This window comes from Amblyomma mixtum, chromosome 3 (genome assembly GCF_055824585.1).
Source record: "Amblyomma mixtum isolate Tamu chromosome 3, ASM5582458v1, whole genome shotgun sequence".
NCBI classification, from domain to species: domain Eukaryota; kingdom Metazoa; phylum Arthropoda; class Arachnida; order Ixodida; family Ixodidae; genus Amblyomma; species Amblyomma mixtum.
The window spans coordinates 156987058-157059146 of record NC_143014.1 but is presented as its reverse complement, the minus strand read 5'-3'; the positions used below and the strand labels follow the sequence as shown (position 1 = coordinate 157059146).

At 48.3% G+C, this 72089-nt stretch overlaps 1 protein-coding gene across 2 annotated transcripts; it reads left to right on the top strand.

Moving 5' to 3' along the window:
* Positions 1-18285: 18285 nt before the first annotated feature.
* On the top strand, positions 18286-58672 carry LOC149352474 (paired mesoderm homeobox protein 2-like). 2 transcript variants are annotated; one of them, XM_089577171.1, is made up of 3 exons: positions 18286-18396; positions 54957-55249; positions 58197-58672. In XM_089577171.1, the coding sequence occupies exons 1-3, from the start codon at positions 18375-18377 to the stop codon at positions 58407-58409; spliced, it is 528 nt and encodes a 175-aa protein (XP_089433297.1). In that variant the 5' UTR covers positions 18286-18374; the 3' UTR covers positions 58410-58672. The 2 variants fall into 2 exon arrangements, with proteins under 2 accessions (XP_089433297.1, XP_089433296.1); XM_089577170.1 differs by lacking the exon at positions 18286-18396 and adding an exon at positions 38730-38887.
* The last annotated feature ends 13417 nt before the right edge of the window (positions 58673-72089 follow it).

The following is a 72089-nucleotide window of genomic DNA, read 5'->3' as shown; positions in this document are numbered from 1 at the left end:
TCATCGCTATGTCATTGCGGTTTCACTCTCCGCAGTGATGGAGGTACTCCTTGGATGAGCCTCGGAGCTGGCGGGAGGAGGACTGACCTTGAACGCGGCGCAATACTGTTACTTCTTGACCGCGCGTGCGGCCCGCCGCTCTGACATCACCTGACGGACAAGGGTCGTTTCGTCCCGCGCCGCGCCTGCTCATTACCTGGCCCCCGTGACGTTGTCGGCGGTCCGCTTTGCGCAACGGCGCTGGCGCAGAGGAAAGTGCCGAAACGTCTGCAGCTGTCAGGAAAACGTGCGCGTGCTCGCAGCAAGGCCGTATCGAGGTTTGCCGAAGATGTACAACGCAAGAGCGTAGTGCCTGACTGGCATCTAATAGGTGTAGCTTCGATCTTCCTTTCTGTCAACAGTCATCGCTAGTGACACCAAAATTAGTGAGTTTCCCTGATATAAATATATTTATCTGCGATGGCGGTTAAGTGGCTCTGGCGTTGTCTTGCTAAACCCAAGGTCGCGAGATCGAATCGAGAGTGCGGCGACAGCATTTTAATAGACACGTAATGTTAAAATGTCTGTGTTAGAATAGTGCAAAATATTCCGCTGTGCACGTGCACAAATGGAGCATAGGTAGAGCAAAAATAAGTGTTACAAGGGCGGCGTGCTAAGCAGGACCACTGGAAGATGGTCATCGTCAGAACAGAAAGCAATGCTGGAACAGAGCAAGAATGGGTATTAGAAGGTCAACCTTCTATATGGGTGTTGCCCGTAACGTGTGATATGCGGTATTACATAACATGATAAAATATACGGTACGCTTCCAGATTGAAGCATGCTGTGACGTCTTTTATGAAGAAACACTGAAGAAGATTGAGCAGACAAGGGAAGGGAAAAAGAGGGGTTCGTTATGACGTAAATGACGGAACCCAACAGTCACCGAAACCAGGAAGCATAGGGGATGTTTTTTGCGTAGTGTTCATCAGTGCGAGATTCATAGGGTAATTATTTAAAGATAACTGATTAGAAAAACGAAGAAGAATAAATACATGCCGCCGGTGGGATCCGAACGAATGCCTTAAGGAGCCCTTCTCTCCCTTCCCTTGTCAGCTCAATAGCTAAAGAGGGCCTCGAATCTGGCAGTCTTGATGACATGGTAGCAAAAGAGGGCAGTCGCACAGCTTCCTCCCTCACCGTTCGATCACGTTTCACGTGGTACTCGCGGTAATAAAGGACGTACTACGTCCGTCGGTTATGAACGTGGGTGGCGCTGGTGAACACTCTCGAGGTTGGGTTACACTGTACATAAATGCCATTGAAAACAGAAGATTGGACAGCCGTCGCCGTAGCCCAGTTGATAGAGCACCGGACGCGAAATTCGGATGTCGTGGGTTCGGAACCCACCGGCGGCATGTGGTTGCTTTATCTTCTGTTTTATATTTTTAAATGATTACCTTATTAACCTCTGATTGATTTAGACCAAAAAAAAAAAAACAAAACATGCCCTATGCTCCTTGGTTTCGGTGCCTGCTGTCTTCCGTCGTGCATTCAGGAAGATGGACGAAAACGGCAACGAAAGAAATTTAAGTACTGCTGCAGAAAGAGTTAACTGCGCGAAAGGGTTAGGACACCAGGGAGACACATTCACGACACTTAGAAGTGCAGACTGACTGAAAGTTGTCAGTCTGCGCTTCTAAGTGTCGTGAATGTGTCTCCCTGGTGTCCTAAGCCTTTCGCGCAGTTAATTCTTTAATTCAGAAATGAACCAGCCAGCCCGGCAAATCCTTTTGCAGAAAGAGTGTTGACTCACAGTGCAGCAAAAAAAAAAAAAGTTGAAAACAAACTAGCCAGACTGCACAAAAACATAGTGGAGCAATAAAGAGGGTTACACGTAGGGTCAGAGAGCCAATATGGTGTGAGCTACGCATTCAATAAGGAATGAGCTGACTGCGAACCAGAATAGAATGGGAGACTGGAAATCAGCGAGGAGTGGGCTAATGAGAATTCACGAGACTGTGCCCCAGTGTTTGAAGCACGATCAAAGAGGCTTACAACGCGCATTTAGATAAATTAATCGGCCCAGAATCATAATCCACCCGCTGTATGTGAAAAATGACAACTGAGCATAATTTGGAAGATCCTCGCTGTAGTCGTTCAGAGGTCGATTCTGGCAAGATCAGCACCTCTGAGGCTCTGGGATTAGGGATAACGAAGATGAACTAAATGTATCAGTGATAAACGCCCGCGAAATGTCATAGGAGGATTGGTGGCTAATAGGCAGGAAAGCAGCTCAAAAATGATTTCAGGAGTCAAACTCGCTTGAGTATGAAAGCAGCTCAACTGTATTATTTAAAGAGGAGAGAATTCAAAGTCGCTATTTGTTACAGCTAAAACGTTGTTCATAAGAATTCACTAGACAGTTATCGCTGTGTTTCGAGAGATTCAGCGACAGCTGTTGAGGCATTTCTATTTCGCGACATGTTGAGGTAAAAAATTTGAGAGAGGCATGGACATATGTATAGTCATAGACCACCTCTTTAGTTTTCCACTCATACTAGTTCTTCGATTACCACTTCTCGCCAGTCCGGCGCTCCAGGCGCGCGGCACCATCTGCTGCGGAGCCTCTAGAGCGGCTCTCGAGTTTCACAGCAACAGCCTCGGAGGGGAGGTGCCACATTCCTTCGCGCTCGCCATACTCTCCTTCCACGGTAGCCCTCCTCCTCCTCCTTCAACGGTAACCAACATCCGGGTTGTTCCTGCTGCAACCACCTTCCGGTTGCGCATGCCTCCGCTCTCGTCATACCGTCCTCCTTCCACGGAAACCCCCCTTCCTGCACCTTTCCCGCGGTTACCGCCATGCGGTTACGCCTACTGCTGCTACTACTACTGCGACGCTAAACCGAGGGAACGGGCCTTTAACAGCTGTCGGTGTAAAATAGGAGAAAAATCCTCTACCACAGGTTTCAAAGGTGAGGCTCCTGGCATTCATTCGTTGGGGTACTTGCGGCGAGAGTCATCAGGTTGGAGGAGACGAAGATGCGGATAGAGAAATAGATATAGTTGAGATCACGGCGTCAGGAACAGAGGAGATGAAAGCGAAACCTCCCGCGGCACGGTTCAGTGGCTAAGTTGCTGTGCTGGTGGTAGTCATGAGGCTGCAGGTTCGATTACATATTGCGGCACTCACACTTAACAAAAGATGAACACAGAAGGCGAACCTTAGTGAGAAAAGTCATTTACAGGGCTTAAAAAGCCGGGTACCGACAATTTCCTGAGTGAGGCAGCCTTCCTCGCCTTCTGCACCACCAACTGACAGCTTAATTTAGTGAACCCGCCTTGAATTAGAGCGTCAAATGAAGCGATATGCTCGCACTACGCGCGGCCTCCTGTTCTACAGCGGGCGTACTGTGACCACATCATGGCTGCCAGCAGTCAGTCTCCTGAGACGTTTCAAGACATGTGCAGCCTAGGTCCTCCTAGATCCGCTTAGACCACGCATATGGAGCTAGTCCTTGAGCAAGAGTTCTCGTCATATAACGAATTATCTGAACCGCGCGTTGCCACTTGATGGGGAAAATTAGTGCTGCTATTCCATTAGAAACGTTTGCTGCTATTCCATTAGAAACGTTTGCTGCTATTCCATTAGAATATACTCGAAAGTTTTCACGCGATCTTAGCTGGTTAATTGCGCGTTCTTGACATGCCTAAGCGTAGCACTTCCATCATATCTGTGGGCATGCACTGTGTGGCGACTCGATTAAGATCGAATAATCGCGGACTTCGGTCCATGGTCATCATAGCGCAGTTCTATGACGATGCAGCTTGAATTGTTTTCCCCCTGCTATTCTCGGTTGATCTCCGTTTCCTCCATATTTTACCGTTGATCGTCCCGCGAGAAAGCTATCAGGAAAGAATCGTGCTTCCCTGATCGTGGCAGCGGTGACAGCTGTCCAAGGTCGATCGTAGCGCATCCGAGGGAAGGTTTCCCGTTAAGCGCTTTCTGATCGCCGTCGTGGCTTGTTGCTCTAAAGTCGCTGATTTATCCGCCTCTCTGGATCGAACCTCCTTTCGCGGATGAATAGAGGCTAAATGCAAGCTAGATACCGTTCTGAGACTTTGACACACGTGAAAAAACCCTGGGCGATCGAAAATAACCTAATGCCCCCCACCATACGGCGTCTCTCACAGACCAGGGTGTTGCTCTGGGAAGTAAAAACCAACTAATTTACTTTTATTTAGCGTAGACGAGCACGTACTGAACGAACGTTGGGCCCGGTGGTAAAATGAACAGTGCATTTTTCTAACTATTTACTACATCAGATGCCTGTACGGCAGTCTTTAAGGCTTTCGTATATCAGGTGCGAGAAACTGCGACACTTAATGGTATGTGGTATGTGTGGTTTGACGCCCCAAATTTGCACATAGGGCTACCAGGGACGAAATATTGGAGGAATACAGGTTGATGGGACACTGTGCATAAATTGACGATGACCTGTAAGAATAGATTACCGCGTTCCGATGACAAGGACGCTACTTTAAGTAAAAATGGAGCTTTTTAAGCCAAAAAAGGTCAAAACGAAATACAGGCGTCCCAATCACCGGCCGTTCTCGCAAGAAAACTGCATGCGTCGACACTGGTTTTTGTTTGCTCATCCTTGACGCCAAGCTATACCACCATTCAGTTCCAAATGGATCGGTCACGGAGTCCTCATCGGTCTTGACGTCAATTTTCTCAGCAGTAAATGCGTAATGCCATAAAGCCATGCGTAAGAGCCATAAAACGGATTTTTACTGAAATCTAACACTGAATGCGGGTGCCTTCAGAGTCCCTTTAGTTTTGAACACCTCAGCTTCTTCAGCATGCACTCGCATCGCGCAGCAAACCGAGCGTTCATTTTTCGTGCAGCGAAGTGCGGCCGCCGATGCCGGGATTCCATCCCGCGTCCTTGGGGCTCAGCAACTAAACATTGTCCACTAAGCCACCGCGGTGGTTTATGGAACTTTGTGAGCGAACAATAACGAGAGAATACAAATGGCAGATGGCAACAGGGAAGGAACGGGCGAAGTGTCGCCTCAGTAGGGGAACTCGCAGCTTGAAAACGGCAAAACAAAGACAAGAGCAGGAAAGGACACAACACCACGCTGACGGGAACGAACCCGTGGCCTTCGCACGTCATTTACCAGGCTTTATTTAATAGTGGGCGGCCAGCATGCTGTTAAGTGTTTATGCATGCAAAAAAGAGCCTTGAGTGCGTCAACAAGAGTTGCTGCTAAAGGGCCTCGGCGCGCCACTGAGGCACCCCATTTTTCTCTTAGCCTTTAGCAGCTTTTTCAAGCAGCAATTTCCTCAATGCGCACACGCGCAGGTATGCACGTAAGCACACCATTGCATGCATGTCTTGGAGCGCTTCATGTAGTGATCGAGTATGCGATCAAGCAATTACAGCTCTGCGATGTAGTGGAACAAATACAGCGCGCTTGAGTCCTCCGTAACTTTATATAGCGCTCATTTGCGTCCGTATTCTTGCTTACGTCTGCGCGCGAGCTCCGTTTCTGCCTTGAGGCAAGTCTTGCTCGTCGCTTTCTGCTTATGCAAACCTCAGCGGCATCTCAGCTTTCTTTGCTGGAGTCTTGGGCGTAGCTGGAAGTCTAATGGGACGTCGGATAGCATGCAGACACATGCCTGCCAGCTCCTTCTCAGTGTTCTCCAGCCACTCAAAGCGAACGGGTTAGTTTCTCTAATGAAACGGGAAGAGGTTTACAAGGACATGTGGCTGGCAAGTCAATCGGTACGTGACGTGGCTTATGGAAGAGGAAAAGATATGACACGCAGAACAGATTCACGGGCACCCAAGGTTATCATATGCACGGTGCGGTTGCGTCCTGTTCTGCAGACAAAAAACTTGAAGGGTCCATTTTTTTAAACTTGTGGGCGCGACATAAACATGACAGTAATGAAACAGAGTAATGAAGCGGAACGTCTCGAAGGTCGGGAGTTGGCTGCTCCGCGCGCAGGCACGGACAGCTGTGAGACACGGAGATTGAGGAAAGCAAGGGGAGGAACTCGAATAGCCCCAAACTAAAAGCATGCATGTCAGTCATGTAAGCAGCACGGCTAGTAAAGGCGAGTGCAGCAATGTATGAGTAAACCCACCTACATTAATATCCTACGGACTTTCTTCCACATTGTATACACGCATAACATTTGAGTACACGTAATTCCACGAGCGACCATTCCTAACAAAAACTAACCCGGTATTGTTATTAGGCGCGTCTACCCTGAACTAGTTCTGCGCATGCATACCCGCATCCCAGCCAATGGTTTTTGTGATATATCCATCTTGCATATTCAGAAGACCTGTCGGCACGAATGTGATGAAATGAGCCACTCTGCTAGAAAAAAAAAATTGAAGGAAGGAAAATGATTTATGGCGTTTTGCAGGAAGCCGAGCTTGCGCCATTTGCACTAATCTTAAACGCGCCCCTTCGTAGCTGAGTTTCGACAAAAATTGCTTAACGGTGCACATCTCACTTCACAGTGCTCCACACATTTGCAGTCCTTTGAATGGAACGAATAGTGCACATGTTTCCTTCGGGAAGTGGGGAGGAATGCTCTATAATACGATGAATCAAAAAGAAAGCAACGTAAATTTGCATTCGGTTTGCTTTGTTCTCTCGTGACACAAAGACGCTCTCTCTCTCACACACTGAAAGAATAAAGCTACGGGGCGTTGCCATCGTCACGCTCTGCTGCTGCGGATAACAAACCACCTTTGTCGCACGACGTAATCGAAGCTCCCGAACCCGAGGCAAGGAGCACTGCCTCGCCGTGGCATTCGCAGAGTGAAATTCTATGTTGCGCAAGCTCTTCTTGCGAATGAGACCAGCTTCATCATCTAGCTGAACGGATTTCCGCTACTGATTTTGTTAATTAACGGTAATCCATGGCCAGGTTTAGTTGTGGCCTCAATACGAGGACGAACTGCGCGCTCTTGTCCCCTGGCAAGATGGTCCGAGGAAAGCGAAAGCAGCGGCCAAGCAAAGCCTAAGAGGCAAAAGCGGAGGTGCTCGCGCCTCCATCGTGAAACCAGCGCTTGTTGGTCCTAGCCCTGTCGAAGTGTAAGAAGTAGCGAGCTCACAAGCGTCCGACTTTCACCCTTCGCCTCGTATTCAGCGGAGCTGGTCGCGCGCTAGCCAGAGTGCCGACATGCAGCTCTTGACAATCAGTGAGGCCGCGTCAAGCATTAACTATCAGCGCCGTGTAGCAGAGTCCCGCGGCCCTGCTATCTCAGCCGCGTTTTACGCCGGTCTGCAGGCAACGCGCTCCGTGCGTGCGCATGCCGTGCTCGCCGGCACTTCCAATCGGAAAGAAATGGGCCTCTCGCGGAAGGCCGAGTTGCGGCACAATGTGGAGGCCGCGCGGTCCCCGACCCAGACTTCGTGCCTGCTTCTCGCTGTGCTCATTTATGCCTCATGCATATGCTGGCGTCTGTTTATGCATTTGAGACAATTGTGCGTCGAGGATAGCGTCGTGCATTTAGGAATAGTAAATACGATTTTTTTCGTTTTTCTTTGTATTTGCATATTGTTTTGCAGCAAAAGATGAGTAGCTCTGGCTTTTGCCGTGGAATCTACAGCGTCAGCCGCGACAGCCTAATTGCTTAGAGAAATATTTATTTAAGCGAATTAATTTAATTCGTTTAGTTCTATTCAATGGCAATTCCACCTGTCAACTGTGGCAGATGGCAGCCACCTGCCAGGTTATGGCGAGATCAGAGGAATGCGCACCTTGAGGGTGGTTCAATGGCGACAGAATGCAGGCTCTTCAATCCCTGCAACAGCTCTTAACAAGTCGTCAGCCCATTTTAGAAACTTTCCAAAATATCATTGCTGAGAAGGAGACGCAAGGCGATAGCCCCGCCCCATTACGAAATGTCCCTTAATGTGCAGAAGCATGTATGCGCTACCTGCTCAAGCCGCAGACGAGATGCATCGTGGAAAGATTTTTTGTTATATTGTTATCAATTCTTATTCTCCCTGAAGAGCAGAAGAAGAAAGTCTGGAAGTTTTATCTTTTCCTGACTTTATCTCTCGGTGAGCAGTATTTCAGATATTCAGCAAAAAAAAAAAATGCAACTCAAATATTCATTGGCGCATTTCCCGATTATATATACTACAAAAAGTGAGCGAACAGCCGCCGAGCGACAGTTGATCAAAGGGGGTCGTCTCATTTCAACCCAAGCTTCGATACGTTCACTTAGTTCGGTGCACCTCGGGCCACTATGCTCACGAAAGCTGTATAAGATTTGACAGCAGGAAAGTTGTGCGTATTGGTGAGTGTGTATACGTCAGTAGACACAGACGGCAGTAGACGTACCGGGCTACCTGCAACCGACGACGCACGTCTGGCGGCGAGGAGAGTCCGCTTCTTCTTCGATTTCGTAATAAGACGACTTCTAAACGAAGTCCCGCCAGAGATCCATAACGAGCGTTTCCGTTCGCGCCCACCGAGTCATATAACCCGTCCGAACTGGCCATGTATAGATATCACCTGCGTGCACAACCCCGCGAGGAACGCAACTTCGATAGCGGGACTAATTTTCCGCCGCTAAGAACATGCTCCCACATTGTATGCGCGCAGAAAAGGCTCTGTTTTATTGTTGGCTGGCCGCAGTAGCATTTTTTAGTGCGGTAGTACTTACCTTATAGCGGCTATTCCCGGCATTTAGCCGTTTTGTGTTTTGTCTGTTTGTCTGAAGCCTGTTCTGCAGCAGGCGGCTCACCTGCTATATATATATATATATATATATATATATATATATATATATATATATATATATATATATATATACACACACACACACACGCTAGGTTGGCAATACACTTCAAGAAAAGAGACGTGTGGTGAAGAAACACCACTTTTCTTGACGTTTCGGCCGGGGACCAGCCTCCGTTTCTCTCTCTCTCTCTCTATATATATATATATATATATATATATATATACAAACACATTAGAACCTGCTCATCCTGTCAGATGGTAGCTCATATATTTGCGAGAGGCTGCTCAGGAAGGGCAACCTGAGTCGTAACCCAACACAAGTCCGACCGACGGCAGCACCAGCCACAGAAGGGCTCAGTGGCGCCCTTCTACCACTGCGCCAGAATTGGTAGGAAGACTCCCAGGGATCTCTTAATGGAGAGAATGGCCAATTTCGCATATATGGACATTAACCCATTATCGCTATTCGAACAACTGCCATCCGTAAGCATTGGATCTGAACACTGGAACCGAGGGGGAAACCGAACTGTAGCACACCTAATTCGACCATCAGTTTCTTTCTTCTGTTCCTTTTTTTTTTCTTCACTGCAGCCACCGCTAATGCCTGCTCCTCGGAGCAATTTGCCACGCGAGACATCGTCACTCATCTCTGGTTTTACCGGCAACATTCGCTCTCTGCTTTTCTCTGCCTCTCCGCGAAAAGCCGACGCGCACGACGCGCATCTTTCAAGGCCGCCGCAACGACAGGAAGAGCTAGTATTTTATACATGGCAGCGCGCACGCTTTTCTCGTAGATTTTTTGCTCGATTAGCGCAGGTTTCGATGCCACGAAGATAAAAGCCTCCTAAAGGAAAAGGATAAACATAAAGTAGAAACTGGGACTCCGACCGTACGGCTACTATAGCGGCGTCTGTGAAACAAAATGCCACCTTTTAATTCTCCGCACAGGGAAAAGACGCAACACTGTAGAAAACACAGCTTGTGAATAACTTTTGAACAGAGGGCAGGGGAATGAAAGCTTCCAAGAAGCTAAGGAGGAATAAAAAGAGACATTATTCTTCGGAAAAAGCCTAGCGACATACGCTGATGACTCAGTGATGGGGGTCTCCGAATGAGCACGCGGAATTACTTCGAACTGCATCTTGCATAGTTTTCACACAGAGGGGGTGACGCACACTTGTTGTGGGGAGGATACCGGTAGAGAAAACAAAAACAAAATAAATAAACGCTGAAACGCAAACGCTCGCGTCGTTCGGTTGGGAAACACAGTAGCTTATAAGGGGCCCCTATGACATGCCGAGAGGTGTTCGGAGTAAAGTGATATTGAAAATAGGCACGATGAGCAGCCTGTTGCGCTTTCTATACCTAAAGGTGACCGCAGTTCGGAATGCCCTTATAATTTTAACGCTAAGCTTTGCGAGGTAAATGACTGCATGGATGCTTCTGGGAGGGGGGGGGGGGGGGGGGGGGGGCGGTGAAGAGAAAAATCCAGCTATAGAGTATTTTTTTTTTACGGACAAAGCTGTGTGTGGGACACTTTGACAGCCGTATACGAATTTGGTGAGATAAGTGTGACACAGACTTGGACTCCCCACCACTGGTCATCCCTGAACCCTGACCAATGAATGAGGTATACAGTTTTCCAGTCTTTCCATTGAAATTGGTGGCCATAAGTGTATGCAACGTGAGTTACAGGGATATAGATGGTTGCTCTTTTGGCAGAAAAAAGGCAAAGGTGGGGGGGGGGGGGGGGGGGGGGGGGGGGGGGACAAAGCTCTTGCTGGTAAATGCCAAAGGAAAAAGCAACAAACAAAACGCATGACAATTAGAGATGTTTGTCCCAAACACGGCTTGTAGTAATAGCCATACACAAGCCACACAAGGTGTGCCAGGTAAAAAGTATTATCAAGCGGAAATAGCACATTATCACATTTTAAGAGAAATAAAATGTTTTATTTATTTGGTATAGTTCTCTCTGCGCTCATGTTTCTTTTCTGTCTCTGATCTAATAAATTATTCGGGTCCAAATAAATATGGCCAATGAGGAAGGCTCTACAGTTTCAGTATGCAGCGCAGCCTGCAATTAAAAACAGCATTCGTTTTTCTGGGTTTTAAATAAGTCCAACAGGTGTGAACAGCGACAGTATAACTGAACGAGCCACACGGTGTGCGCTGTTGGGCGTTCTTGTAGTGAACGGTACGCGGAGTTCGACCGCTGAAACAGAACGTGAGCGAGAAGCAGCGGTCATGGCCTGATGAGACGTGGGTTATTTTTGCCTGGAATCCCCTAAAAATCGCACCGCTGGAACTCAACCGGATATTGGCTGCTCCATTCTGCAATTCGGAGAGTTATGATTGGTGTACTTTTGCCATATGTAGTCTAGAAGTGGCTATTAAGCTATTGCTTGTCAACGGATTAATCAAGACAATAACAGGCCGTTACCACATTCAGCTATTAACCCTAGCAACAAATACTCGAAGGCAATATATACCACTCGCGACCACCGCGGTAAAATCAAGAAAGGAACACACAAAAAATTAACCTGAATATAGCTAGCAGGTCGCAGAAGTGTAAACTGAGTCCGTGATTATCATATCTATGTACACAAAAACTGCGTCCGCAAAAAAAAAGAGCATACAGTAGCAAAAAACTTAACCTTTTCACTTGAAACTTTTTTGAAGGTCCATTCCAAGTGCAGATTAACAGAAGTGCTTCATCAGAATGCGGCGTTCAGGCTTGCTTATCTGCTTTCTTTGGTGTTTCATAATATTTGCCAAAGATTTGTAGACTGTCGTTGCGTTATTGAGACCCTATAATGAAAACGGGATGCTTGAAACACTCTGTCATGGCCACTCGCCTCTCCAGACACTCATTGCTCGCACTCTGTACTCCGGCGCCTGAGCAACGTTGGCGAGAATGCCTCAAAATCATAAAAATCATAAAACTTTTCAACCCTTCACGTGGCGAATAAGCCGCATTATTCTTCTATCAGGAGTGGCTGGTTTATTTCTTCTCCCTCTTAAGAATCGTTTATTTCCTTCTCAGTCTTTTCTGCTTCGCTTCTGGCGAGCCATAACTGGGCACGCCTCTTTGCGGACGTCAAGCAACACTCCCACGTAGAGCCACTACACTCAATTGTCGTTCCGAGGATTAGGGATATGCTGCTCGCGCTGTGCTCTTGCGAGGAGATCAACTCCGCGCACGCTCGAGTTGACGCGAACGTTGTATTCGTGGCTATAAAGCTGATGTACAGTCAGCAATGAATGAAACGCGAACAAGAGGACTAAAGTGGCAGCACAAAAGCACCAACGTATTAGCTCCTGGAGAGGAAAAACAAGTGAGGTCGATTAACAATTCTAAACGACAGTCTTCCCTCCTTCGAACTAGATTACCCTTCGCTAGTGTTGAGGTTCCCCCAGCTAAGAGCTCCTTGTTTTCCTGTTCGCGGCTCATTTGTTCTAATTGTGCATTCTTTGCTTGGAATGAAAAGGACCAGTTCCTTCCAGTCGCTGGCAGTTAGCACAAGGCAATCCTCGTGCAAGGCTGCCTCTATGCAGCCATACACGTTCCGCCACTGGGCCGGAAAGTGCGGGTTCGATTCCCGGCCTGCATCTCGACGCTATCAAAACACCAATACATCGGTATGCTGATATTTAAGTGCGCGTTAAAGGGCATGGCGATGACGTACATGAATCCGGTGCCCTGGACTGATTGTTGCCTCGCGGCGTAGTGAACCTAATCAGTTAAAAATTACCGATTCAGTGATTCCTCGCTGCCGCCTCGCTCTTCATTTATCAGTGTTTTCAATTAATGCCCGAGCGTCGCGAGTCCAGCTTTCCTTATTCCCGAGGCCATGCTGGCGCATACGTGCATGGCGACGGTGGCGCCTGTCATCACGCTGCCGCCTTTTGTGCCCAGCCTCCAATCATCAGCGCTTGTCTTTCGTAGAAACACGCGCTGTTGTATTCGCGGCAGGCTCGTGGTGAGGAAAAAGAAAAAAAGGAAAATGCGGATGTGTCGAGCGCAACGAGGAAATAATTTTTTTTCACGGCAAAAGGTGGCTGTGGCTTTCCCGCAAGCTACTCTGAGCGCTCGCGCCGAGCTTTCCAGCCAAGCGTCAGCTGACATGGCACATAACCCGTTGCTTCGCTTTCAAAGCGGCAACACGGCAAGATCAAAAGAATAAAAGAAAGCGCAGAGATGATAATGACCACGAATGCTGTTGTGCGCGCGGGAGGCGCACACCCAGTTCATATACTACACTCTTTTACGACCCGACAATAGGAAGGCGGGTCCCATGGACTGCTCGCGATGGGGTTCCGAAGAAAACACAGGCTTATCCTCGTCGCAAGAGGCAACATGCGTCACAAGGATGCATTAGCTCGTATTCAGAATAGCGTTAAAAAAAAAAGAAGGGTAAGTATAATGTTTACACCCGAATGAAATGGCTGAGCGGACATTTCGCTGCTTTAAAACGCAGCCCCGCTAGAAAAGCGAATGATTTCGGCGCCATTCCAAGCGTAATGGCCCAGTGAAACTCTACGAGGTGGGCATTAAAAGTTTCATTAACAGAAGAAATGCGCGGAAGATTGTCCAGATTTGCGTGCTTCCATTAAGTGAGCATTACGCAGGACGAAATGAAAGTCCAAAAATTCGCTCCTTTTCGTGAGCAGACAAAAAAAAAGAACAAACTAAAACTTGCTATGACGTGCGCGGCAGTTCCGGGAGCAGCGAGCAATAAGTAGTAAACATGTAGCAAGTGCGGTAGTGGAAGATGAGTTTAGTTCAATGGTCTCGGAAGCATGGTAATAAAATTTGAGGAATGAGACAGCGCGTATAAACCGCCGGATGAACTTCAGTGAAAACTGGTATGAAAAAGGAAGCGATGATAAATCGGAGTATTAATAGGTGGCCTTATTTTCCGAAGAAATATATGCTCATGAGAAAAAAAAAAATATCAGACTATTGAGTCCGTCCAAATGATGTTTGCAAAATGTCGAAGTGTCGTGCCATTTAAATATTTCAACCACCGGTACAGCAGAGTGGACAGCTGGGCGAGTTGGTACATATTTACAAGTATAAGAAAAGAGAAAAGGAGGCGGACTAAGGACGCAGACACGGTAAGGCACACAGCCCCACGCTGGACTATCAACAACAAAACGCTATCAATATCAATAACGAAATATCAACTATCAATAACAATAGTGGAGTATCAACTATCTACTATCAATAGGACAGTGTCGTACTGTGTTTCTTACCGTGTCCTCGTCTTTTCCGCTGGTTTTATTCTTGCAAACACCGTTCCTGTATATGCCCTTTATAAATCGAATATTCGTCATACATAAAATATTCGGTCATTGACAGCCTTACAAATGCTGTCAATGACCGTCTCATAGGCGCGAAACTAGAACAAGTTCCAGGTTGTGGATGGTATGCTGAGTAGAACAGGAATGCAGCGGTCTCGAATGCAGCACAAGTATTGACTGAACTACAACAGATCTCTCACACAAAGCACGTACATCCGAAGGGGGAGCCCCGTGGGGTGGTTCCCAGTACAGTCCCCAGTTCAGGCCACATGCAGATGACCCTTGCTGGCGCCGCCGGCGCCTCGATTCGCCCTGTTCGGCACGCAGTTCGGCTCTTGCACCTCGAGGCTATTCTGCATCAGAGTATATTATGGGTGCGAGCACGAAGTGCCCTTATACTGCTTGCAATTCATTCGCCCACACCATTCTCTTATACCACGCGTTCATCTTCATTCATCGCACTGATATTCCATATATATTTTCGCCTTTTTCACCAAGAAGTTAGGCCGTCAAATAGTTTCCTTGTCTGCCCCCTTAATACCGCCAAAGATCCCGTCTATACAACATTTGTTCGATTTTAATTTTTTTCTTCATCAGGTGATTCCACATCTGCAGACAATGTGTGCCCAGCGTGGATTGTTTTGACGTCAGCCTTAGCGTAAAGGGTATAGCTGTATTGGGGACTTGCCCCTATAGGGGTGAAAGGTGTCGTCAGCGTGTGGGGTAACAAAAACTCCCGCGTTCTAGACAGAGGATACTAGACCCATGAAGGCCGAGCACAGGACGCTCTTGAAAAAGTGCTATTCGTGGGCATTCGATGCAGGTCGGCGCTGTCCGGATGCGGCACTGGTTTAGCTGTCGCTTGTTCCCCTGGAGCAGCAAACAGTTTTAGAAGGTTTTCTTTTCCTCTTGCCTCTTATGTACGCGTCAGCTCTCTGATGCTACGTCGCGCGCTATTCATTCCATACATAAAAACTGGGGCGGTAGATCAACGGATTTCGAAAGGGTCTCGACGCTGTTTTCTGTACGCGAGACCACCGTATAGGGGGGCCCCGGTTATAAACACTAAATCTCACTGCAAAAACTGAACAGAGAACTGACTTCGACTTCTACTCTTAAGAGATCGCGAAGCTGGGCGGTAAATGGAATACGCGTAGTCATCCTTTCACTCCTCTGGCGGAAGCCCTACCCTGCAACCCACGTTCGAACAGAGGGCAAAGCTTTTGTTTTTTTCTATTATACGTTATACTCATTTCACAGCTTGGAACTCGTGACATGAGCAGCTAATTTCAAAACTGCACAAGATGCTGGCTACGAAAATTGCGTCAGAGGATGGTCACTCAAATATTTCACGCGTAACATGGTGCAGTGCTGAACCGAAAATCGGTCATGGGTGGACCGAATCGCCGTAGCCTAAAATCCGAATAGAGGGAGACAGGCTTGGCAACGCTTCTGTCATGCCAAGCGCTTGGGCTTGGCATGGTGTTTGGTTTGGTTTATAGGGTTTAACGTCCCAAAGCGACTAAGGCTATGAGAGACGCCGTAGTGGAGGGCTCCGGAAATTTCGACCACCTGGGGTTCTTTAACGTGCACTGACATCGCACAGTACACGGGCCTCGAATTTCTTCTCCAAAGAAATTCAGCCGCCGCGGCCGGGATCGAACCCGCGTCTTTCGGGCCAGCAGCCGAGCACCATAGCCACTGAGCCACCGCGGCGGCGCTTGGCATGGTGTAACCGCGAATATTTCTGCGTCTAAAAATGCGAGACTCGCATGCAAAGGCGGCACGATGCAATACGCTAACCTTTTCGCTAATGAAGTGGCGCTTGTCGATTCGGGACGCGCTCCGACGCGCAGAGATAGCGATTATTCACCTTTCCGACGCCTAGGGGGTGGGGGATGGGGGATGGAAAAATATTTATCAATTGCGCAGCGCCATAACTTTCTTTTTTCGAGTCACTGCAACGGCCCTGCGCAAGGGGATGGAAGCTAAAGGTTAGAAAAGAGAAGGCGAGTGCGGGGCGTGGCATGCTCACAGATTAGGATGAAAAGTCAGACGCCCTTGAGTGCAGATCGCTCGGGCTGCTTCCTCGAACCAGCGTTTCGGGGTCAGCGTTTCTTAATGAGATGAGCATAGCTATCTTGCCTTCGCATAACATGACGCTCCCATGCCCATTTCTTTCTCGACTTCGAAACCAAACAACACGAATATTACAGGTTCAAAAAGAATTCGCCTCACGGTAAGCTATATGCTCCACTGGTGACCTTGAATTCGGCTGTGCGCACAAATGGTCTAAGTATCGGTCTATACGTCAGCCACAAACGTATTTAACTAGACCACTCTGTTTTGCACCAGGGGACACAGACATCGCGCGCAACTCTCGCTGGCTGCGCGCAAAACTTGTCACTTTATCACCGCAAACTTCGTAATCTCATCCGCCCACTAACTTTCTGCCGCACCCTGTACCTGATGACATCAGCTTAATAAAACAGCGTTAGAACAGTTTTTAGGAACGCTTGGACGACTACTAATAAACGTGTAAACTCCACGTTTCCGGGACCGCATATCTCGACCGCATATGAGACATTGTGCAGAAGCTTTTCTTGATCGCAGAACGAATGTTAAACCACCCGTTACTTTTGCTACATGTTTATCTGGATGACCTATTCCCGACTGACTCACGGCCGGCGTCCGCTACGATCGAGGTTCAAATCAAGAACAATGCCACCACCTCCGTTCTCTTGCACGCTCCGCTGCACCAATTGAAACTGCTTGTTTCCCACCCCTGCGCCTGTTGCATCATCCGCGTGCAACGTCACTCTAGCGTCGCCTTGTGGCCCACAATGAAAACATTTTCGCCACGCTCCGTAGACTTTTTGTACGTGCGCTTGTTTGTCAAGAATTAGTGCGCGCCGACTTTCGCGGCGTGCCTGCGGGCGTTCACGAAATAACGGCGCGTTTCATGCGTTTTCACTTTTCTAGCTGACGTTAATACATGGCTATTAGATGCCACAACCGAGGTTGCCCGCACGTTTTTGTGGGTTCTTTTTATTTCACCGAAGCAGTTTACAGATTGCCTACTAGGCCACCCACGTCTTACGACCGGGCAGCACGACGTTTGCTTGCTTCACGAGGAAAATAATCAGGCTATGTAAGCAAGTAAACGACGCGCCAAGTGGAACACTGAACTGCAATAAGTCCCATGGAACGTAATTGTTACTAATTTTCGATCATGCTTGCGGGCATGCGGGCTTCGAAATGGGAGAAACGGATCTATTTGGCGCGCATTATAATTTCAGTTGCCGTTGTGCCACCTAAATCACAGCTGCCACTTAAATCACAACCGCCTCCACCAACCGGATGAGCAAGTTCTGAGCCGCTGAACAGTTCCTTTCGAAGCGTTTAAACGGAAGTGCACAACGCGACTTCACCATAATGAATGCAGTCTGCTCCTGTAGTCTTTTTTTTTTCTTTTACTTCCGACAGCGTAGTTAGCAATCTGCAACATGCAGCCGCTTGTCGACAAACAGCGACTCGGAACCGCAGTGGTCACACGTATCGCAAGAGCTGCGTATATATACATCAGAACGGCGCGCTTTGCGGCCGCATCGTCAATACCACCGCGACGAGTACCCTCTGATTTGCTAGCATAGCTCACTCCACTCGAGGGAAGGAGGAGAGCCAGCCACGGTGCGCTCGCCCGCGGGGGCGAGCGGGCGCTTAGAGATACGGCGTGACGCGTGCAGCGAACTCGACAGGAGCTTGTGCAATCGCACAGACGGCACGGGGGCGGCTGCCGGCGGCGCGGCCTTGGGGCGCGGCCTGACGCCGGCGGAGGTAACCCGCGCGCATGGTAACGCCGGTAACGTGGGCCGCAGCGACGCGCTTGCGACGGCGCTAACGGCGCTCCCAGGCTTCCAGGCCTGCCTTCGGCACTGCGGAGCCGCGGCCAACTAGCGACCTCTGTCGGAAGCGCCGGTGTTCGCTCGTGGCGGACGTCGAACTCAGCCGTTTGTACCGGAGGCAAGAGCAAAAGGAGCCAAAGGGGGTATGCTCGCGAGCACCTCCAGCTGCCGGTTTGACTATTGCCGCTTTTTGCAACGGAAAAATTCCGCTTACACTCGCCACGCGACTGAGAGCGCGCTCCCGGTTCTGCGCCACATTTAAAATGAGCAGTGCGCGTCTCCACATTTGTGGGCTTTCCGTTTTCTTTTCCCCACTTGGCCAGTCATCGCAGGTTAAACCGCTTTTAGGTCTCGGGAGCGACGTCCTGATTGCGTAGCGCCTGAAAGATGCGATTCCCATGACTCGGCATCGGAGAGGCAGTAAGTTGCGAGCGCTTCCAGTTATGAATGAACGCTCTCTCGGAGCTCGCCATTTTTCTCGTGTGCGGGGAAAAGGGTTCTTCAGCGTGCGCCGTCCGTCGCTTCAATGATTTCTTGGTCTGAGCCTCTAATCCTATGGCGGTTCTAAGCAGACGGCGCGACGCCCTTACGTTATGGCAAAGGGTTGGACTTTTCGGTTTAAACCGCAATACACCGATAATGGTGCGCCGAATTAAATTTTCGAAATTCGGTTTTAACCAGAAAAGGTCAGTATTCATCGCATGGATGCCAGAGCTAGCTTGCTATTAAGTAGGAGTCACCAAACAACAGGAGGAAATTGATTATGAACGCCATTCAGAGGGGTGGTGAGGTGGTGGTACGTTTAGATTAAGGGGCCCTACGTACCTGCTGACTGTCATTACTGTTACTGTCATGACTGTCTTTACTGTTACTGTCATGACTGTAATTACTGACTGTTGATTGTCATATCCCCCCCCCCCCCCCCTCCCCTAGGCCAGTTCCTGAACTGCATATAAGGACACTGACGAGAAGCCATGCATAAATGTCACGAAACAATGTCATGTGCTGGATACCGTGAATGTTAAGCGGTAGTTCTATCGCTGCAGTCAGCACGCAGGCTATGCGTTGCGATGCCCCGACGTCCTCTTTCCCAACCCAGTGAATATATCAACGCTAATATGACACATCCCGCCTTTAGGAAGGCAAATCCCACTTATAAATTAGTCCGACGACTTAATCATTTAACTTCCGTTTCTTTCGGTAATGGCAATAACATACAGCTCAAATATGATGACTTATGCGTTAATTATTCGTAAACCGATTGCTTGAGCTGGCAGCAAGGCTGAGATAAACATATAAATGACTTTCGACTGCAATGATGATGCCACATTTTATCACCGTAAAAAGTCAGGAATTCATCTGCACGAAAAAAAAAACGCAGAAAAAAACCCCGAAAACTGACGTCTGAATTAAAAACCGAAAAAAAAGCAAGCCAATTTTCCAAAAACAAAAACCGAAATGTCGAGCCCTCATTCAGATGTCCTCAAAGCACGTGAGGAAATATATTCCGTGGAATATTCAAGTCCCGAAGTCCTGCAGGAGTGGCCTGATTCGGACCGGGCTTATTTAAGTGCACCGGCAGTCATGTTAAATAAGTGTTTCTGAAAATAGCCTCCCTCATGTCCTTCGCGTGCCGTGGCCAGTATGAGTCCACTATAGCCAGTATCGAGCCGTAACCGCGCCCTCAGGAACCGCGCTTACGTATTTTTCCTTCCTCTTTCGGCTGCATATTTGGCGTCCGGATATACGCGCTTCACCTATACACAAGTGGCTGAAAGGGCTATCGGCATAAGCTGGAACTCTATTTTTTTTATTTTCGAAACATAACACTTTGCGTTTCTAAGAAACACCGACAACAGGGAACATATGAAGAGTCCAGGACCGGTATATTGCATGACATGAAGTTGGTTAACCATCAATGTCACATCATGGACCCGAGTAGCAATCGAGTATTAAGTCAACGGTAGAGAGAAGGCAGAAAGTTCTGATTCTTGACAAATCGAAACAAAGTTAACAAGGGTTGAGGGGGAGCCTCAGTCTGTTTTTCCAGCGTTCCGGCAAGGGGACTTCTCTTCGTTCTACCCCTTTACATTCCTGTTCATGCATGCAGTGTGCGTTTGTTAACTTCGTGACTATGCACGCTCGTCTGCTTCATGGTCATGCCAAGGAGCAAGTTCTTCTAATGTAACCGCTTGCTAAGCTAAAACCGAAGCCTTAACCTTACGATTAGCGCCCAGATATTATCTGCGCTCTGACCACGCTAGTGGCGTCTGCTGTTAGTTTATCACAGAGAAATAACAACTTTGCGCCCAAGGCTTTTCCATTTTTTCTGGTGCTTTTGTTTCACACGCTGTGTACGTTGTTTGTGGCATATTGTGGCTTAGCCCAGAAGTTCCTCACAGTTTATACAAAAGAGCGCCTCGAAGGAGATTACCGTGTGCATGTTTTTCTTTTGTTTTGCTTGCTCATATTTCACGCGATTAGAGGGATGAAATTCGGCAGGAAATACTTTAAAAGTGGTCACACAGTGCTAACACTGCAACTTGCGAACGTTGAAATTTCAGAATGCGACAATTTAAAGCGAGTAGTTCCTCGCTTTGCCTGACTCTGTTTTCATTGCATTCGAACAACAACAACGAAAGAAAAACCAGAAAAAAATTCGACCAAAAAATAAAGTGAACCAAAGGCGACGCAAGATGGAGAGGCAAAGCGGAGGTCAAAACATTGCAGCAAGCTCTGGTGACTTATAGCGAAAGGGCGAAACACATTTTTTTTTCTTTTATTGCCAACTTCGATGTCGGTGAAACGGCGAAACAACCGAGACCTCGACACGCGACGAAACGACGAAAGTAACATGAGCGAGGGCAAACGATACAGGGTAAGGAAAGAAGCAAAGACAAGATCGCGGAATGGCTCGTAAGTTCCAGGAGAGGACTAAAGTGTCGCTCAGCGCGCGGCGTCTAGCAAGTAGCAAAAAAACATTTCGTTATAAAAGAATACGCGCACACGTAGCATAATTACGGCTTTTGCACAGGGCAGCACGTTGTTCAGGTAAATACACTAAACCTTCGTAAGGGCGGAGAAGAAGGGAAGGTGTTGTACAAGGTAAAAAAAAAAAAAGGTCAGCTAGCCAGCCGGCTGTTTTGCGGGCTCGGGGACTAATAGGTACCGGATCCCTCACAGCATATGAGCTTCAGTAGTTATAGCTCCCAAAGACCACCACTGATTTCACTCTCGAAATAAGGGGCCCCACTACAGACTTCTGCAGGAAATTGTCTGCGGATATGTCATCATCATCATCATCATCAGCCTGACTACACACACTGCAGGGCAAAGGCCTCTCCCATGACTCTCCAATTAACCCTGTCCTTTGCCAGTTGCGGCCACTGTATCCTCGCAAACTTCTTAATCTCATCCGCCCACCTAACTTTCTGCCGTCCCCTGCTACGTTTGCCTTCTCTTGGAATCCACTCGGTTACCCTTAAGGACCAGCGGTTATCTTGCCTTCGCATTATATGCCCTGCCCAAGTGGATATGTAGACGATGGTAAAAGGCACAAAAAAAAAACTTACTGCTACATTTTGTATTTTTGTGCGCTTCATTTGCCTACTATTTGCTTTTTTTTGCGCGCAATAAGTTGCTAACTCTAGCCCAAACAAACCCAACGCTATTGTTATACATTCTATTCGCAAGCTATCCGCAAAATGTTTAAGCACGTCTTCAGCACTAAAACACCGGCCTTGCAATGAGAAAAAGACTGGTGGTAATGAGACAGCTGTTGCGCAGCTGAAAAGCATTGTGGTCAGCTGTAAGAGAAGCCCCTTAAAGTGTAATGTGGTAAGGCGAAGGTAATAGCGGGAAGTCGTTGTACAACCGCATGCGGTAACAAACGGGGCAACTGTAACCACACGGGTCGCACCCGGAATCGCTTGCGAAACGCCTTCGTGGCTCCTTCGGCTGGCGTGGAACGCGCTGAGGGGGGGGGGGTCTCGACGCTGAAGCCACGTTGCTCCAGCTTGCGCGGTACGCATCGCAGGGTCTTCACACGGCATATCGTCTTCGCAGTGGCGGCGTCGGCGCATTCACTGCATGGTCTTTCTTGACATGTTCGCCGCTTTCTCTCCCAGCCTAGACCACTTCGTGACGATTGTGCAGCGGTGGGTTCTCTCATCGCCGGCTTTCCCATCGCATGTGAGAAAGAAGGCGCTGCTCAGCCAGCCATTCTATACGTGCCCCGCAGTTTGAACGGTGGCCGCACGCAGGCCATGCTGAGTGCGCCCGTGATGCGGGCGCCGCCGAGGATAAGGCCTCGGGGTTTCAGGTGTAAACAGAAGTCGCTGTAAAAAAGTTTAGTCCCGTGAAGGAGGCTTATCATTGGTTAAAACAGCAGACTGCGCATCTCCTTATCAAACTGGCACACCATGTATATTGCGGGGGAAAAAAAATAGATCTCACGAATTTGATGTCACTTGTAAGTAAGTCCCTTTACGTTGTTTCTAAAAGTACTGGTTTGAGTTTCTTTTCAATGTAGACGCGATGAAAAAAAAGTTGGACGCTACTTCTGCAGCTGACAAATTACGGCTGCCAAATTTTACCTGGCGTACTTAAAATGTTGTTAACTTTCTTTCATGAGCACGATATGATGCTCTCTGGCAGGACTCGAATGCAGTTCAAGAAATGTGTTCAATTGCCCATCATTCCGTTTTTCCTTTAGTCTTGGGCGCACTGAATTGAATAAAATCCCTATGTTTATTTTCTCACGAAACTAGAATTTACACATTTTTTACATGAACCTAATTACTTCTGATTTGTGTCCGCATGTTAGCTTGCAGGTTTATATGCCGGGTGATTTTTTAAATCCTTAGGTATTTTTATTTAAAACAATGACAGATACGTGGGACACACACACACACACACACACACACACACACACACACACACACACACACACACACACACACACACGCACACGCACACGCACACGCACACGCACACGCACACGCACACGCACGCACACGCACACGCACGCACACGCACGCACACGCACGCGCACGCGCACGCACGCACACGCACACGCACACACGCACACAGTAAGGAGTAAGGAGTAAGGTTTATTTTTAACAAATATAAACGTAATGACTCTCCAACTGAACTCTTAAACAAGGGGAATCTCTCCACTATTAGTAACCGCGCCCGGATCTCGCGCCTTAAATTCGTCTTTCTCCTCTTAAACGGTGCTCTTAATAGAGATTCTGAACGCTTTAGTTCCTTCACCAAAACGCAATACCAGAACGAAACACTCACAGCATTTAACAGAGTATAAATTCAAAACTGACACCTTTCGTTATTCATTTTTTCCGCAAGCGATTAGGGAATGGAATATGTTACCTGCAAATGTTGTTAGCTCTGAATCTCTGAGTAGTTTTCTTTGTCAACTGTCACAATTGTTTATTTGAACTTTTTAGTAAGGCTTTGCTTGTACTTTTTCGAAAAAATATTTTTTCACACTGTGCTTTATTTTGTGTTTAATACTGCCTCTTCCATTTCGAAACTGTCTCCCATGATTATCCCCTTTACAATGTTATTTCAGTTGTGTGAACCTTCTTTGTGAGTTTTTTTTTTTTGACGTACCTAAAAAAAACGAAAACAAACATGTACTCATTCCTGCAACAGCCTCGAAAGAGGCTAGCAGTACGTTCCAAATAAATAAATAAAATAAAAAATATTTTCCTCAGGTACCAAGGTCAAAAACAAGCGCAGGCTGCCCAAGCACGCGGATGCTTAGAGATTCGGACTACAGTGGTCGTTTTACCGTTAAGTTTCATTCATTCATTCATTCGGCCCCGCCGCTGTGGCTCAGTGGTTACGGCGCTCGGCTGGTGACCCGAAAGACGCGGGTTCGATCCCGACTGCGGCGGCTGAATTTCGATGGAGGCGAAACTCTAAAGGCCTGTGTACTGTGCGATGTCAGCGCACGTTAAAGAACCCCAGCTGGTCGAAATATCCGGAGCCCTTCACTACGGCGTCCTTCATAGCCTGAGTCGCTTTGGGACGTGAAACCCCAATGAACCAACCAAATCATTCATTCATTCCTTCATTGTGCTTGTTGGCTTCACTGCTTTGCTTAGCTACATAACAGAAAAGGAGGCTTTTTAGGCGCAAATTTCCACAAAGGGGCGTGCGAGATCGCCCAGTGCGGGCTCGCAGCAGAACGTTTCCATCGCAGACAGGTCGTGCCAGGATCCAGCCGTCGTCGACGGCGGCAGCCGCAGCCCGTACGCCCCGCTGGCCGCTCGGGGCACGTCAGCCTGAGTGTCAGCGACGCCGCGCCGCAGAGACGGATCACGCCTCGCGCAGCTGCCGCGAGGCGACGCAGAACTGTCACGGGAGCAGTCAGTGATCCCCGGATGCCTGAGGAGCGAGTGCCGTGCGTGCCGACTTGTGTTTGTCTAGCGAGACAGCGCAAACAGCGCAGCTGGCAGCGTCTCGACAACAGGAAAGGCGGCGGAGAAGGCCGGAGGCAGAGGGCATTCTGCCAAGGCTCGGAGCGCACCCCTCCCCTTGATTTTCTGCACTCGGGAATTCCGCTTCTTGCGAAACTCAACGCAGTAAAAATTAAACGTGGAAGCCAGCAGCGTTGCTGAGGTCATCAGCGGCTCGATCGGGTCGTCGTAAATGCGTTTGGCTGACGCGTGCTGACTGGTCTAGTGCATTTTTGGCTGCACCTGCGCCCCTAATCAGCATCAAACATGTCATTCATTCCCGCGCGCACCGTAGCAACTTTTTCTTGGGGGCATGTATTATTCTACCGGCTTTTCTAGTATTTCTCGCGCCGTATCCACAAAGCTGCTTCTGCAAGATTCTGCGTGGGGGCCACTTCACCAAATAGGTCGAGTGGTTCGATATATAACCCATGGTCTCACTTAATTTCTCATTTTAATTTATTTATTTATTTATTCACGTTACCCCTAAAGGCCCTCCAGAGGAGGCTATTACATAGGAGGTGGGGGGATAATTATCCTAATTTCTTCTGTTCTCATTATAACTTCTAATTCCTATTTTAACTTGGGATTCTTTTATACGTCGTGAAAGAAAAAAAGTAGTACATTTTTTATCTATTTTGGTCTCTTCCCTTTTCAGCCTATTTTTGGCTACGCCAATACTGAATATATGCTTCGAAGCTTGTCGGGGCCCGTAATATTATACTCGTTCAGCCCGACAACGCCTCATAACAATGATACAGCTCATATGATGAATTTTTGAGTACCTATGCGACAATGGTAATGCAAGTGTTATGGTTGTAACGAAAAAATGTAATTCATCCCCTGTCCTTTCTTTTTTTTTTAGAAAGCAATATCTGCACTCCATTATGAAGGCCGTTTGGCGGCAAAAGAAATCCAGTATCTCTCATTTGCAGGCGACCGTTTTATAAAGTGTGGTGGCCAATATAATTTTTTTGACACTTGAAAAACTGCAGCGGTAACTTAAGCTAATTCGTAATGCCTATACACCCAGTACTTGCTTCCGCAGGCCAGTTGGTGGTTTCAATACTCCGAGAAGATAAAAACACCGACGACGATGCCCCTCGTGTCAGTTTGTGATGCTGACTCTATATTTGCGCCAAAAAATGAGACAAAGTTTCTGCTTTGGGAGAACGGTCTCCTTTTCGTTAGGGGGAAGGGGGGTGGGATGTTGCCGAGACTACGGCTGAGGGAAACGCGGGACTAAAGCGGTCTCCTTGCTGGCCTCGGCAAAATTTTACGCCGCAATCGTGAGAGAGGCGTCACTTTGGGCTTTGCGACGAGAGCTGTATGAGCGACATCTTCCAGGCTGAATGGAGTCGTCTGTTGTAACCAAAAACGCCACCGATCACTCGCTTTTCGCAAGACAACGTTACCTAGACGATACTGCGCCACCGGAATGTTTGGGCCAGGTGGGTGAAGCCCTCAAATAAATCCATTAATCGATCAGCAAGCGTCGCTACCCAAAAATGCTTGCTTTAGAGCGCAGTTTCGTCTTTTTTTCTCTCAGTTTCTGGAAGGGTTTCGAGTGTTTACACAAATAACTCCTGAAGAGCATAACCCGCGTCTACCTTGTTCGAAGGTCACAAGGGAGTGGAAGGCGTCGAGCCCGCGAGTAACTGGTGTCCGAATCAGGCTTCTTATTCCACAATGGCGCTCGTAACAATTGTTCGGGCGGTGGTAACACACCATAGAAACATAACGAAGGCACTGTAGATTGCGAGAAAATCCAGCATACCGCTCTTTAATTCTACCTTAGTCCGCTGTAAGAGTAAGTTTTCCGCGAAGTGCAAAAAGTTTCGGGCTTCGATATTGCTTTACCTAAATACAGAGGAGCGCAACACAACGCAGCGTAACACAAGGCGACGCAAAGCAACACAACACAACACAAAATTTTGTTTTATATAGAAGAAAAATATCGCCTCTAGTGAGAAATTCCAAAAAATTAAGTAATTTTAAAACAAGCGTGAGAAACTGTTGCATGCGAACGAAAATGTAAGCATTCCAGCTGGTATTCCACATTCCATATTCATCCTTGAAATGAAGCCTTTATTTTGAGTAAGAGGTTTGTTAAATTACTAAGAGTGACGTAACAAGTAATGCAAATGACCCAAAAAAGAAATTATAAAGCAGTGCCGCTCAGTTTATTTATTGAATGGCGAACTTAAAGTTTGGTGCTCCCAAAATAAAAACAATGCTTGTGTCTGTTGTTACCTGATGCGTTCAACCCATAGATGGAATTTAATTACTAAAAACTATCTAAAGCTCTCTATTGCATTAACTTTTTGGGGTTTTAGCCTGTGATCTCATGAAACCTAGCAAGCTGCTTGGGATAGCGAAGGGTTTGCTCTTTTGAGACTGGTGTCGAAATAATATTTACTTCGGCTTGACACGGGACAGGTTTTACTGCAGCACGAATTTCATCCCGTTTCCAGAGAACCTGTCTCGTTATTCATGCATGCCACGGTGCATGATAAACCAACGAATATTGAATTAGACGAATATTGTCGGCTTGGGTTGTACCAAGGGAAAATCTAATGTAAACAACAAATGGTTTGACATTCACTGATTAACCGTACCGCAGGTCCTCTTGTGCGCAGCCATGCGGGGTTTTGAATCGTGGACTGCGACAGTTTATTTTTGGCGTCTTTTATGTTCCAAACTGACACATCGACAGTTTTTCTGCGTCACTATAGGGGCGCAAATTTCAATAAAATTATTGATTTGCGCTATGTTTACTTGAAAGCTGCAGTTATGGGGGCCTATATTTTTCGCATAGACCTAAATATTAGTTTTTTTTTTTGTTTTTTTTCGCTTGAAGAGCCGTGAATTGAGAATGCGGTGAATAAAACACGTTGGACTGGATTAGATGAAACCGGCCTTTATTGATGTTGCCATCTAGTCGCTACTGCGAGGCGAACCTCTCTCATTGTCATTCATTCTACTCTGCTGACTGGCTGCTGTATCATCACCTGTAGTCTTCGTTCATCTCCTTGCTATTCTTGCTTTTTTATCAGCTTCTTCTATATCTGTATTCTATTGTTTATTTCCGCTCCCTGTTGTCTGGCAAACAGCCAGTCTGGCAACTAGCGCAGGTGCAGCGGTGGTTGTTCGGAGAGCTCCATCTCGTCTCCGTGTCGACGCGTGGTAAAGCGAGGCTTAAGTGCCATCTTTTTTTTCTTGCTTAATCAGTGAACTATACTTAAAATAACGTTCCTTTGGCTCGTTGCCTCAGACTGCCAGAGCACGTAACCTCTCCAGAGGCACGCGGTCGGGCGACAACTGCTCCGCGCCTCATTAGCACACCAGAATTCGCAGCCTTCCGGGCTGGCGTGATTCATCGCTGCCAACAACAAGCCCCGTTGGGCCGTCTACAATGAATGCAAGAGACGGGCGTTCAGAGCGTAAGCAGAAGATGTTCATTAGTCAACGCAGGGTCACAACCATACATGACGTGAAGCAGCGATTGAATAATCTCGTTCACATTGAAGAGACTACAGTAAAATCCATTCCGGCGTGCTACCTTCCGAACAACAGGGTGTTTCATATAAGACATTAAACAATTTTAAAAAATAGGCTTTTTGAGTTAGAATAGTGATTTTTCGGCGTAGCATTGTCAGCGGTGTATTACATCAGAATAGCTAAGAAGTGGTAACTGGCAGGCTGGTTAACTAATATTGAATAGTAAACGTTTTAACTATTAGCGTTAGGTTCCTTAATTATTGACAGGCGCGTAGCCCATGGTAAGTAATATTCATATAAGTTGTTAAAATTTCGAAAACGCGATTACCATCGGCGATGTGGCTGAACAAATTGCTCAACAAAACAATGGCTCAACAAAACAGCTTGCAGGCAAAGCAACCTATCTAGTGCACGCAACTCTTCGAAATAGCCAAAATTTGTTAGACCATAGCGCCAAGGGTAAGCGCGTTTTCTAAATTCTAAAAACTGTTATGGGCATTACTTACAGTGGGCTACAGCCTCTCAATAGTTAAGGACCCTAACAGTAATAGTTAAAAAGTTAACTATTCAATTTTAGTTAACCTGCCGGCTAGTTAGCACCTCTTGGCTGCATTCTGCTGTACTACACCGCTCACAGAGCTATGCCAAAAAAGCGCTATTCTAATAGACCTCTCCCTCGAGTAAACAACGTGACGTCACGGAACGCACGTGCAGCGACTGCAGCGCTCTCCTTCCTAGCGGCGATGGGCAAAACGCGCTCTCTTCGGCTGGCATCCAGCGCTCTCGTACGTGCCTCGGAAGCGATGGAGCTGTCAGGGTACGCGAAATCACTGCCTGAAATCGCCCGGCAGCGATATGTTGAAAAGTTGAAAGTCGACGGGAAACAGTACCCTGACCCGTTCGTTTTGAAGGACTGGAGAAACGACCCGAAATTGTGGCCAGACGTGCGTTTTGGCGACATTACGTTTATCTCGTTCAGACGCCCGGCCCTTACTGAGAGCATGAAGTGCTACCGTTCGCTGAAGGCGTACGTTCTTGCAGCAAAAGGGCACGTGCGCCAAGTTTTGGCAGCCGACTTTGGTTTAGAGTGCTGCTTTTTAAAAGCAAAAGTGACCCCGTCGCAGAGGACCACCGGCGAGCCGTACGAAGCGTGGACGCTTTTGCGAGAAGAAGGAAGCGTGCAGGCAGCTCACTGCACATGCATGGCCGGGTAAGTTCAAGTGTTCGGCGGGGTGTCGAAAAACAGCGTTTTAACGCGCTACCTTGATCAGCAGAAAGCTAATTGCATGCGGTAGATTCGAAATGCATTACACGCTAACCGTCACGTCAGAATACTGTTCACGTGTGAAGTCAGCGTACAATAATGCAGTGCGTAGGATGTCATATATTTTGATTGTGTTAGTGCATGCGAAGTCTTATATTTTTATTGTGTTATCCGGTTCTGTATCGCAACCGCCGCCGCCATGGCATCGCTGATTCGATCTCGGCCGCTTGTCGACGGGGCTGAAGCTGAGAACGCTGACTGTGCGCCGGGACGGGGCGCCTGCGTTGGCGGATAAGACGAGAAAAAAAGTTCACAGTGCATTCACCTCGCTAGCTCTTCAAAATCAGCAACTGAAAGAAAGGAATGCTTCTCACCAGAGATGAAGTGCGCTCCGCATATCCTATCTGCCGGTCTTGGCTTCCATTTATCTCGACGCATTGCGTGCACCTTCAGGAGATTCTCGCCCCGCGGAAAACGAAAAAAAGCGGATGCCTTTCTTGGCACGGTTAGTGCATCCCACGGCACAGCAGCTCATAGGCATCACGAGACAGGGTCGAGGCACGGGTTCCGGCGCCCGCACTGCGATAGCTTCCTTGCTCGCCCAGCAAAACTATACGGGATCGCACGCAAACGGAGGACTGTTTTTCCCATCGGGTTCCCGGCGTGAACCGGAAACGTCATCGCTGTGACGTCACTCGCCTCGCATGACGTACCCGAGGAGAGGTCTATTCAAAAAGCCCATTTTTAAAATTATGGAAAGTCTTAGGTGAAACACCCTTTATATAGCCGCCGCGTGCTCAGCAGCAGATTTGAAAGACGCGGGTTCGATCCCGACCGCGCAAGACGTATTTCAATGGAGGCTAAATGCTAGAGACCTGTGTGATGAGCGATGTCAGTGGACATTAAATAACCCAGGTGGTCGAAATTTTCCGGAGCCCTCCACTAGGGCTTCCCTCATGGCCTGAGTCGCCTTAGGATGCTAAGCACCATAAACCTAAACACACGTATATATAGTCGAGCCCACGTACAAGGAACCTTGCGGTCACACAGATTACGTTCGTTGTATCTGAGGTTCGTAGCAAGCGGACTTTTCATTGTAGATACATAGATAGAAAGTGCAACGAAATTGGCGCTTATTTCTTACAAGACTTCGTTATAAGCATCGTTAAAACATTACGTTGGGCTAGTTGTTATTTGCTTGCTGGAATCATTTTCTTAGGGGTTTAAAAACACAGACACTACATTTACGACGTTGATTGTCGTAGATGTAGTGTCGGTGTTTTTGACCGTTAAGAAAATGATTCCAGTAAGTTATTTATGAGCGTCGGCTTCCTCAAAGGATATATGTTACGGCGCTTGCAATGCCTTCAACGGTGGCCACACTTAATATTTCTCGCCGAGGTCCTGAGTGCCAACAATTAAACTGAGGAGCAGGATGTAACTAATCGCAGTTAAGCCGTTCACGGCAGTTGGTGGCAGGTCGGCCTCCTAGTAATCGTCACCAGATTCTCAGCCGTCGAGCAGTGCTCGTACTTCGCGTACAGTGGCTTCTTCAGTGCACGACTTTGCGATGCCCGCGTAATGATCCACACCAACGAAGTCGTCTCAGGCGAAATCATGTCCGGTCATGTGTGCATCATCAACACGTTGCTACGAATCAACGTGCGTATAATCTCAGTTGTCAGACGTCAGTCGTCTAATCTCAACCATGCTTTACGGAAGCAATTCCTGTTGCGCTCCACAGTCCCATCTACATGGCCTTAATAATTTCCACCCCAGCGAACAAAGATATCCGAAGCGGAGTGTCGCTGCTGCTGTGTCAGTTGCTATCAGCATAAGCTGGATGATGCGCCGATGTTCTGGGACATTTTGGGCACATGAATGACGGCCATGTCGTATAGCTGGATCTCAGCCTTCTCATTTGGCTGCGGGAAGAGCGTTTCCACCATAACCAGAGGAGGCAATATGGGATGCGTTTCAGTGTTGTCAAGCACGAGTTGGAGCTCGTATTTTTTTCGCTATGTCAGTGTCGAACCCAAAAAGCCACTCGGCAAGCAAATCGTGCGCGATACCCATCGAGCCATTGGACGTTGTGCCTGGTTGCACGCTCGTCGCATAAAAAGAAAAAAATAATGGCAGTATCTTAGCTCAGCTAGGCAAGGATATGCGTAGAGAAAGCAGTTTCGTCTACTGACATTTCGGTAGCGACTTGCCGGCGTTTCTTCGCGAGACGTTCCTCTCGTTCTTCGGGCGTCTCAGCCGCCCGCTCGTCCTTTCTCGCCTCGTTTTCATGCTGTCGGCCGGCCTTGTACCATGCGACGACTTCTGGATCGGAAGACTCAAGCTCTTCTTCTTCCATGGTGCGCGTCTGAGGAGTGAGCGCATCGCTTCCGGCTTATATCCCAGCTGCGCGGCGCGACTCTACGCATGCGCAGTGCAGCGCAGCGGCTGCGGCGTCGTGGTTGCCATGGTAACGGCGCATGCGCAGTAGTGGCCTTTGGCAGGCACCGCGAAATGCGCTTCTGCTAACCTTGCGTAGCTTTCGCTACAAAACTCAGGCGTTAACCAGGCTTCAGTATTCGGCCTGCAGCGTACGAAAACGTAGCTCTCAAAGCATCCTAGTGCGCGAGATTTGCATATGGCAAAGAACTGTCACCGGTCGCTGCCGTTTATCTTCGTGCACACTAGGTTGTTCGCCTTTCAAGGCAGGCGCTTTCGACGGCACCATTTGGTAAAATTGCCGTCATTGCCGTTTTGTCAGCTATGTCTCGGGCATTTTCACTGCGTTTTTGGGTTCCCACGTTCTTTCTACGGGTGGGTGTCACGGACGCCCGAAGACGCTCTTCCATGTCCGCGCTCACCGGAAGAGAAAGTGTTTCCGCTGCCGGGCGGAGTTTACGGCGCCTCCTTGTTTTTTATTGGCCATTTACGCCGCCACTGTTGTTCGTTCTATCTGAGAGGCAGTCGCATTGCCCTAATGCATATTTTGACGATAGCCCCTATGGCTTCTCGGCCTTTTGGCTAAGATAAAAGTGTCCCTTGACGATAGCCCCACCCTTATTCGTTATAAGCAAGTACTCGATACAACTGCGGCCGTTATAACTGGGTTCGACTATGTATACACAGGAATGGGGATATGAGGGGCTGGTTATAATATATTCAGGAAAACAACAATCACTGAAACTAAGTATAGTGGAATGTTTCCCTTTTTTAAATTAGTGGTCTTTGTCACCTGGAAATTAGTAGTGCAATCATTTTATGGCTGAAAGTTAATAGATTAAAAAGCAGAAGAAACACAACCACAAACGGAAAGGGGGATCCGAACCCACGACCTCTGCATGTCGGGTACGGTGCTCTGCCAACTGACCTATGGTGGCGGCTCTTTACTAATCTCCTGCTTTTGTGGATATCTACGCTGCCTGCAACTTAACCACGAGAGAGTTTACGAGCGTCGCCCTCGTCCATTTAGCGCCGGACATCGAATGTCCTGTATTGCCGCTAGTGTCACGTGGAACGTGATTAAACGTTGAGTGCGGCAGCTGTGCGAGAACCGTCTTATGCTACCTATGACACCAATTATCTTTCATCCATGAAATTATTACACAACTAACTTCCCATTGATCAAGATCAAAATTATAAAAAATGAAACAAACATTCCCCTATGCTTTCCTTAGTTTCAGTGATCGTTGGATTTGTGCACAAGAGGGGGTCCATTCTCTTCTGCATGGACTATCGCCTACTCAACAAAATTACGCGTAGGGATATGTATCCTCTCCCGCGCATCAACGACGCATTTGATTGTCTGCAAGGCGCAGAATTCTTTTCATCCCTTGATTAACGCTCGTGTTATTGCAGGCACCCATGGCAACGGCTGATCGTGCGAAGACCGCTTTTGTCATTACAGACGGACTCCACGACACCCTGACAGCCACAAGAAGATCCAAGAGACAGAGGACGTACTGGACGACATCAGGGCGACTTACACAATACTACCCATCCCTAAGCCCATGCAGCTATAACTGCAGCGAGGCAGGAGGGAAGCAAGGGCTCAGGCGATGGAACAACGCATCGCTGGCAAAAAAGTAATCCGTTTTCGTAGACGCAGCCAGCTACCAAAGACACAGAGCCATGGGGGCAGCGGCAACTGACTACGCTCACAAGGAGCTAGCTAGCGTCACCATGAGGGATTGTGCTACACCTACTCAAGTAAAGGATACTGCCATTGCTCTCGCCGTAGCCGAAGGCAACAGAAGTGAATCGCTGGTAATCATCTCGGACTCGCATATGGCCTGCCGGAATTTCCGGAAAGGAGGAATTGGCAAGAATGCTCCCCGCATTCTAAGCCAAGGTGGCTCAAGCGAACAAAACATTCGATCTTGAGGGCACCGGGACACGCCAGCCTGGCCGGGAAACATGCAGCGGACGCCATCGCTCGAGGACATACTAACCGAATGACGGCTGATGCGTTGGGACTCGAGCCAGTTGCCCAGACGTACCGTGACATACTGGAGCACTTTAGGGTACTAAGGAGGGTCTATCCCCCACACCACTGCCAACTCATTAAAGTGCAGACAGTAAGTTGGAGGCAGCTCCAAACACACACAGATCGGTGCTTATTTATCCTAAATAAGATACACCCCGCTACATACAGGCTCGCATGCCCATGGTGTGGAGAGACAGCTACGCTATATCACACCACATGGGGATGCCAACGCAACTCTAGCAGTCCCAGTCAGGCACAATGCCACGTAGGAGCAGTTGGAGGCGCGCTGTCCAGCTGGGAACCCCGAGATCAGCTTTCACTGGTCGAACGGGCCCAAGCTGTAGCAGCCGCCGCCGGAGTCCTGGAGTAGGGACTTCACCTATGAAGACAACCAAGACTTTAGGAGCAGTGAATAAGCGTTCTGTCTGTTTCTCTGTGAATGCAGCGTTGTGCAATTCGACCTCTGCAACACCCCAGCGACGTTCTAAAGAATGATGGACAAAGTGCTGCGTGGCCTCAGATGGCATATCTGCATGTGTTACCTGGACGCAAGGGCGTCCGCACCCAATGTCCGGGGATGGGGCGGCGGTAGGTTAGCACCAAAAAGGAACTAGTGCATAAATAATATCCGTAATTCCAGGAGGGAGGGGGGGGGGGGGGGGGAGGGGCAACCGCCTTCCACTTCCCCCCCTTCCGGACGCCCATGCCTGGACGACGTCGTCATCTTCTTCCCTGATTCGCCAACCCATGTGAGTCGTCTCCGCCTGGTCTTGACACGCGGCGGCGTTCAACTCTACCTGTAAAAATGTCACTTCGTTGCCCGCAAACTCTCAATCCTCGGCGCCGTCGTGTGTAAAGATGGAGTTCTACTTGAACCTGATGACTTCCAGAAACTTACCTCTATCAAAGAACTGCGCAGTTTCGTAGGCCTCTGCTCCTACTTTCTTAGTTTTGTCCGAAATTTCGCTACAACCATTAGCTTCCCTTATACGGCTCCTGAATGGCCCCACTAACATCTCCTCTTGGATATCGGCCTGCGACGACGCGTTCGCGACACTCTGCTATGTTTTGACTTCGCCGCCCATACTTCGTCACTACGATCCCGCTGCCCCAACGAACTCCACATCGATGCCAACGGTGTCGGCCTCAGTGCGGTCCTAGCCCAGCGCAAGCCTGCATTTTCCGAATTTTCCGTGGCCTATGCCAGCCGTGCTCTTACGAAAGCAGAGTCCAACTACTCCGTTATTGAAGAGGAGTGTTTGGCAATAGTGTGGACGACAGACCGTCATGTCCTCTGCTGGCTCTCTTCTCTTAAGGATCCGCCGGGACGTCTCGGCCGTTAGGCCCTGCGGCTTCAATGATATCATATCCGTGTCATGTACCGCTCGGGCCGCCAGCATTCTGACTACGACGCTCCCTTCCAGTTTCTGGTGCCTTCGCCAGCCCCTATTTTTCCCGCGCCCTGCCCACCACCGACCGCCCTCCACATCTTGGATAAGCCTTCCGAGCAGCGACGGGATCCTTAGATTTCTGCCCTACTGAATGTCTTCTGTGCCCCTACCATGGCTCCACATCCTCGGGTCCTCCGCCGCCAATATTCCCATTTCTCCGTCCGGGACGGTCTTCTTTACCGCCGCAACTGCAAATCTGACGACAGAAATCTTTGTCACCCCGCGGGTCTTGTCATCCCACGCCAGTGCTGAACCGCTGAAGGCGGATTCAACATTGCATAGCACCATTTTTTTTTGCTCAATAGTTTCATTTGCTAAGAACCGCTTGTAAAGAATAGTTTGGCACCGATAGCTTGTTTGTTTTAAGATGTGAAATCAAGTGTTGATCAAATACAACCGTGGTGTGCGGACCCGCAATGTACCAGGAAAAACAAACCATGAATTGAAATTAAAATCATTTGCCAGCGAGACAAATAATGATAACGTAGCTTTGAGAGCCCAGCCCGAAACCTAGAGTCTTGAATAAGAACCCGGGCCTCAAAGTAAAATGCGTTGTTTGCGTCAGGACCTGGAAAGCCGTGGCCCATACTCAAAGCTAGTTATCCCATAAGTATTAAAATTTTAAATTCTAGACTGCGGTTTAACGTCGCTAAGCGACACCTCAGTTATGCCGTACGTCGTAGTGGAAGGTTCCAGATTAATTTAAACCGCCTGATGTTTTTTAACACCTGGTGACATCGCACAGCACACAGGCGTTTTTGTAATTCGCCTCCATCGAAATATGACCACCGCGACTTGAGTAAAACCCGCAACCTCGGGACCAGCAACTGAACACCCGGAAGTCACTGAGCCACAGGGGCGGGTCTTTCCGGAAGTACTTATAGCAAAGCTTGGAGCTTGTAAGCACGTGCATCTAGAGAAAATGACGCTGCCAAACTCGCGGACATGCTTCAAACAGAGTTTTGCATTGATCCAAAGCGTGCATTGATCGAAAACGTGCATTGATGGAGTTTTGCATTGATCGAAAACAAAAGGCGTAGATTCTTTTCGTGTAATAGATTCCATATGTGGCCACTTATTAAAATACTTTCAAAACAATTTGAAAAATTTTCTGCTCGAGGCACAAAAGACAACAGAATAGTGCAGTTGCCGTCAGGAGAAGCTTGGAAAATGGGTTCTGTAAGTAGAAGAACAAAGGCTGTCGAAGCGGGCTTCCTTTTAATTAGGACAGCTAAGACTGCAGACAGTGGTGCAAACTATAGAGGTCTGCTGGCGAGAAGAATGCACAGTCAGGGACAAAAGTCTCTGGACCGCATGCGCCCTCAACGAAGCCAATAAATCTATAATTAGCCACTGGCTGGAGCCACACTTGTTGAGTAGAAAGGTGAAATCCAGTTCTTTCACCTCCACAAGTGTGATCTCCAGCCAACGGCTAATTACAGAGCTTTTGGATTTGTTTACGGCGTACGCGGTTCAGAGATTTTTGTCCCTGACTGTACCATCAGTGTCAAATGAAACGCGAATAGGCAGGACAGCGTCGTGTCCCGCCTCTCTCTTCTTTGTCTCGTGCTGCTCTGCTCCCGCCACAAGGCCAAAAATAGTATATCGGAATAAGATAAGCTGGCTAAGAAGTATGGCTACATGAATACTTCCATGGAGAGGTCTTCGCACACTGGAAGTGAAAATCAAGTGCTCTAACATTCATCCTCTTTTAAATGAAACCGCCTCGTAAGGCTGTCCTCGTTTCAGTAGTCTCGTTCGCGTTATATCTCTTGCTATGGTACTACACGTTCAGGCTCCATTTAAGAAATACCGATTGAGGACAGTAACCTGTGAAATGGAAACGGAGACAAGGACGGTGACTGAACATCGCCGATTTTGTCTTTATTTACGAGATGGAAGGCCGTACTGGGAGCAAAAACAAACTGGAAGGGACACTGAAGTTCCGCCTTAAGGTTATGACCCGATAGCTTTAGTCGGTTAATACCCATATGTGCGGAATTGGTCATTCTCTACTTTACATTAATAGATCCCTGGCATTCCTCATACCACTCCTGTCGCAGAGGTGGAGCAGTTAAGCGATGCACGACTACCCTGCGATGGCAGGTGCTGCCACCGGGAGGGCTTGTGGGACCCAGGTTGCCCTTCCCAGCAACCTCTCGCGAGCAAATCCTTAATTTTAAGTGACGCCTGCCATGGTGGGTAGCTTTCTCACAATCTGGTGCGCAGGTTGTGATGACGTGACATGGTCTTGTGACTTAGGTAGCCCACCTGCCACCCAGGTTGCTTCTCTGGTTATTTCTCGCTCATGCCGCCGCCGCCGGCGACGACGCCGGGTTTTCCGTTGACCGGGGCCCTTAACCCTATGACGTTAGTAGTTTTCTGCCTTAAATAAACGTCTGAATGCAGAAAAGAAGATAGTTCAGAGTGGTAGAGAGTGAGAGATAACGTTCATTGCATAACCAAGGTCCGGGTCACTTTCTCAAGAGACCGAAGAGCTAAACGCGGTATCAAATATCATGTTACTATTTTTTATCTGCTGATTCTTTTACTATTTTATCATTAGAACCTAACGTCTTAAACATCACTGTTTAAGCAATGTTACTCGCCGGTTTTGGTTGGCCAATGGCAGATAGATAAAAAGAATCAATCAGCGAACTGGTCGCAACAAAATACGGACCTGGAAGTCCCTTGTAGTCGCTCCTAGCCATCGCACGTTGGAAGTAAAGCTTTTGACACGTTCAAAAGGGTGAGGGGCGAAATTTGACCTCAGCGCCCAGGTAGCCGAGTAACATAAACCGATCATAGGCGCAATTCTGCATGACATGCACTTTCTGCTGCAGCCTCAATAGCCGTGAGGACAACACAACTCTGCCGCTAAATTTTAGAGCATTGTGTCGGTGCTGGGGAGAAAAGCAGCAGCTGACTTTTGACATATACAGCCCGTTTCTTTTATAGCCTATCTCGATCAACCGAATAAGAAAAGATAAAGAAGTTCACACAAAGGCAGTGTTTTCAGGGAATAGAAAGTACCTTAGGTGCCAAATGCCACGGCAGGAGTAAAGCAAACCATACGAGGCAAAGTTGGACTTGAACGTGGCGGCTACTGCGCTTACAGAGGACAAGAACAGCAGCTCAATGTTGGCATGTTACGCTGCGGCACAATGTAGCGCGTGCCTTTTGCGTGATGAAGTAAAACTCTTAGCAATGCATTTACTGAGCTACAGATCTGAGCCACGGAATCGGTGTTTTCAGGAGCGGGAAGGCGACTTAAATACCCGTTTAAGAAGTAAGCATTTTTGGAGCAGCGAAATTCACCCCACAGCCCAGCCGTGAAACGACAGGAATGATACAGTCAAGGGGGAGCCCCTCGCAGAGCCAGTGCCGCGGGGGCGCCAAGGGGGAGGGTGCCGTTTGCGTCGTAGCAGCGCTTCTGCCGCTCCGCGGGCCGCAGGCCTTACGGGGGCCCATGCCAAGGGGGGTGGGGTGGTGGTGCCGGGGCGTCTCCGCAAGCGCCCGAGCCCACGCTCAGGGCGCCGTGCTGGCGGCACAGGCCCCTCCTCCCTGGCCGCGTGGAGGAAGCGGGCGGGGCCGCCCTGGCGCTGGGCCGCCGCCGGGGCCCAGAGAGCCTCCATGGGACCCGAGCACCAGGCCGCGGCGCAGGGCTTCTCCGTGCAGCGCCTGCTCGACCAGGCGCCCGCCGCACAGCGCGCCCGGCAGCCGTCCACAGGTGAGCGCCGCACTCGCGGGTTAAAGCCGGCACGGCTGTCCGGTCACCCTCCGAAATTATCCGTGCCCTCTGGGCATCGCACTGGCCCGCACGAGCGCCAGCGGCGAGCACTTGTGTCGCCTGATTGGTGAAAGCGAACATCTTGACCGCCGTGGTCTTCGTCAACTCTGGCTTATCCGCGGACAGACGTTCCAAAAGCCCGACTGTCGCCCCAGTGCTTGATCTGAAAAAATGCGACGAAAGGGTCAGCACAATACGCGGTTCTCTGGGCAGAGTATTTTCTGGCATGTCTCTACTGGTGCTGGTAGCGTCGAGGGAGCTAGAAGATTAGACTGGTGTACAAACGCAGTTAACACGGCTGTAGGTATTACGTCATAATGTGGCTCAGAACACGTGGCAAATGGGAGAGATTTTGCTTCACAAATGAATGCGTCTAACAAACCTTCTATCGTAGCGCTCCCAAAGCAGCGATGTCACTGACTCCTGTGCCTTGTTTCCGGTGCACGTCAGCTCAGCGTGAGAGCTGACGTGCACCATTCAGAACGCGCACAGAACATGCAAACGACAGTGTCTCTAATGTGCATCTTAGCTGTGGTCGATGCGTGAGTGAAACGACATCTAAACACGCCTTCTTTCTTCTAGGGACAGCTAATGAGTTTGTGCTCATATGTTTTGTTTCGGCAAAATTTTTGCTTTCAATGAAATTTTGCCATGCCTGCTGCCTGTTTCGCAACCGCACCAGCCCTTCCTTATGTGCACACAATATTAGCATAGGCTAGGCATTTCATTGACAGCTTTGATAGCTTTATATCGTAGATACGAAACAACATAATACCGGAATGTGTATTTCACCTGCAGCGAAGTTGAACCCCTTGTCATGGTTTTTGGATACCAAATGATTAGCCCTTCCTAGCTACTAAACATCAAACCTGTAGGTTGCTGCCTTAAACATACCTGATGCAGCTAATTACTGGCGACTTTTCGTCCCATGTTTTGTACACTGCTCTATCCAAACGAGCAAAATACGAAAACAAAAACTGATAGCTTTATTGGCGATTTCTGCCCCGTGTAACTGTTTTCTCCAAAAAAGCTTCCACTGTGCTAACCTGTCGAAAATCTTAGATGAACGTGAGCATACAGGGGGATATGGAAGGTCAACTCACTTTTCTGGGCGCGACGTACTGGCCACGCAGTAAAGGTGTGTAAAACATGAACATCGTTTTAGGTGTCCTGTACAGCAAGCAGTGCGAACTGTTGAAAGGAGTCGCGTTTGACGCGGCATCATTTCGTAGGCTGGCAAGATTGCCAAGCCCGATTTCAATCCAATGCCGCGAATACACCAGCCATAAACCGGCTAAGAATAGCCGGAACGGCTATGTTATCGCGAAGGGCAATAGCTTTGGATGGTTCTCTGCCACCTGGCTTATCAGATATTTCACCGGCATCGCATTGCATGAAACTACGAGTAATGAAACCACTCTCCGTCGGAAGCACGTTTCTTCTTTCGCACTCGTGTGCACGGAGGGAGACGGGGCGGCCAGGCGAGAAAAACAGCTCGAAAAGAGTCGTTTAGTCATACTGTAAGTCACGGTCCTTTTCATAACGCGGTATAAATCCCTGCTGTTTTCCTTCCCATCGAGAAGCCAATTGACAAGTCAGGGTTGTCTATATTCTCTCTTCTTCCGCCTTCTGAGCTGTTGTCCACAACCACGGCCAGGTCTACAACATCAGCTAGATAGAAATACGAACGAAGCCTAGAGAACCGCGGGTTGTGCTGACCATTTCATCGCATCTTTTGAGCTCGAGCACTGGGGCGACAGTCGTGCTTTTCATTGCAATTTTCTGGCCTGCAAAGCGCAGTGGTCATGTTGGTTTGAGGCTTGAACGAGACTGCTCGATCGTCTTCTATTCAGACCCGAAGAAAGCACACAAGACGTTGTGGGTCTGCCCTAAAGTGCTTGCTAGATGACAGCTCATGTATATCGCTGAACGAAGGCACACTCTTCATGGAGTTGTCTCCAAATAACATTGATACAATTTAGCATGTACAGCTTTAGCGCGCAACTTTGGTTAAAGACGCGAAACACACAGAGACACAAGGAAGGTAGACGGGACTGAGGTGCTCCGTCCTGTCCGCCCTTACAGAAGGTTGTATCGATCGAGCACCCGATCTAGACTAGCGCCCGAGCGAAAAAAATGCGCTATGTTGAGTAACGCTCTAGCCAGCACCGTACATGCTAAAGGAAACGCGCCTTCTGACAAGTTGCCTCCCATCGGATCGTGTATCTCAACGGAACCATGTCCAACTTTTTCGTACAAAAATTTTTAAAATTTAGAAAATTGCAAGACACTGTTACGGAAATAACGAAGGTGATTGTCCATTCTTCAGATATGTTGCAAAATATTTCTTTGAAAGTGCTTCCGTCGATCGCACTGAACAGTTAAGACTGCCATATAAAACCAATGGGGAACGCTTTTGACGATGGAAAAACCGTTAATAGAAAAAAAAAAAAATACAAGACTGACATCAAGTAATCTGCGGATATATTGTATGTCATAGTGAAATTTTCCGTTATATGAAAAAATTGCGTTCATAAAGGGTTTCCCGCTCACAGACGCTTTTGTCCACAATTCCTGGGTATAGCCTGGACGAATGCGCGTCGTGTTTTATAATCTACCCATATATCACTTCATGACATGTCAGAAAATTCTACGTCCCTTTAGGAAGCTTTCTTCATGGATGGGAAATAACACAGACGAACGAAATGACTCCTGGAGTAATTATTGCTAACCGCTGCCGAAGTTCTGGAGCGTCAGCGTTAATAGTTTAGCTGGATTAGAGCAGCGCGACTTGGTGTCTATCTCGACCGTCAGCGAGTTTCGCTCGTTACCCCCCTCCCCAATACCTGCAAGATATTCCTTTCAGCGTTAGTTGCGGGCCGTATGCATGCCGGCCGCAGATCATTCACTTCCTAGCTACACTTCAGCCATAACGCTTTACACCCTAAACTTTATTTTCAAATGAAATCTAGCAAGGTGCAAATGCCAGCTTAATCCTGCGACTTCTGTCCACTTACGGGGTGCTTGATAGTCCAGCTACGGCAGATGGGACCCTTACGAGGCTGATGGTGAGAGGAAATCAATCAGTCAGTACAAGCACGTCCTGTATATAGTCGTGCTGAACGAGCAGTTCGCTAAAAAAAAATATATAAATAAAAGTGCCTCATTTCTAAGCAGCCTGATTTGCTTATTTATTTATTTGCTTCATGCTCTGAGCGTGCCAAACCAAAGAATACTGGTACATCTGGAGACAATCGTCTCATGAATAGTGTTAAGCGCTCATTTTTCCGGTGTAGCCCGTACACGTAGTACAGTCGTGAACGAACGGAACGCGGTACTACGATCGCATGGTCGTGTGGAAGCCTTTAAAGAAAATGAAAAAGGGCTGACATTTAAAAGCTGTGGGAGTATTTCTGCTACTAGCACATTTTTTAACTCTTGCTGAGGCATGCGCACAGAAATGCTCGAAGGCCACGCGCTCGTATTATCGCTCTTCATCATTTGTTGACGACTGCACTCTGTGAGGAACGTCCCTAGAGACGCGCAAAACGCAGTCGCAATCGTAAGTTTCTTTTGACAAAAACGGTACGTGTCGACTTTCATTTCTTTACAGGTGTCAAAGTATACTCTTTTCATATCTGAGAATATAATCCCGCAATGCGAAGTAAATGAGGAACAGAATTCGTTTGTTTCTCAGTGCTACCGTAGGCCACCCCTGCTACAATACAGACACTGCAGTTCAAACCTCAGGAACGAAGAGCAGCCACATAGACGTACAGGTTTTGCTAGGCTTTGTCACGCAGTAATATAGTTTTTTTCTCGCTCCTTTTCCTCTGGATGTTCCTTGTTTTCTGTGAAGAGATTGCAGAATTTCTGACGACCACACAATCGCACTGCTAGCCTTGATAAACCAAAGGTTTTAACGCGACAGCGTTAAGGAGCCAGTGTCACAGGAAACCCGGCGTCGTCGTCGTTGACCGTGAGCGACAAAATCACGCAACACTCAGCGCACTTGTACTACAACTATGGAATACCAACTAGCCCCAGTTGTCGCATTGTTGACCTTGGTCACGTGACCTTGAGACGTCATCACAAGCTGCCCACCGGAGTGGAAGAAAACTGCCCACCGCGGCAGGTGGAAGAGGAGTTGCTCGGGAAGAGCAACCTTGGTCGCACAAGACCCACCGGTGTGGCGGCACCTGCTGTCGAAGCACAGTGCTGCACCGCTGCACCACTGCGCCAGGAGGGGTATGAGGACTCCCAGGGATCCACGAATGTAAAGTCGGGAGTGACCGATTCCGCATATATGGGAATTTACCCATTAATACTATCGCGTCATACCCATCAGGCGGAGGTTAACTGTCCCCTCCATTTTTTTTTTTTCACCATATAGTGAGCTGGCCGGAGTCAAGAAAGCGTCCTCTCTTATTTTTTCATCACACCCGTAGCAAGGCATTGGAGCTTGCCATCTGTGTTTACACTGCTATGTTTGTACTACGCCCCTTCACCAGTTTGCAAACAGACGAGCCTTTCGGAAAGGAAACAATTTACTGACCCGTTAGACATGCTAGATTTTGCTCTTCGTTGCCTTTAAAACTATAGCGATTCAAGGAGAGGGCTGAGTCGGGCTGGTTGGTTCATGTTGAATGGTACGGTAAAACAGCGCTGACGGACGGGACAGAAGAAGACGGACATCAGTGCATGTATCTGTCTCTTCTTCTTCCCTCCCGTCCGTCAGCGCTGTTTTGCCGTACTATTGCGATTAGCATGCGGTTGGCGTTATGCGCGTCCTAAATAAGCACCGTATCCACGAGGGGTACGAAACCCCGTCACATGCCTTGCAGCTGCGATTTGTATGAAGTAGATGCCAACGAGACAAAAATTGACCAAGGCTACACGCGTTCACCTCATGGCGATTTCTAACGCTTGTATTTTGTTTTCGTGGCAATGCACCTTTAGTGCGCCGCGGACTATAGGCTTCTACAGGCTTTTCCCCTTTGTTGTTGGCTACCTGCGAGCAGTTGGCCGTAACAAAATGAATCATGCACCGTGCACCTTTCGTCATGGCCAAACGAAAGACCTCCCAACGTCGTTTGCATAACTGCGATAATTCTGCGCAGGATTTCACCATCACCGTTGTGTCGCTCCGAACTGACCAAGTTACTTCGAATCGCAAACACGCAAACACGAGTACGCATACTTAACAGCTTATTTAAGGGTTTTTCTCTTCAGGCCAAGGGTAAGCAAGCGTGTAGCGCTGGACGCAGCGCAGCTTCATTTTCGTTGCGGCGCTGCTGCGTTCTCCGAGCGCTCATTTTTCCCGCTCGTACAGCGTACGTAGGGACACACAACAACCGCGCAGTTAACCGAAATTCCGTCCAGTCGGCGCCAGCACGACAGCAGCCACCTACTGCGGGGAATGCAGGTTATGGTCAGCCCCAGGTCGTCAGCCATCTTACCGCCCGGGCTCCCCAGCGAGGCGAGCTCCCGGAAGGGGGGGGCGACTCGGCGACGGCGAGGCGCAAGCTCAGCCGGCGAGCGCCGGTGTTTTTACGAGCTTGCGCGGCCGGAACGAAACGAGGAAAAACGAAGAGAACGAGCGCGGCTGCTGTCTCCGCGCGCGAGGAGACGTATACGAAAACGAGCTCGCGTAAAACCGTGCGCAGCCACGTATAGTATACGGTGCGCGCTCGAGAAAAGGTGACGCACGCGAACGCTCTGAAGGGCGGCCACGACCCTTGATTCCAGAAGGCTGGGGCTGCCCGGCCGACAGCGGAGCAACTGCAGCCCTTTGTTGCGTGGGATTTGCTCCCCGCTCAATTCGCGGACAATGGGTCTTGGTTACGCGGAACTCAAAATAGAGAAACAAAGAGACAAAGAAGTTTTTGGAATACACACGACCCCGATGTAGTACATGCGTGACGCGTTTGTTATGCCATGACCGCAGACGACGCACTCGCACGGAATTGCCCAACGGTTTCAACGGTCCGGTTCGTCCCCTTATTCATCTCTGTGCTTAACGCGAAGGGCGAGACGTTTCAAAAGCGCGCGAAACCGCTTCCAGCGATTCGCCGTCATCTCTAAACAAGCACTATCGCTCGTGCTACCTGCTTTAATTGTCCCCTCGCAATTAATCATCCTTTGTGTAAGTATGCGCGAATACACGGCTTGGGGAATCACGCGTATAATTTCGCGACACGAGGTTAGCAAGTATTGTTACTTCTACCGCTAATCTTGGTGATGATTTTTTTTTTTAAGCCAAAAGAGTTAGTAGATTTCCCGGCAGGCTGGCCTTCCCACGTTTCCCGCTCAGGAACCAGCAAGGTCGCTGTTGCAGTTCGTGAGGTGTACGGGGCTATGCCCAGGACACGGGGCCGGGTTTCGCTGTAAGTGCGCACGATCAGCATTATTTACCTTCTTCACAATTATTTATTTTTACTGCTTTCGCTTTTTTCAAATTCTTCGTTTTCCCCCCCTGTATCCCTCACCCCAGCGCCTGTCGCGACACCAGAAAACCAGTCCACGCGCGGCGAGAGGCAAAAATGACGGGGTACACAAACCAGAAGTTGGGCAAAAAAACAGGGAAAAGATTTTGAAAATGTGCACAAAGCGGATACTTAGTAGTGCACTGAATTTCATTACGGGCGTTTCAAAAATCCCCGCTTGGGCGCCTGGCACTGGAGGCACTGCAGAGGATAAAGTATTGCTGTTGGCAATTAGAAGAGTAGACAGACAGCAACGGAATAATGGCCTGAGGGGCGAGTTGGTGCATGATGAAATGAACGGCGGCGCCACAAGAACATTAACAAAAAAGGAACACCCCATGCGCACCGCACACTACCAACTGTTTATTACACGTAAAGGTGGCATATTTACACATACAGCTCAAGAATGAGACTCATCGCATTATGGCTCCGAACCCAACACGTGGAAATAAAACAGCAACATCACGATAACAGACAAGAAACCTTTAACCCGTGCAGATAAACTAACAGATTCTGATAAAAAAAAATAGAGGAGGAGGCCATCTCTTAGCAAAAGCAGTGTCCAACAATCGTAGCAACACCAGAGTCATACATGAGAAGCAAAAGCAGTCAGAAACCAAAAACCGGAAATAAAAATGAAAAGTAAAAAGCAAATGACAATCGTAGCAAGAACAGAGTCAAACAGATGAAGCAAAAGCAGTCAGAACCCGAAAAACAACGAACAGGAAAAGAAAAAACCAATAACAAAATTAACAACCCGCCTAAGCAAATAACAGACGGCCGCTAGAAATGCAGGGCTGAAAAGTCGCACAGTACATGACGCCACAAAAAACTATCAAGAAAGGACACTTCATTTCTGCTGAGGGATACCGAAGAGTCGCTAACACAAGTGCTTCCCTTCTTTTCGATCATAAAAGCCTAAATAATTTCACGCGCCACCTGATCGCGACTCCTGCCCAGAATCCTTATTCCGTTAAGCACTGGCTCACACTTGCAATCTTAACAATGTGGGGGCAAATTCGATCCGCCTCCGTTTTCTAACGATTTCTCATGCTCCCGTGCCCTGTCGCTAGAGAGTAACGGGAACATTTAAAAAGGATTTCGTTACACATCTTGACTTCCTGGACGGGATAGGCCGCAGCTACGCTTTTTTGCATACGTATAGGGCCCATATGAGGGGTGTGAGGAGTTCGTTTGCTTATAATAAAGCGAAATTAAGTACAAATGCGTAGCAGCCGGTTACTTTTACCAGTTTCTTGGTTTCTGATTCGCAATCTGGATTCTTGAGGTGTGGTTTCCAAAGCGGCCAAGTTGAAACTAGTAGCTTCAAGGCCACTGCCATTGCAATGTATGCAGTTGGAAAATCAGTTTCGTTCGGTCTCAAGAGAGCGCTTCTTCTGCCTAGCCACCCGTTGATATGCAAGAAGACAACCGACTCGGAGCAAGCCGCATGTGTCTTGCTCGTTGTCATTGGACCATGGTACAGCTAACATCATCGCTGATTTTATCCGGATAAGGTACTGACTAAGGCAGACGCAGCGCTGTTGCAAGTACTTTGAAATCGGTTCGACAGAATTTTTTTTCAAGCTTTCATAACTCCGCAGTCAAAATGAATGACTTCTGCAGCCCTGTGTGCAGAATGCTGTACTGCAGGACTGTAATGTACAAGCGGCTAATCATTTTCTAGAAAAGCTTGAATGAAAGGTCTTTCATGCTTGCCCTCGCGAGTCCGGCTCAACTAAGGAATTAAGAGTACTGTGTCGCGAACGGTTAAGGAACCTGCAGCTGCTTTTGAAAACGTCACGAAGAGTTAATCTCAGATTGTCACTTCCTGAAATAAAAAAAAAATGCAAGTAATGATCTAGAAAAGCATTTAGTTGTATAGGGTGCTCAAAACTGCGTTATAAGAACTTCTTTAAAAAACAACCGATGAGCAGCACACAGATTCCGTTTAAGCACCTAAGGTAATTGAAGTGAATGTTTACTCATTCCAATTCTTGAGGAAATGGGCCTCAGACGGAAAGCTACGATAGTTGCTTGCGACCCGGTGGACACAGAGTGAGAAGATAATTGGCGTTGTCAATCACCTAGTGAGCTAAAATCAATTAATAAACTTTTTAGTCATTGCAGTTGACGTGCATGTTAAGCTTAAAGCTTTTAAGCTGGAAGCTTAAAGGCGGTTGCACTCCTAGGCTAATCCTTGTGGCAAAATTCTCCAGGCTCGCACGAATTCCGGAATACTTGCCTACAACTCTGAAATTTAATCCGCGTAATTAGGCATGGAAGGCGATGGAAGTATATGGGAAACTCCTCCCTGTGTGATGAAGCTCTTACTTACGGTGCTTCGTCTTCCACCGTAGAGCAGCAGGGTAAGCTGACAACACCTCCCCTTTCAACTATTTGATGCGACAGTGTTAACGCCCCCTGTCGCAGAAAAGTCGGCGTCGGTGTCGTCGGCCGGGACCGAAAAATCCACGATAAATTCCGAGAAGAGCAACCTAGGGGGCAGGTGAGCCACCTACGTCACGTGTCTATGTAACGTCATCACAACCGGCCCACCGGATTGTGAGCAAACTGCCTACCGTGACAGGTGGCAGTAAAATTAATGATCGGTCGCGAGAGGTTGCGCTGGAAGAGCAACCTCGGTCTCACAAGCCCCACCGGGGGCAGCACCTGGCATCGTAGGGAAGTGGCACATCGCTTAACCGCTGCACAACTGCGCCAGGAGGGGTAGCAGGAGTCAGGAATCTATGAATGCAAAGTAGAAAATGACCATTTCCGCATATGGACATCAACTCAGTAACGCAATCGCGTCACGCCCTTAAGGGGGAGCTCAAGTGTCCCCTCCAGTTTTTTTTTTTTTTCGAAGCAACTCAGCATAATATCTAAGAAACTTTCATCCTTACTGATAAAAAAAAGAGGGTCGACATCAATACGCGTGAAGCATGGAAAGAGAAAGTGAACTGAATAGAATTCTCGATGCACTGTGATTTCCCGATACTGCGCTTGATACGCGTAACTCGATGACGCATGTCTTGTAGCCTGTTAATGCACAACGATGATAGCTCGAGGGTGCAGATTGTGCCGCTAAGAGCACGTGAAAGTTACACTGAAGTGGAAGTATAGTTGTTTCAGGTGGCTATAGCCTCATGAGGGACGCTTCAATGTAATCACAAGTTTACGAATGGCAAGTACGTTCCAGACGGAACGTCACTTCCTATACGTATAGGGTTTTTGTCCGCTCATTGATCCGAAAGGTGAGCGACACTCTTAGCAGCCGACATAATCAAAACTGTCATTGTAGTGCCAGAGCATTCAGAATTGCAAAACGTGAAATCAGTAAACTGTATTTTTTGTGTATTTGTAGTCCGGAAACGGCGCAGATTATATAAATTACAGGTACGCTTATTTCAGAGCAGTGAATGGGAGTCACGCCTATGGCTATGGGATGTAACTTACAGAAGACACACGAGTCATTGTGTTTTCGGTATGTGCTGCCGACCAGCAAACTGACATGTGCACTAAAAAACTTTCTGCGCTCAAACGCATAGGAGCCCTGAAACTCCTCAAACTCACAGTACCTGGCCCCGAGGTAACGATCCGAGGGCAATCACGCTCACATTGTGCTTATCCTGTTTACAGAGCAAGACGTGCAACATCGCGATGCCTCTTCAGGCTGACCAGCGAGATGACGTAGTTAGTGTTATGTGCGCAATGCTGATCAGCCGCCGCCTCTATAGAGGGGTTCATACTCAAAGAGAGAATATAGGTATGTGAACAGAGGTATGGCTATGCTTCAAGTCGGTTATCCGTACGTTTCGAGGAAGATGACATTCTTTTGAAGCTATATAGGAGTGTACAAGGCACAAAAACATGTTCTTATTGGTACCAGCCACAAGAGATCCAAAGCCCGCCTTTATTCGATCAGAATACGACCACCACAAAGCTCAAAGAAACGTGCGCACACCGGTTTTACACAGCGGCCAAGACGCTCTGCTGTAGAGGCTGCCAGGAATAACCGCTGCCAGGAATAAGCAGCACCGTACAGGCGACGGAAAAACGAAGAAAACCAGTTTAGTCAAGCATTCATGGCCGCGAATGGCTTAGTGGTAGCGCATACTCCTCGTGTGAAGGAGGTGCTGGGCTGGACGGCAACATCACCGAAAACCCACCAGTCGTTGAATGTGTTCGGGCGTAGCCCCATTCAGATGCTTGGCTTCCTCACGTGAAAAAAAAAAAAAAACCTACTAAATACGCTCCTCAGTCTGTGACAGCATTTTTTACTTTAATCTGCAGGTTCTAAATAATGTGGGGTAAGCCACAGAGGGGCCTCCGTCTCAGTGCGCTGTAATCCACTTCGTTGCCTTGGTACCTAACGTACAGTCTTTGTCAAAAGTTTAGAGCCCAGGGGGTTTGCTTCTAAGCCTCGCAGTGGGACTCCTGTAACATTTGTGGTAGTCCTACCCATTGGAGGAGGCAGGACCAGAAATCTTCTTACCTTCACCAAATTTGGAGCGCTGGAGATGCATTACGAACCCGACAGTGCGCTTCAGAAGCAAAGCCCCTGGGCTCCAAACTTTTGACAAAGGCTGTACACTTAAATTGGAGCTACCCCCGGTACATTCGTTGGATTGGGCGCCAAAGAAAAATAAATTAAACGAATAACCCCAATACACTGAGAAAGTGAAAATATTTATGTCGGTGCTGTGGGATTATAACTGATGTGAAAAACGCCTCTGACAGACAAAGGAAAGTGAAACGCGCTTCGGTGCTCGACGGTTTTGTAGCAGCCTGTCGACGTACATATGACACACGTAATACCCAGCTGGTGTCAAGTGTGAGCACTGTTGTGCTGGTTTATGGGCTTTAACGTCTCAAAGCGACTCAGACGATCAGGGACGTTGTAGTTGAGGTCTCCGGGTAATTTCGATCACATGGGGTTACATCGCATAGTACACGGGCCTCTATCATTTCGCCCCCATCGAAATGTGACCACCGCGGCCGGGATCGAACCCGCGTCTTTCGAAGCAGCAGTTGAATAACCACTGAGCAACCACGGCGCCCCGAACACTGCTATGCGTTATTCGAATGTGTAGGGCGACATCGACTTGGAACCAGCTCCTGAATGCATTCTTCACATGAGTTACCCCAGTTGCGCTCTCCTTGCCGCAGCGGCTTAGTGGCTATTGCGTTCGGCTGCTGAGCCCAATGACGAGGGATCGAATCCCGACCGCGACATTCGCATTTTGATAGAGGCGAATGCAACAAGGCACCTGTTTGCTGTGCGACGTCATGGCACGTTTAAGAACACCAGATGGTCGATATTAACCCGGAACCCTTTACTAAGGTTTTCTATCATTTCTATCAAACACCCATTATACGCCATGCCTGGTTGCGCACTGCACTTAAATGAAGAACGCATTTCTACAGAAGCAATGTTCATGTTTCATTCCGACCTGATAGTACACACCGGTCCCGAAAACACCTTGTATATTTGTTTTATGCGCCGACGATGTTCTGGCGCGAAGGTGGCAAGGAATACCTTTGCACCGGAAACCAGCGCGCCTGTTATTTCGCAGTCTGAAGCGACTTGTTTGAAGCGTATATGGGCTGTACTGCGTCGTCAGGAAAGTCATTTGGTGCAGCTAACAGGCGTTCTTTCGCAGTGCCGCGTTTTCACGTGCGGGCTACGTGTTGCTGACATCGACACCAGCTAAGCCAGCTTTCAATTCTGCTGCATAGTCAGTCTACAGCATGAAATAGGTTAGGCTCATATTTTAAGTGCTTGCTTAATATAATTTTTCTTCAATGTGAATGACAGCGACTCAGTGCTGGCATTATTCTTAAACCATGAAAAGCATTAGACGTTTGCTTTTTCACTTTCCCATGTCAGTTACCCCGTGTTCACGAGTTCTTGTCCGTCCGTCTGTCCGTCCGCCTGCGGAGGGACCCGGGTAGCTGTAAATGGCAGACCTGGATAACAGTTAAACAACAGCGACATATTTATAATCCTACAGTGTACACACGGCCACGCATGCCTTGTTCTGCACATATGGCCACGTAGGTAGGAAGACAGGTTATCCAGGTGTGCGTGGAAGGTGGTGAAGAGGCAGTAGACGAAGAAGGATAAAGTAGCCTTAATAAAGGACTTCGGGTACTGCAGGTGTCCACGTGACTAGCATAAAAATGCTGGTCCAGGGATAGAGAAAAAGAGAAATGATTTTATTGCGCGAGAATGCCATCCGAAGCTCCAGGTGCAGTCCGTATTGTCCAGCACCCCAGTGACAACAACCAACGCGTGGGCCCTCTGGAACAAGCCATCGTTCCTAGTCAAGGGTCGTGTTGGTCAGCCGTGCCTCTCAGGACGCGGATGGGAAGTTGTCGACATGGGGGAGCATTGGGAGAATCGAAGCAAGCCCAAAGGAAGGATACGGTAGAGAATCGGCACAGCACCGCATGAGGGCACTGCGGGGTGGCGTATTAGCAGGTTCAAGTATGTCCAATGCAGGTGTAAGCTCACCTGGATAATAGAGGATTTACATGAATTTACAAGCTGAATACATGGACGCGTATAGCATAGACGTATGCGTATAGCGTGCACTGCGTGCACACACGGGTGCATGACGCTTTGGCGATGGTACACTTACCACACAGGTAAGTGCGCCGAGTTCCATGATCAGAATGATCAGTCAAGATGAATCTTGATTGCTAGCGCAATTTCCTAACACGACAAAATTAACCGCTGGATTCAGCGCAGCTTCACCACCTCACTTTAAGAGCACTCGCATGAGTGAATCAAGCGAAGATCAGTCTTAATGTCCTTTATAACTCTGGATAATTCATTCGCCAGGAATTAGTGCCACAGTCATGAACAACAGGTAAAGAGTTCACACGGAAGTTACTGATCATTGAAGAGAGTTGCGGGCGCATTTGATGGCATCTTCCTTTCATGGTCCCACCATGATTACAGTGCACCTTCTCATTTCGCAGGCTGTTAAGAGTTTCCGCTTAAAATCCACCCTGTAGAGTCCGCATTGCGCTACGCGATTTTTTACCTATAGAAACGGTGAAGATGTTTGAGGGGAAAACAGAACAGACGCATTGGGCAAAGTCCAGAAACCCCGACCGGGGCTCTGAACACGCTTGCACTTGAATATTTCTAGCAAGTCTACGAAGAAACGTAGACGCGGTATCATAGTTATCACCTAACATATAATTTTGTAACTGAACACCTTGTGTGAGCAAATTCTAATCTATACCCTGCCGGACACAACTCGAGTTTGATAAAAAAAAGCGTTCGCTAACGCTAGTGCGTCCGTCATTTGCTACCATAGCTGGGAGGTCAACGCACGCTTCAGCGCACTGTAGAAGCTGATAGGAAACGCAGGCGCATCGAATACCCATTCCACTTTCAACTGAACCTTTTAATTATGGCTGGAGTGCACTTTCGTCGCGGCTCAGGGTGAAATAAAGCGTGGAATGAAAATGAAGATACTAAACCTGAGCCTGTGAACACTGAACAGCGCAATGTCGGGAAAGCACCAGACCTAAGTAGCGAGCAGACAGTTTTTCCGCTGCAGCCAGAGGGAAGTTTTTGTTTTCGGAGGTACTGTTTTGGGGCTGATGAAAACTGAGAAGAAAAGATAAAGAGAGGTACGAAAAAGTGCAAGCAATAGCTGTATTTTTCATGCGAGGTCGATAGAAACAGCATCGAATGAAGTGCGAACGCTGCGACTCGCTCTAACATGAGAGTCTCACATTTTTGTATCAAATGTCAGTGCCAAATGTCGTCTTGCACGACATTTGGAACGTGCATCTTACTTGGCGTGCAAACTGTAGAACAACAATGGTCGTGCTGTAGTAAAGCCAGTAGGTCTGTTTGACTGGTACGGTTCCATGCAAAATTTTTCTCCAACGCTTTTCATGCACGGCGTTTTAAACCTCTCCAGGAAACTTGGAAAAGTATCGCGTGCATTCAGTGCCTGCAGTAGCAGAAGCGCCCATGAAAATATTCACTGCGTGGTATTGGATAGTAGACGCAGAGAGTTAATGTCGAACCAGGCCAGAAACGCAAATTTTTTTCTATTAGCCCCTCAGCTTATTTAAACGTCAAAAATTGTCCAATTGCAATCAGCAAATTACAAATTATATATTAGGTATTCATAAGAATGAACTTTGAGAAGATAATTGCGACAGCCTAGGTGCCTTTTTTATAAAATTTATAGGGCTGAAACACTTCTTGAAACCTTGGAGAGCAGCATTTAAAGATATTTTTCATCAAGAATAAAGAGGGAGAGTGAAAGGATTCATTCGAAGTTAATCGTGGCAGTAGAAAGGCGTTGGGCGGGTAAACGATTTTTTTAACAGATGAGCCTGCCAGTCATGCAAGGCAACGCTATATCGTCCGATGAACAAGAACACTCGCTTACGCAGAAGGTGCCTTGCAAATATCGCTTCAAGAAGACTAGTAGTGTGAATGTATCGCGACTGCGTGCTCTGCGCTTGAAGAACGCTGCCCTTTCGTTGCCTGATTGTTCACAACCGACTCGGTTGATGCGCTAAGCGTACGAGCAGACACTATGAAGCTCCCTAGCTGACTTCATTGCCCAACGCCTTCACGTCCGTTTGTCGGGCACTGCCGGGAATTTACACCCAGGATCTTATAACGAGACAATTACAGTAATTAATCTGCCGCGTGGAAAAGCTGAAAAGTTAATCATGGCACTAATTCAGCAACTTAGTGACAAGCTGTAAACATATTTATACCTCAATCATCCCTGAAAACCTGCTTCTGTGCTACAAAACAGTGTACCGATTGTGCGCCTCACTGGAGTTACCAGCGTGATGCTTATTTTCCACAAAAATATAGCGCCCAGTTTAAATGGCATTTATTTTTTATATTTCCGGCATGTGGTTGTTTGTGAATACTATGCCACTGATTTTTCCTTTTTCGACGTTTTCCTGCGGTGTTAATTTGTGCCAAAAGCGGCGAACTTTCGCCATTTCTCCTCGATAAAGCGCATATGATTATAATCAGTGGTATGGAGTTCGCATGCGACTCTTCAGATGGCATGGCGAGGGCCCAGAGCATTTTTATATTGCTCAAACGCACGATCGGCTTTTCAAACCATTGTCCCGGAATCATTACGCGAAGTAGATGCGGGAAGTCCTTCAGCTGAGAGGCACTTGCTGAGCTTGTGTGAACAGCTGTGGATGCTCAGAAGTCGAAGTAAACCCACAAAAAAAAGAGAGATCTAAAAATCGCAAGAGCTCGCACAAGAGAGAAAAGAAAGTTTTTAATCACATTGCTGCAACGCCATAAAATATTTACTGCTGCAGTTACTGCGGAAGCGATGTCTTTGTAGGGAGGATGCAGCGGCGGGCACACAACAACTGCTAAGTAATGCATAATGACAGCGGTCATAAATGGAGACCAATTATGAATGCACAGAAAGAAACCTATAAAATCAAAACTGCCAGCGGCGCTCAGCGGCCGTCCCTGTTCGACCTCCATGCGCGGCCAGGTGCTACGACCAGCCGGTCTCCTTTGCCTCCGCGCGGACCCTGGGAGGAGGCCTTCGGTGAGCGGCTCGCGCCCATTGCGTCGCCCGCGGCGACCGCTGGCCGCAGCAGCAGCGGCGGCGGCGGCAGCGAGTCGGCCGATGGTCGCGCGGAGGCCGCCCGCCGCAGCCGCACCGCGTTCACCGCCCAGCAGCTGAGCGCCCTGGAAAAGGCGTTCGAGCGGAGTCACTACCCGGACGCCTTCGCCCGCGAGGAACTGGCCGCCAGGGTGAACCTCAGCGAGGCCCGCGTCCAGGTGAGCCTGCATGTGCTCGGGCATGCTGCTGAAACGGCAAACGTGAACAGTCGCAATGCCCATTATCCAGCTCGATCACCGGAATAACCAGGTGCAGATTTTGCAATGGTCCTCTTTCCGATTCATTCTTGTGCCCATTCGCCATTGTTCAGCCCACCTTTGGTACCAGAGCGGTCTGACGTCAGAGGCAACAGTTGCGAATGGCGCACTAACAAAGGAGTAAGTCGGAAAAATGGCTGCTCAGAATACGGCCTCTGGAGCATGTTTTCGGTCAGTATGCATCAACGTCGCTCAGCCGGGATCTACCATTGTCTGAAAGATGTATCCCATTTTTATTGTTACGAGCGGTTATACGCTGAGCCAACAAACGCGTAAATTGTGTACATACAGTTTCAACGGTTTGAGTTGATCTCTATGCAGGAAGAAGGGTCCACAGAGGAAGCACAAATTTGAAACGAGCGCATTCTTTTATTCAGCCTTCACTGGAACATCAGTGCGCGGAGAGCAGGGCGCATTTCGCGTGAACGGGCCGAACATTTGCAGCTTTCGCTCTCAATCCCGGTGCATTCAGCGCTTCCGAACGCGTTCCGTTCGCAAAGCGGAAACGAGCCGTGACACAGCGGGAGGGACTTCGCCGTTGACACAACAGTCCTTCCCGGAGCTGAGGCCAAGCTATTCCACGCGTAGCGTAAAATGCGCAGGAATTCGGTTTCGTTTTTCCTTCGCCTTCCGCGGCTGCAACGCGATCCCCGCGGGGCAGACGCTGCGAAAAGCGGCTCGCCCGAGGTCCCGCCGCTGAGGCCCCGAGCCACGGCTGACGCCTCGTTGTCGCCGAGCTTCGTCGGCCGCGGGTCCTCCTGCCAGGGAGGAGATAAGCATCGCCGACGCCCCGGCGCGCCCCTCTTCCGCCGTCAGCTGGCGGGAGGGCTCTTGACTCGCGATGACTCTCCCCCATGCCAGGAGTGGGGGGGGGGGCATGTGAGGCCACGGCAAGCGCTCCGCAGCAACCGCCGGAAGTCAGTGGACTCCGCAGAGATGTAAGCGACACGCGATCTCGCCATCGCAACGCCTGTTGGTTTTAAAACCGACGTCTGGTGGGATGATTAGGGCGGTAAACGCTGTCTACACGGCGACCCCACGACTCTGTCCAAGCGCAGCCCCGCACCAGGGATGCTTGCAGCGAAAGCACTCAGCACCTCGGGGCTACTACTTTTTACCATGAAGCACACTGGCTGGTGGTCTGGGATCTAAATGACTGTGCAAAGTATTGGCCTTAGAAATAAGCTTTTCGGAGACAGTGCGCGAGGTAAATCACAGCGGCTGAGGCTCTGTAGCCAGAGATCTTGTGTCGTGCGCGAATGAAGGCGTTCGAACCTGAGCGCTGGCTTGCTCGAACCCTTGCAAAAACTTGGGCTAGATTTAGAATATTATCCAGTGCAGCCAGGGGAAGGAGGTGACACGTTGGAGTTGGAGCACCGTAACAGAGTAAGTTTTTCAAGTCTATGAATACTTGATAGCGCTACCTATGTAGCCACATGGCTGCGTTCTGCTGAATGGTTGGTTGGTTGGTAACAACTTTATTTACGGTAAAGCCAATTTTTTTTTCTTGTTTGAGTTTCACTGCACCATAGGAAATTTTCACAAACCACTGCACTAACAAAACATGTGACGTACAGACATCTGCATGCTTGCGGGGTGGTGCGCGACGCAGTGAGTGAAACACTGAAGCCTACCTTAGCCTCTTAGTTCGATATTGCTTCTTTCTAGGCGCGTCCCACTGATGGTCGGCTGCTGTGCGCATCGTTTGCTGCTGGAGGCACCATTTCTAGACAAGTGCGGAATCGCTGATGCGTATTTCTTGCTTGCTGTGTCACGATGCAAGCGGCAGGTACAAAGCCGCTTCTTCCTGTCGCTTGAAGAGTGCCCCTGCTCCTGGTGGCCTTCATCGTAGGCGCATGAAGATTAAGTTTCATACTGTCGCGAGTTGTTTTGCTCATTTAGATGGCTTTGTGTAATATTTTTCTCTAAAAGTTACAAAATAGATGATTTAGAAGTACTTTAGTTTCTGCTAGATGGTGCATAGCACTTGAAAATGGAAACAAAAGCGCCAGCATTGACAAACACAGCGGTATAACGACGCAAAATTGAGCAGAATGCAACATGCTTTTACATTCTGCAACATTCTTTCGCAACATGGTGCAGAATGCAATGTGTGTCAACGAGCAGCAGAACATTCGCCAGGGGAAAAATGCTCCCAGGAAATGTGAACCACGGTTTCATGAGATAAGGATTCTGGTCAGGAGCAAAGATACGAAGGCACGGGAGGTTTTGGGAGCTTTCCACGTAAGAAGGAGGGGAAGGTACTGCGCTAATGAGACTTCTCTAACCCTTTTCAAGAGCGAGATTTGTTATCTCGAACGGTTTTGTTGATTGCGCGTGGTGTTGCTTCTGGCCGTGCCTTGATTTTCCTTATATTTGCTGGCGTTTCAGCGAATAAAGTTATATGAATTTGGCGCTTGTCCTGCGTGGTTTTACCGCGGTGTTTGTCTTTGTTGGCGGTTTTGTTTCCATTATCAATTAAAAAATAGCCCCATTAAGGAGGAGGAGGAGGCACTTTTGGACGATTACTGGACAAACTAATTAATACTCCTACGACTTAGGGTGCTTTTTCACACTAGCACGAGATAGCCAGCACGCTTAAACGAAAGCAGCAGCGCGAAAATAAGACGTGGCTAGCGCAGGTTCAAGAGCATCGACCTGTGTTAGCCATGAACCTGGGCTAACCAAGGCCTGAGACAGTGTTGTCATCGAGGTTTGATGGATGGGAACCTTGTACGGTTGTGCAACTTCGCAATCCCCCGCTATAGCGCACTATCTACCACCCTTACTACGGCTGCAAGCAACGTGGGCGGAGAACGGTGTATGTGTTTCTCTTCGTGTGTCGCAGGTGTGGTTCCAGAACCGGCGGGCCAAGTTCCGACGTAACGAGCGCAGCGCCCAGCGCGTGGCCCGCGGGGAGGCCAGCGAGCAGCCCATGATGGCGGCGCCGCCGCCGGCCGCCCAGCAGGCACGGCTGCCGCCGCAGGCGCCGTGGCCGCACTGTGCCGCCGCACTGCTGCCGCACCCGCCGTCGCTGCACAGCCCGGCCCGGTGGTGCTAGTAGGCTTCGCCGTCCCAGGACCGCCCCCCACCACCACCACAGTTTGTCCGGTGCGCGCGCTACCCGGGACTCCAACAGTGCTCAGTGATTTGGGAAAACACGGCCGCACGCCGGGACATTACACCACTGCTGAGAGAGGGAGTTGCTCATGGACGCACTTGCCAAACCCCGAAAGAGAAATAATATGAAGAAGCTGGAGTTTTAGGCTGACCGCTGCGTTTTCTTTAATAAACGGTGCTTAAGAGCGCGCCACATGTCTCTGGCATGCGGAAGAGTTTGTGATTTGAACATGGTGCGCAAGTATGGCGGCATGTTCGAGATGGTAATGTGCTCGAGTGCTTGATATTCTTCTTTGCTTTCTCTTTGCTGCCGCTTGCCAACGGTCTGCCTTTCAATGCGAATGAACTGCGCCAAGCGGGTGCAATTGGGTGGGCAGCGCACCCAGTCGCATCCGTCCAATTGCGCGTGTATCTGGGCGCGCACTCGCTATGGCATGTCACCTCGTGTGGGGGCTATAATTTCAGTTTTCGCAGGAGGCTACCCTCTTGAAGCAGTCATGGCCATAGGCTTCTGCCGAAAGCTGCCGCTTCTCGAGAAATGATCTAGTCTGAATAGAGAAGTTTTACAGATTTTTTCCTCTACATAACACTTCGGTTCCTTGCTGGTGAGCCGCTACCATTCAGGGCATAGGGGCGAGAACTATGCCTTAAAAAAAAAGAAAGTAAGAAAAAATGTTAAATTTTACTCAGGCGGAAAAAAATTGAGCGGCGATCAATTCGATTGATGGAGAGTGAATACGAGAACTTCTCTGCCTTCTCGTCATAAAAGCTGGCGTTATGAAGCCTGGAGCACGAACGGTATCACTACGACCACTGCTGCTACATGTAACTTCACTAAGCCACTGCCATCACTAGAACCCAATCACTACCACCCTCCACTGAAGTGTCCTTACCAAGCTGCTATCGCTGGTGTTTCATTATAGCGGGTGTTTCGTTCTTGCCAGTGTTCTGTTCTAGCCGGTGTTTGCCTATAGCAGGTGGGAAGTGTGGATGTGGCAGGAGGCAGGTGGAGAGCTATAACGCTCCCGAAACACCACCTGCCATTTGCAACCTGGCACGGTTGGCAGGTGTCAGCTTCACACAGACGCCGACGCCGGACAGTTTTCGCCTTCAAGGCCTCGCATTGAAAGAGGACGGAGATTTGGAGGAACAGAACCGGATCAAGGAATCTGCAGAAATAGTACACACCTCCAGATAGCCGCTTTAAAATTGTAAATTTGAGGGTTGAACGCCCCGAAGCGAGACATGTGCAGTGAGACACGCTGAGTTCTTCGGAGTAATTTAGGCCACTCAGGTTTCATTTAAGTGCTCCGAAATCGCACAGCAAACGGGCGTTTTTGCATGTTGGCCGGGATCGAATCCGTGACCTTGGATCGGCAGCCGAACGCCAAAGCCACCAGGCCACCGCGGCAGGCCTATATATTAGCTTTCGCGTCTCTTCATACACGCACGAGCAGTCGCAAGGACAAGATTGTGTTTTTCTTGTATAAGACAAAACACGAATTTTCTATCAGTACCTTCTGCACGAAGGAGATTCGGTCTACGTTTCTGTGCTCTAATTGAAGTCAACTGTTACAAGCAACATTACCGTTGGAGCACGTGACTGGCAGAGTCTTTGCACCTGATCGGATAGAGCTTAGTCGCTAGCGAAATTTGACCACGTATCGCTGCCCTTTTTCATTGGCAAATCATGTCCAACTTTCTCGGACAATCTAGAAAATTGTAAGAAACTGTTATGGAAATTTTAAAGGTAATGGTCCATTCCTCTGATATGTAGTAAAATCTTTATATTAAAGTGTTTCCCTCGATCGCATCAAATAGTTAGGATTGTCATGTAAAACCAATGGAGAAAGCTTTTGACGATGGCAAAAACTTAATAGAAAAAAAAAGGTAAGACTGCCGTCGGGTGACCTGCGGATGTATTGATTGTTATACTAAAATCTTCCATTATATGAAAAAAATTGCGTTAATAAAAGGTTTCCCGCTCAAAAATGCTTTTCTCCAGAATTGCTGCGCAGGTTCGCAGTACGTGCGTCGTTGCTACTGAATGACGGGGTGTTTTATTGGGATGTGGGGATAATGATATTTTTTAATGGAATACAAATATTGGTAAAAGATGGCTTCTGATATTGGCTCAAATTTCTTGCTTTTCTGTGCTTTTTCAAATAATGTGTTGTATCAAAGCGCATAATAGTACAAGTCCGAGTAAATGAATGTGTGGTCTGCTAGGCACCATTTCAGCGAGCAATAAATGTCAGGTCACTGCAGCGTCTGCTACCATAACAAATATAATTTAGCAAAAGAACTGTTCAAGGCAGGATTCAGGCCGGGAATTGAGTTGTCTATGCACTTATGCAACAATTAAAATGCGTTCTAGCAGTCGAGAGCGGAGGTACCTACTTGAATGCACCCGTAACACTGTAAATTTTAATGCCATTTGAAGCGAGTGAGATCTGGTATACTGAATGTAGTAGTCGTTTTAATAAAAGCACAAAAAAAGGGAAGAAAATTATGTCGCTAGCCACGGCGATTACTATCCCATATCTCAGGCAGGCAGCCGAGCTACAGCCGGTGGAAATGAAAGCATAGCAAAGTAAAGAGGGGACCGATGTCAATTGTCCATTTTCCGTGCTGCATAGTAAAACAGACTCTCATTCGTATAGATTAATTGGAATTGGAGCTTAAAAATGAGAAAATCAAAGTAAAAGAAGGGTACGTGCAGACTGCCTCAAACTGCAGTGTAATATTGTTAAATACTTCGAACTGTCCTTCGGAAGTACCCATTTATCGTGAGTTCAGTTGAGCAGGAATAAAATAAATGTTAGAGGATCATTGCGGAGTAGGGCGACAGTTAGAAATTTGGGACTGCCAATTACAGAGTGCGGGTCTCTGTGAAACATGCAGAGCCACCGTGAACGTGTCCGATATCCAGCAATCGCGACAACTATTGTCCGAGCAGTGGCTAATGTGTGAGACAGTGTAGGAAATTCGCACAGCGGTAGATCGAGAGTAACACCTTTCTATGACAGCTTCCAATATGAATAATTTTTGCTGAAGCTAAATTGAGGGCTGCGATACGCATCAAGTAGTCTGTCAAAGCAAGCCACAGAAGCACGGCTCTTACATGCGAGCTTTCTCCTTGAACAGCGACGGACTGCATGCCGCCTACGAAAGTTTTCTATCGAGGCGCATAAACGCCACGGTCGCAGAAAAGCTAGCTTGCATCCTCATAGAGTCAATATATTCTAGCCAAGCGGCGGCTGAACTCATGTCGCAATCTTTCCACAGTCTTGCTAAATGGGGTGGCAACTATTATGGCGATTCATCTTGACCGCCAATCGTTAGCCTGCGGACAAAATAAAGGGGGTATGCTAACACGTGACAGCATTGGTCTTTTCAGACGATGTAAGTCTGACCGGTACCATGACAGCCATAATTACCACGAAACTAAAACTTACAGACGTCATTCTTTTAACATTCTTGAGGTAAGGGCGTTTAAATGCAGAAATTTCTTCAAACAGATTTCTGCTCAAACCGCGAGGTGTGATGCGCGTCCCCGGGGATTCCGGCTGGCGTGGAAGGATATAGCAGATAGATATATTTGCGCGGCCCAGATACTGTCTCGCGGAGGTGGCCTGCCTGGAGAGGGGTAGGCACATCATGTACGGGGGCGGACCGGCACGTGCTTTGGCTCAGGGCGCGTGAAACGGGTGACGAGTGTCCGCCGATCAATGTCTGAAAAAAAAAGAGGTGGCCCGCAAGCCTCCCTCCGCGCATCTGGTCGGGAGCCAAGGGAGGGCGCGGGGTAAATTGCGCGTGACACAAGCGATGAGCGCGGCCCTGCTCGCTGACAGCTGCTGCTGGTGCCGCTGCTGAGTTGGCTGTCGTTGCAACCCGCCCGTGCAAGCTGCAGCACCGCGCAAAACGTTCGTCGCGGACCTGCCAAAATGGTCCCTGCATCCACGGCGTTGGCGCGGTGATGGATACGAGCCTTTCAAGGAAGCCGCGGCTGCCCCGCGAGCACCTGCTTTTTGAGGAGAACCGGCCCGATCCGCGGACGGCTATTCTCGCTGCTGTATGCGCGGAAAGTGGTGAAAGTTAAAAACGCACAGTCGAAATTGGATGACGGGCCAGCTAGAAGAACTTGTGCCGCGCTGAGTGGTACTTCGAAGTTGCAAAGAGCAGCGTGGCATGATGCAACTGCAATAATTTTTTTGCAGTTTTTGCTATGCGTATAAAACAGTGCGACTTCTGCTATCGTGGCGTCTGCTGCATTGCTATCACAAAGTGAAGCGCAGCGGTCCTGGATGGAAGATGCGCTCGGTAGAAAAGACCGAAGAAATAACTCTTCTTTGCAGCTATCGATTTCGTCTGCAAGCGTACCCCGTATTTATCTGGGCTTCATTTCAATATGCGCGATACAGAGGCTGGTGACTGGAGCGTCGATGAAGAGACGGCAAGTTCCATGGGAATTCGCAATGAGCCTCGAGCACTGACCGAATCCTGTCAGAAATGCCGCATGGGCTCTTTGCGGCTGCCCAAGTACGTTGAGAGGCAATCTGAAAGAGTAAACAAAAGAGATCAGGCAGTAGTGCTGGGTAGAAAGAAAGCATGCAAGCTGTAATAACTTGATACGAAGCTACTTGTGCTTGCGCGAAAGCAGCGCGTGAGCCTTAGCAGGTGTTGGTGCGGCGCCTGCACCGCCTTCCTTCCTTATCTGCAATGCAGATAGGCTGCATTCATTTCCAACATTGGCAAAGCGACTTAACAAACCCGATGCCCTAGCGCAGTCACCTGCCTATGCCTGACTCCTTGAAAACTCGTATCTACTTTGATGTACTGTCGGGATCAAAAGGTTACGGGACGGGAGAGTGCGGAAAGAAATCTTATTTCGGTGGAGTCACATAATCCAGTCGCCTGAAATGTGTCAAGATATAAGAGGACCTGCATGTCCTATCCACTGTTAAAAATACTACGCGACTGGGTCCGAGAACACGCGTCTTTTAAATTTTCGATCGTGGAATTACGTTCAGGCTAATGCTTTCACTTTTCACGACGACAGTGTATCTTACTGGTACCTTGTAAAAGACTGTGCTCAGATTCGCCAGTCATGTTATTTAGAGGCGCCAGATCGTTAGGTCGAGTGCCTTTAGGGACGGTCGGGTCAGCTTACCATACCACGAGGCTAAGCCGAGTCATTCGACCCGATCAGGTTAGCGCATGAGTATATATTCGTTGAAAACTGGGTCCGCTCAAGATTTGGTTCAGGCTGCTTGTATAGGATCTCTTTAACTCACACTAATAAAAAAGGAAGTGGACAGTTCGGCGAGATTTTCAAGGCTTGCAATGACAAATAGGCGCTAACAAGCCTGCGAAAACCAGTCTTTCAGCGATCGACCTTTATTCTTCGCCTTCACAAAGGCGCTTTGAAGTGCGGCATAACCCCAAAGAGTGTCATCGTCATCAAACTTAATACGTCCACTGCAGGACAAAGGCCTGTCTATGTCTCTCCATTTAACTCGGTTTTTTTCCAGCTGCGGTCACTGCATCCGCGCATACTTCTTAATCTTATCCACCCACCTAACTTCCTGCCGCCCCCTGCTACGCTTGCCTTCTCTTGGAATCCACTCCGTTACCCTTAAAGACCAGCTGTTATCGTGCCTTCCCATTACATGTCCTGCCCAAGTCCATTTCTTCCTCTTGAATTCGACTGGGATGTCCTTAATCCGCGTTTGTTCCCTCACTCACTCTGCCCATAATTTTTCTTTTCATAGCTCGCTGCGCTGTCCATAACTTAAGCTGAAGCATTTCGTTAGCCTCCACATTTCTTTCCCATAGGTGAGTGCCGGCAAGATACAGCTGTTGTATACTTTTCTCTTGAGGTATATTGCTAAACTGCTATTCATGATCTCTGAGAACCTGTCGTATGCCCTTCACCCCATTCTTTTTCTTCTAGTTATTTCCCTCTCATGATCCAGATCAGAGGTCACTAGCTGCGCTAAGTAGACCTTCACCACTTCCAGCACTTCGCTACCAATTGTAAACTGCTGTTCCCTTCCGAGACTATTGAACATTACTTTGTTTTTCTGCATATTCATTTTTAGACCCACCGTTCTGCTCTGCCTGTCTAACTCGTTGATCATGCTTTGCAGTTCATCTCCTGAGTGACTTAGCAAGGCAATGTTTTCAGCGAATCGCAAAGTACTTAGTTAATCTCCGTCAACTATTATCCCCAACTGTTCCCAATCTAGTCCACGGAACACCTTCTGTTACCAGGCGGTGAATAAGCATTGGCGAGATCGTGTCTCCTTGCCTGACACCCTTCCTTATTCGCGTTGTATTGCTGACCTTTTTTAAGTCAGCAAATATTGTAGATAGCGCAAAACAGAGGCAGGCAGAGTAAGCTAGAAAGGAAGCATATATTAGGGTCGCGTTATCAAGCTTCCAACTACGTTACAGAAACTGCTTTCTAATTATCGCCTTCCATACGTCAGAGCTTCAAGGTGCGGTACCAACGTCTTCTACTACATTAGACAATTGTAATGTAACGTTATTCTTGCAGTCGATATCGACGTCTCCTTGGGTGTTTGCAACGTCCTCGAGGTCGTCAAGCATCATCAAGCCTCAATTCATCGTGTACTCTTGGTACAGATTCGTACACAGCGCTTTACAATGTCCGTGCACGTGGCTCTTTCAGCATTCTAGCTAGGACAAATAATGAGAGTCGAGCTTGGTGTTGAATAGTTTGCGCAACTTCTTCGTGATCACGCCACGATCTCGCGCTCCGAATAAAAAATCTGGTGGGGATACTTAAGCTCCCCCTTAAGGGTACAACTCGATAGCGTTAATGGGTTAATGCCCATATATGCGCTATTGGTAATTCTTGACTTTATATTCATTGGTCGCTGGGAGTCTTCATACCGCTCCTGGCTTAGTGGTGCAGCGGTTAAGAGATGCGCCAGTGCCCTGCGATGGCAGGTGCTGCCACTGGTTGGGCTTGTGAGACCCATGTTGCTCATCACGAGCAACCTCTCGCGGCCAGTCAATACGTTAACTGTCACCTGCCACGGTGGTAAGTTCGCTCCGGCTGCCAGACTTGAAACGGTCTCCAATGCCGACGCGGGAGAATTTTTTCCAACATTGGGGTACTAACGCCCTCGCGTTAAAATTTGCTAAGGGTATGCATCATCTAGCAAGCAGAAAATATGGAGCGAAATCTGCCGTAGGAACTTCCTTTGAATTTTTTATTATTGTTGACATTGCTGTTGAGAACCAGAAATGAAACGCGAATGAAGTCCCCACTGAGAACACGGAAGGCTGGATTCAAAATGCAAAGGGCTCACTGTTACACCACGACGCCTTACCTTCCGACCGCGAGAATCGAACCCAGGTCTCTTGAGTGAAAGCCAGGTATGGTAGCCACTAGATCACGCCAGATATTTTAATTGCCTGTTTAAAAATCTTCAAAAAAAAAACGCCACATGTCAGCCATCCCCGGCTCACACGAATGGGCCAAAAACTTTTCAAGTCAACCAAATGATCAAATACTCTCGGCCAACCTCGGTGTTCAGACTGGGTTCGGTACACCTCCCTCAGGTACGCTATACTTTCAACAAGGTTTTCTCGACTATTGCGAACGTTGATGTCAGCATGTCTGACCTGCGTCTTTGTTTTCCACATGCTGTAGAGGCTCAGGAGTACTATTAAAAAAGAAGCGCTATTAAATACAGTGCTCTACCTGTGGTTTCAACCGGCAGAAATCGAATTTCGTAGGCAGACAGAGAGAAAAAATTATTTCTTGGCCCTGGCCCGGGTCACCGTCTTAAGTCGGAGCCCATATCGCCAACAGATGAGCGATAGGGGCAGCGAGCAGTGACCACTGTGTTGTGCGGACTGCAACAGCTGGAGCGACGTAGCTCCCCTGAGAATAGGGTACCTGGGTTGGTTGGAAACTGTGTTGGATGTAGTGTGGTGGCTATGTGAAACGTAAGCAGGTGTTACAGATGTGTGCGTTGTCTGGGTTGTACCCCTGCCACACGGCAAATTTAATGTCATTCCCATCGAATCACGTTTGTTCAAAATGACATTATTTTGCTGCCACACGAGAAAATGTCATTCGATTAAAACGACATAAGGTATCGAATGAGTTTACAGAACTCATTATCCAGCGATCTCTGAGCTAATGTGTTACCTCGACACCAGAGACTCGGTGAGAGTATACACCGAAAAAAAAAAATTCTGAAAGCGTCACAAGCACTGTAATATTTCTGTGTCCGTATAATTGTGTGGTCGTTCATTTATATATATATTGTAATAAAGAGAGTTCGTGTTTGCTGCCCCAGCGGCTAGCGCCGACGAAGGAGACGAAGAAGATAGAAGACAAAGCTGACGAAGCTCGGGAGCGCGCTTGCGAACGCTGGCCTGCTGAGCAGCACCGCTTGAACAAAGACCGGCCGTTCACACTAATTGTGCGAGTCGTCTCATTACACTTGGCATTAATGAGACGACTCGCACAATTAGTGTGAACGGCCGGTCTTTGTTCAAGCGGTGCTGCTCAGCAGGCCAGCGTTCGCAAGCGCGCTCCCGAGCTTCGTCAGCTTTGTCTTCTATCTTCCTCGTCTCCTTCGTCGGCGCTAGCCGCTGGGGCAGCAAACCCCAACTCTCTTTATTACAATATATATATATATATATATATATATATATATATATATATATGTCAAATAGCATTGGAAAAATATAACTCACTCTCGCTACCAGACTTGCGTGGTTAACGCTGACAACATGGCGGCGCCCTGCCCGCCAGCTTCGGACGAAATACTGCGTCGCCGCTGCATTTTTCGACTAGATAGCTCGCTCTAAACGGTTGTATTCGCTTTTATTTTGTGTGTTCTCATCACTCCTTAATAATATAGGCGTGAAATATTGATCGTTTTTGAGGTAAATTTAAGAATTTCTTGATGTTATGCCTAACTATCTACGGCGTACACCCTGCACCCGCCAGGCACCGCCACCGTCGAGGCTACGTTCAGCTCCCCCGCGCGGCCAGTTCCTCGTCCCTGTCAGGAAGGCTCGCTCCGCGACTGCGAAGGGGTGGCGTCTGCTAGCGGCTGCCGCTGTTCGTAGAGGCGGGATTTCGACCTATTCATTCATGAGGCTGAAAAATTATTTCGAGAAAAAGAACAAGGCTTTTTGAAGCAGGCCATGTGCACAATGTGAAAGAGGTGGTGTCGTGCGACGGCAGCGAAGTAGCAGCCCGGTGCATTGCGTAGACAAGCATCACTGCGCCACCGAAAACGATCAAATCAACGCTAAGAAGTATTTCTATCTAATGCCTGTCAGCGCTGCACTCTCACTAAATTTTTTTTATGTAGCTATGTTCCAGTAGACAGCTTGTAGCCGCGAGCTGCAGTTGCAAGGCAGGCAAATGTAAACACGCTGCTGCCGTTACCCTGTTTTTGGAGCGGTGTGAAACGCTGTCCAAAACGAGCCACCTGCAAGCCTGGGGTGTTCCTGCATTTAAAAAGACTTACCCTAAACTTTCAAAGACGGCCAGGTGGCATAACATTAAAGGTAATTAGAAAAGCCCAGTTTTTGAGCGAGCGGCGCAAACTTGAATTCATAACATTCTCGTCTGCCGCACCTTCAGTATTCGATGTGAAATGCCCTGTTCAAACTACGCCTTGAAATTATCGTTGCAACACGTGCGTCAGTGTTTTGATGATATGAGATGTCCAATGAACGAGCTTTCGCAAGCAGAAAAGGATGCAAGCTGCGGCGAAGCGCCTGTGCGCACTGAAACTTCTGCGGAAAACATAAAACTTTCTGACTGGGATTCTGCAAAAAAGGAGTATCCCAGCTATTTTATGCAGGATTCTTACAGAAAGCTTTGCTCAAAAAGCGGGATTTCATTGCAAGCTTTGTGTAATTTCTACACAGTTAGTACAAGTACAATGAATTTTCGACATTAAAATTGTACTAAATTCTCACCCACTCGTTCAGATGTGGAGACAAAGATTTATCAGGAACATGTTGCACTTACCTCTGAGAACGCGCCTTTACTGTCGAAAAATACGCTGGATGACAAGACGCAGTGGAAGCGAGCAAGGATTTCGCGCATAACTGGAACTAAGGTAAACGATTCTTTACTGCTCAAAATTTGAGCTTCTTCCTCAGGCGTGACTGCGGGCGAGTTATGCGTGGGTTTTTAAGCCCACATATTGTTGACAGCCAAGTCAATGACCCGTAATCGTGGCTGCAAGAAGAGGGAAGGGTTCCCAGAGAGCTATAGACCTTATGCGAAATGCACTGCCATCTAGCGGTCGCCGCGCGCGATCCGCCATGTTGGAGGATAGCCGCCGGATTCACAGCACGTACTGGTGCACGCTAGTCGCGCGCGCTCGAGTTTCACCGTCCTCAATATGCCCACATATTGCTTAGTGCCTTGCTGTAAGCAGAAGGGTCACAAAGGCGCCCAGGGAAAAAAGGCGCGCGCTTGATTTGAGCGCATTTCTATTTTTGGACTGCGGTCCCCGACATCCGCGACACAAATGTTGCAGTACCGTCGCTACATGCCGAGACGTCGCGAAACGCATTTCGTTATCGCCATGTAGCAAATGAAATTAGAAATAAGCTTTGTAGGCACGAAGAAAATATCACACAAAAGTAGTTTTTCTCCTGCGATTGCCCGTGAAGTGCTGCGATTATCGGCCTCGCAAGAGGGTAATCGTGATCAGCTGTTCAGTGGTACGGGTCGCGCTTTGTGAGAACCGTCGCTCCTAGCGTTATCCGCCGCAGCGGTTACACGCATTAGCTTTTAGTGCGAATATTTGTTTCGACGGAAACACCAGCAAGGGTCAAGTGCCCGTGGCACGGAACGTTTGTGCACTGCAAGTCAGTCAATCGTTCACCAGGGAAAGGTGCCTATGTTGTGGAGCGACGGCTTGTTTGCATGTAGCGATTTCACTTAACCGACCGGTTTCCACGAAACCGTGTGTTGTGTAAAAAAAAAAAAAGAAAGGACCGTAAGGGAAGCCGCTCAAGCGGTACCATAGTTTAAACTAGTAGCGGGAATGAATAACGCGTGTAGAATCCTCCAAAAATATCAGCGCACAACTGCTTGCTCGTCGTGGTAAGACCATAGACACTGCTGCATTCACGGGCTACGTGTTTTTAACTGCGATAGTCCAAGAATGGTAAACAATTGTGTTGTGGGGTCGTGCGGGGACCTAGGGGTCCTATGTGCCCGGTAATAATAATAACGTTTTCTTTCTCTGTCTATGGCACTAGCGCAAACTAGGGGCTCTGGGCACTAGAGCACTAGGGCAAACAAACAAATGCGATAGAACATTTGAAGGAAAATGAAAAGGGTCGCATGTTGAGAGGCCACTTCTTTCGACACTGCCAACATGAGCGTGAAGTTTATTATCGTTTGCTTTCGGTGTCGACGCAACACACAGAGAACGCTACCGCAACAGTAGCAATTCAAGCGGCACGCCCGTTCAAAGTATCCAACCAAATAAAAACTGACTCAAACTAGACCGAAATGCGCACATTTTTAGCCGTAAACGAAAATTACACTTGCTTCGTACATTTCTTGGTGTTCAGCGTCGGCAAACTGACGAAGGACTCAGTGAAAAACTTGTAGCGTCGTACCCGGTGGCGTTCGGAAAGTGTTTTGGTCGCGTAGTAAGCGTCTGAGAAGTCACTTGGAAACTTGGGCAGCAGAAACAGGTCGACTCACCATTCAGTCATGTTTACAGGCTCAAGTGACAGGAAATAAGATTTTCGAGCCAGCACAGCAGTAAGGAAGCTAACGCAGGGCACGCCTAAATCCAGAGAGCAGAGGCGGAACGAGCTTCAGTCATCCTCCAACATGGCGGTTTTCCGCTGGTTCTTCTTTTCTCCGATAGATGGCAGCAATTTTGCATAAGGTCTATTAGCACTCCTCCGCGTCTGTTGAATGTGCCATGAGTCAAAAACCTGTCTAGGAGGTACTGCATGAGTCAAGTAAGCGTCTTCTCCACGGGTTTGGCCATTGTTTGCCCAGAAACCACGCGTGCGTGTTGACCGTCGCGAAATCCATAAAACCTTGTCCCAGGCGAATTTATATATGCATTATTGCATCTTACAACACAGCAATGTGTCCTTCCGTTGTTATGTGCCATTTTGTGCTCGGGAAAGACGCCCAAAACTGTTTCGCGACGGCGCGCGCAGCACAGCGGGAGCTCTCAGACTGCTACCGCCTACCTGACACGGACGCGCGCGCCGCCGCCAGTGGCGCGCGCGTCGCGCGGGAGTCAGATGCGACCATAGAGTTAATATAACCAACTCTAGAGGGAAAGCTGGCCATTGAGCCCATGCATACCAGTGGGCATGGAGGAAAAAAAACTAGTTTTTTTTCCTCCATGCCAGTGGGCAACGCATGAACGCCGCCATGATCCAGCGGTTTGTGTATGTTGCCAGCTGTTTAGACACTCTCTAAATCTGGACAAAGAACGGAGTTGGAACCTGGCAACGTGGACCGTGGGAAGATGGCGGTATGCAGAGTAGCTATCGAATACTCTAAACTGCTGTAAACAACGGGAAAATCGCCGCGTTTAGACCATTTCCAATTGTATGCAGTGTCGCATACCGACTGCAGTTTCATGTAGGTGGCTTGTGTGTACTGAATTGTTATTTGAAGGCAAGTATACCGCGATTGTGACGCGCTTGGAGTGTATTTCGTCCGTAGAGCGCGCGGGATTTTGCATGTTCTCTGTTGCCGAGTGCAAATACACGTCGGAAATTTGCTTTGGCCCCAAAAGGACGAACACAATTCGCAAAGGAAACGTATGCCCAAGGTAAATGGAGCAACTGCTCTGCCTGGTTTCTTTTGAATGTTCAGCGTTTTGTTATATTAAATGTCGAAGGTTTGTTAAACTACCGCGAGCCTCTCGCATTTTTTTTATCCTTCGCCTTCGCCGAGCAAGACTGCGCCGTGTCTTTACTCGCGCGGGACGAGCTCATAATGGGTTTTTTTCGTGCGCAGCAACGCCCAGAGCTTCATCACGAACGACTGAAACAAGGTGGAGGCAGAAATATATGAAACAGCATGTACCGCTCGAGAAACTTTCGTTCGATGTGTAGCATTGTGCACACTAAATTGTGGGTGCTTGGTTGGTTGTTGTGGTGCTTTTGTGTTTTTGCTTCTAATGTATCACACTACTTTTTTGCTGAGATTTTTTTTTTATTCCTATGTTTGGTTTAGAAACCTATTTATGAGAAGCTAGTGCCGCTAGTGCTTTATACGCACGGGATACAAAAGTGTCCTGCGATTACATGTATGCTGTCTTGTTTTCATGCCGATTTCCTGTCACTGGCTCTGTTCGCAGCGATAATAAGCTGTGTCACATGCTTGAGTTGAGGATCATTAGTGTGCCTCTTTTCCGTCTAATAAACAGTTGGTAGAGTGCGTATGTGTTGTCCTTCTTCTTGTGCCGTTGTCGTTGCGGGGCCGTTCATTTCAACAGTGTTACCTTTAATTACCGCATGCATTAGTGCTGAAAAACGTAATAAAAATGCATTTAAGCAAGAACACCTGAATCATTTATAAGTAGCACCAATGTGTACTCTGTCAAGCAGA

Coding starts and splice junctions, on each gene's coding strand:
- LOC149352474 (XM_089577170.1), top strand. CDS start 38,791: ATGGGACCCGAGCACCAGGCCGCGGCGCAGGGCTTCTCCGTGCAGCGC. Junction 38,888..54,956: donor CGCCCGGCAGCCGTCCACAG/GTGAGCGCCGCA, acceptor ATGCGCGGCCAG/GTGCTACGACCAGCCGGTCT. Junction 55,250..58,196: donor TCAGCGAGGCCCGCGTCCAG/GTGAGCCTGCAT, acceptor CGTGTGTCGCAG/GTGTGGTTCCAGAACCGGCG.